This window comes from Phaseolus vulgaris, chromosome 10 (genome assembly GCF_000499845.2).
Source record: "Phaseolus vulgaris cultivar G19833 chromosome 10, P. vulgaris v2.0, whole genome shotgun sequence".
In the NCBI taxonomy this organism is placed as follows: Eukaryota; Viridiplantae; Streptophyta; class Magnoliopsida; order Fabales; family Fabaceae; genus Phaseolus; species Phaseolus vulgaris.
The window spans coordinates 12,829,905-12,901,993 of NC_023750.2; the positions used below are offsets into that span (position 1 = coordinate 12,829,905).

The 72,089-nt window shown below is 43.1% G+C and overlaps 3 protein-coding genes across 3 annotated transcripts; 1 reads left to right on the forward strand and 2 right to left on the reverse strand.

Moving 5' to 3' along the window:
• Positions 1–24,410: 24,410 nt before the first annotated feature.
• Positions 24,411–25,190, reverse strand: LOC137814863 (uncharacterized). The gene has a single exon (XM_068617792.1). It carries the CDS (start codon positions 25,188–25,190, stop codon positions 24,411–24,413), a length of 780 nt encoding a protein of 259 aa, XP_068473893.1.
• Positions 25,191–27,198: 2,008 nt separating this feature from the next.
• On the reverse strand, positions 27,199–32,774 carry LOC137819615 (protein trichome birefringence-like 34). The gene is made up of 5 exons (XM_068623515.1): positions 32,392–32,774; positions 31,531–31,708; positions 30,920–31,116; positions 30,051–30,209; positions 27,199–27,706 (listed from the first exon to the last, which is right to left on the reverse strand). The coding sequence occupies exons 1-5, from the start codon at positions 32,724–32,726 to the stop codon at positions 27,346–27,348; spliced, it is 1,230 nt and encodes a 409-aa protein (XP_068479616.1). The 5' UTR covers positions 32,727–32,774; the 3' UTR covers positions 27,199–27,345.
• A 37,526-nt stretch (positions 32,775–70,300) lies between these two features.
• Positions 70,301–71,020, forward strand: LOC137814873 (uncharacterized). The gene has a single exon (XM_068617802.1). It carries the CDS (start codon positions 70,301–70,303, stop codon positions 71,018–71,020), a length of 720 nt encoding a protein of 239 aa, XP_068473903.1.
• The last annotated feature ends 1,069 nt before the right edge of the window (positions 71,021–72,089 follow it).

Below are 72,089 nucleotides of genomic sequence, written 5' to 3' on the forward strand. Positions count from 1 at the left end.
AACAAAAGGCATTGGGAAAACACGAGGTGGCGTCGACGGCGCCACCTCTTCAGTAGAAGAACGCCCTTGTTGCTCCTGAAGAGCTCGACGCAGCTCCTCAGCCACCTTGCTGAGCTCCTCGTTCCTGGCGCGAGAGGCGACCAGGTCCTCATGTATCCTCGCCTGCTCTACGCGCGAGGCTTCCACAGTTGCCTGTAACGAGCGCATCATCTCTGCCATCTGCGCCATGGTCATGGCGGTGTCGCCTTCAGCAGCGACAGGCGCCACGGGACTGGAACGATTGCTTCTCATTTTTCTCATTAACTTCAGCGAATCACAGGAATGCAGTGAACAACACTTCAGCCACGATCGAATCAGCGATCAATCGGAGAAAATAGCGCGAAACTTGCGCAAGAAAACTCAAGAACACCGTAAGCCTTCAACGAAAACCGCAACTTCACCAGAAACCAACGTTTACCCGCGAACAACCAAACAAACGAAAGAACTCGAACTTCCACCAAACAGATTACGCGTAAGCAGCAGAAAACCTTACTCCACCGATCGAAAAGCCAAACGAACGGTTCAAAACGCAAATTCACCGAACGAAACTCACAGAGACCGCGAACGACACGCAACCGTGCAGAAAACTTCGAAAACCTCCAAACTCACGCTGTGGATGGGAGCAAGTTTTACACGGCCCCACGGTGGGCGCCTGATGATCCTGCCTGTTGACCGGAACGCTGGAAACTGCCTCGTCAAAGGATCGACGTGCGCACCGCTTCTCACCTCCGTTCCTCGTCGGGATCTACCTCAAGAACCTGCAAAGAAACAGTACGGCGCCGCTGCGGCCGATCGCACTCCAACGCTCAAGTCAGTGACGGTATCACCAAAAACTAAGAGAACTAGAACCGTGCAAATCCTCTCTCACAGTCAGCTCTAACTCGCAAGCGTAAAGTGTATGAACTGAACGTGCGTACCTCAGAAAGTTTGTTAAGAACTCTTATATACCTGGTAGCTTTCTCTCTCCTGGCAGTTACAGACTTGGACACGTGGCCCGCATCCAACTGTACACGTGCCATCATCTGGAGGCTCCCTGACTTGGCGCTGCTTCTACTCTCATTTTGGCTAAGTTACTTATGCATGGTACTGCCCAGTGCATAGCTAACTTAGGAGTGCGATCTCTACTGGAACTGGCGAGTTAGGGGCCTTCATACACCTTCCCTGTGGTCTCGCTGGCCGCCTTCATAATCTGCTTCTTCTTCATCTTCGGCGATGTGCTCGCTCTGGCGATCTCCAATTCTGGTAAGCTGGAAATCGGAACACGCCAATATAACAACTGGCGACTACACGAACCCCCCGACTTCCTTCCCTTCTGCCAACCTGGCGCCTTGTCAACACGCCTACACTGTAGCAGGATGCCACGTCATCACACCCGACCACCAGGGCGGTACACAAATACACCTAAATTTTTTTGAAATTCATTAGCCAAGATGGCCAAAAATAATTCATGGTACACATAATCAATTGTTACAAGAGATTTGATGAACTCAAAAACAACACTGAATAAGCAACTGACACAATTAACAATCTAAAACAGTTACCACATCAAACACTTGTTATGCAGTTGCTATTATATCATCTTCTTCCACTTCAAGAACATTAGATGCAACCTTAGAAGAACTTTCATCTTCCACTTTTTGATAATTATAATCTTTTCCGCATACATTTGAACAATGATAATGAAAAAATGAATTTACCCTTAGAAAATCCATGCTTCCAAAAGTAATACAATAACAATAGGATTGGTTAAAATAATGAAATTACCCTCAGAAAATTCATGCTTCCAACTAGAAGTACAAATAATTGCTTCCACATTTTCAGGAAAAAGAGAATTCCTATACTTGTTAAGAATTCGAGAACCAATGCTAAATACAAATTCTAATGCAACTGTGGCCATTAAAGCAAGATCCAAAAAAACGTTGAATATTATTTTTCCACCACTCTAACACATCCATATGATCCAAAAAATCAAAATCCAAAGTTAGCTCATTCAAATAAGTGTAAAGGTGTGCTCTTCCACTTTGATTGGCTACTTGAAGCTTGTGCATTCAAGTTAGTAACATGGGGCAAGTACAACAAAAACTGATAAATTAACTGAAGTACATTCAAGTAAACAAATCACATAAAAAAGACTTGGTTTAGAAGTAGATGAGGATGAAGATTGTCCTTGCTTAAGCTTTAGAGTATTTAATGATGTTGTCAAACATTTGCTAGAATATTCGGCAAAAAGTTTGAATAATTTTTGCTTGATATTTTCCAATTTCAACTCCCAAGTTAGTGAATCAATTTTTTCAAAGCAAAAAATCAATGTTTCCAACTTCATCCTTGGGTCTAAAATTGCACCAAATGCAAGTACAACACTATATTCATCCCATTATTTTTCAAATTTGACTATCATCAATTCAACCATATTCTTAATTAGTCCATCTTCATCTTTCACATTTTCCATCAACAAGCATTGAATTTTCCAAACTTGTAAAAAATACAAGTTGGAAGTTGGATAACTTGTAGTAGAAATCAAGGTAATGATATCATAAAAGGGTAACAAGAACTTACAAATTTTTTCTGCTTTCTCCCAATCTTCCTCTAAAGGTCAATATTTATAAGATTCATCAACCAAGTGCAAGCTTCCAAAAACACGTTGATGTTTAAGAGCACTTTTAAGCATCAAGTAAGTTGAGTTCCACCTTATAGGGACATCAAGACACAACCCATATGATGCATCAATATCACTAAACTTTTCAAGGCATTGTTTGAATTTCACCATTCTACTCTCTGAACTCCTTACATATTTGATGTTATTTATAATTTGGTTCAAAGCCTCACCAAGCACCTTTAATCCTTCTTGAACAATTAAATTTAATATATGTGCACAACAACGAACATGAAAGAATTTACCACCACATATCAAACAATTTTGTAAAAGAATTTGGCTTCTTAAAGTATTTTGGAGAACATCATTAGTGAAAGCATTATCCAAAGTGATAGAAAATATTTTTTTCTCTAATCCCCAATCTTGTAAAAATTCATAAATTTTCTTAAACAACTCAAAACCTGTATGAAGGGGAGGCATATGACAAAAGTTGAGTACCTTGCTATTTAACTTCCAATTTAGGTCAACAAAATTGGCAGTTAATGATATGAAACCCTTAGTATTAATAGATGTTCATAAATTAGAAGTTAAACATATCCTACTACAAATAGAACAAGCAATTCCTTAAGCATTCTCTTTTCTTTGATATACATTCTCCCGATATAAGTCTTAACAGTGTTTCTAGAAATCATAATTGCATCAGAACACAAGTAGTTTATCCAAGTCGATATATATAAATTTTCTTCTTTATCTTAGTTAGACATTTTTATAATATAGTTAATATAATTTCTTATATGAAATTGAATTTTAATGGATTAAATTAATTTCAACTAATTAATATGATAATTTTAGAATACTTCTAATTTAATTCAAATATATATATATATATATATATATAGTTTATAAATATGATTAAAGATAATTTCAATTTTATTTTAAAAATTTAAATAAACTTAAATATCGTTAATAAAATGTAAAATTATATATTTTACTTATATTTTGAAGTTGGAAGAACCAAAAGCAAAAAGAAAAATATTATGCTACGTCTTTGGAGTTGCTTTTGTGCAATTCTGACAATGATTTTTTCTACAAGTTTTTTTCACTGTTCCTGCCAGTTGACTCGCTTAGCCGGTTGACTCTAAGACAGTCTTTGGCCCTTCTATCTCCGCCTGAGAATTGTACTTCGAAATCTCTCACATACAAAGACAAGGGGTGCCTTGACAGGCGTTTGCACTCTGACACTCAAGTCGGTATAAGGGCAAAGAAACACGAAGTGTATCAAGTAGTTTCAGTCTTAGAAACTGGGTACCTTGCTAGGGTTCTTGGCATCCTTTATATAGGTTGAAACTAGGGTTTACCTTTGTGTTGTTACCCTTGTCTATGGTTCCTTGGGGAACGTCCTTGCGCCGCTATTTACATAATCTTAGCGTATCTGACACATAGGACTTCCCTTAACTGGAGTGCAACAAATAACAAGGTGGCCGCCTGAGTACCAACTTGTGCACCTAATCTCTGGCGCCATTTGTTTCTACGGGTGCCCTCAGTATCCACGTGTCATGCATGCAGCTTCCCTTGGAAACCCTAACCCTAATGGTTCTTACCGCCTCCAAGGATTATTCTCACGTGCCGCGCTTATATGCGATATACACACCACATGCATGGATCCCTCGTGACTTAGGCTTCCCTCATATCTGATATTTTAACTGATGATTTAGGATAATTCAGGGACCCACCTCTCAGGGCCCATCGTAACATTTAGACCGTCGATGTCCAATCTCTCCTCCTGTCGGCGAGGGCCGATGTCGATCTCCAACATCGGGGTCTATGGTACCGATGTCCGAAGACTGACCAATCCTCTGATAGGTGCGTCTGGGGCCCACCTTACGAGGCCCCCTTCCACTATCAGGCACCAGTGTGCGATGTCTGAGGTCAGTCACTGGGATCGATGACCTAGGACTGGTCGGGACACAAACGCCCCAGTCTCGAGCTGTAACTTGTTTCAGTGAAGAGACTAAGTGGTCGTGTTGGGCGACCTACATGGCACTGGGTAACGGTCGTGAACAGTACACCGAAGTGACGTCTCACCATACTTTTTATATCAGCGTACACGTGGCAAGATCAACAGCTGGGACTTGTTAGCGCTCAAACTTCTTCGTGCACTGTTCAAACCCTTAAACTCTTACGCTCTCTTCACTGTTTCATCACATTTACTTAAGCAAATATTTCTCTCGAGCATTTCTGTGAAAACGCTATCTTTTATCTCTTCTGAAACCTCAAACCTTCGAACCTCAACATTCAAAGGTATGATTTTTCTTCGACGAATGTTCTTGCTTTATGATTTCGCTTTCCATAACATGCTATAACTGCTTGGGACTGTTTATGTTTTCTGCATTTTAGGTTTTTTGCACATTCATTTCCCTGTTGTACACTTCGATTCTCTATTTTTCCGGCTTTTTCTGGTTTTGTCGAGTCACACCATCTTCTTCCTCTAAAGTTTCATTTTTTCTTCTCTTTTTTAGCTCCCTTATTTAAGATGACCCAACAAGAACCTCCTCCAGCTCTTCCTTCAGATTCTAGCTCAGTTTCATCTTCATCCCCTGTTCCATCTACAACACCAAACCCTCTTCCTTCCGCCTCCGTCTATAAGTCCTTATACCACTGGGCACCCACTGCTCTTCTAAAAGAGACCTCCAGCTTTACCTCTCTTGAGAGTATAGCTTCTTATAGGAAGAAGCAAACTTGCCATAAATCACGTGTCTTTGGTAAAGACCACGACAAGTTCGTGAGGATGGTGGCTTGCCGGGAAGGAGAGCCGGTGTGTGTTGACAAGTCTTTAGACCCCGAAGGTCCCTTTTGTTTTATCTAGTCCACTGTTTTTCAAAAACTTGGACTTCGATTACCCCTTACCACCTTCGAGCGAGCACTCCTAACTGAGGTGAACGTTGCTCCCGCCCAACTGCACCCCAACAGCTGGGCGTTCGTGAGGGCCTTTGCGATCCTCTACCACTGTTTTGGCCATACGCCATCGGTGGACGTGTTTCTCTTCTTCTTCGAAGCAAAAAGTCCAGTTAAGAAGTTGTGGGTCAGCTTTAACGACGTTGCTAGGAGGGTGCTTCTGACGCTCTTCCAGCAATCGTACAAGGGGTTCAAGAAGCACTTCTTCAAGGTGCGAATCAATCAGAGGGACCCCACCCTTTTAGATGGGTTTCCTCTCTACTGGGCGGAGAAACCAAACCTCCAGAAGCCCAGGTGTCTCGAGGACCTTCTTCCTCAGAAGCGAGAAGTATGTAAGCTCCTCTCTGGACTCCATACCCCATTTAGCACATTGGAGTTGCTCAAACTTGAGTTTAGCCCCAATGCCCTTAAGAAATAAATCGGTACCTTTCTCATTCCTGTCTTAGCTTTGCCAGCATTTTACTTGCTTTATTGTCGACGTGTCCAAACTTGTTGTCTTCATGCAGACATGGGCTTTAACAAAGACAAGAAGAAGAAGTTGATCGAACTGCTTGCCAAGCGCAGAGCAGCCGCTGCTGGCGTGGGTACTTCAACGCCCAGATCTCCTCCAAACTCTGCCACTTCTGCCCCTAACACCACTAAGCCAGCCCCCGTTGATGGGCAGAAAGGGGTGGTGGCGGTGGTTGTTAATTCCGAGGATGAGGCTACCTGTACCGGCCTTGTCTTCAAGAGGCCAAGGGTGGGCGAAGCCGCGACACCCTCCCATTCTGCATCTGGCGGACTCATCCCTGCCTTCAGGGATAATCCACCGAGTGTTTCCTCCCCACACGATCTCGTGGTACACGAAGGTGGGGAGGAGACCGCCCCTGAAGACTACCCAATGCCCCCTACTCCCGAGCTCTCTGTGCTCCTTCAACAAGCCCTCAAGCGCTTCCAAGACAAGGAGATATAGGAGAGCTTGAGCGGCAACCTCCTCCAAGACCGCGTGGCCTACAGCCTTGGAGACTTTCTCGTCGCATCCAGCATCGCGCTAAGTAAAGCTCAAGAGACACAAGAACTCCAGGCTAGGATGGTGAAAATGGAGGAGGAACTGGCCCTCAAGACCAAGGTCTTTTCCAACCGCGAAACTGCCATGTACCAGGAGTTGGCAAGTCTTCGCCAATCCAAGAAGGACGCCAAGAATCTTCTTTTTGACAAGACCCAAGAGGTCGTCAATCTGGAGGGGAAGATCTTGCCCATTTGCAACAAGGTGATTAACCTGGAGGAGAAGGTCGAGGGGATGCAGGCCCAAATGGCCAAGTTGGAGGAGAGTGCTACCCAGCGCGAGGTCCAACTGGGGCAGGTAGAAGTGGAGCTGGCCGAGAAAGTTGAATTCTTCAAGAAGACAAAAGAGGAGCTCAACAATGATGTTACTGATGCTTACGGCGAGGGGTTCTAAGATGCCATGGCTCAGTTTGCCTGTGTGCATCCTGAGGTGGATCTTCCCCCCTTTAGTAAGTCCAAATGCGTTGTTGATGGGCAACTCGTGCTCAGAGAGTAACCGCCCTGTAATTCTGTCTTCTTTGATGAACAATTTGCTCCTTGTATATATATATATATATATATATATCTTTATAATCATTTGTCTTTCCTTTAACTGTTTGTCTTAGCTGCTTTAACTTGCATTTTCCTGCCTTTACTTGCATCGACTTCAACTAACAGCGCCTTCAACATAGGTTCGCCCTTTAGGTAGCGCGCTTTCACTTCGTACGTTTTACCTCGCGTGTGCAGATCCCTTATCTGGCTCAACCTTTGTTCGAGGATAAACTCCTCTTGTTGTTTTTACTCTTCTTCTTACAAAGTAAGGCTTCCTACAGCTCTTGTCCCTACCCCTCTAAGATCGAAGGGAGTATTTGGCGAATCACACCGTTCTCAACCTTGGCTTACTAACAAAGGGAGAGGTGAGTCCTACCGATCTCGACCCTGCATTACAAAGGTAAGGGTGAACTTAACCAATGAGCCATGTTGTTCGACCCTAGAGTTTATACACAAGAGGGGGGGCTCCCTAAGGAACTATACTGCCCTCATCTTGGTGTTTCTAACTCGGGTGAACGGCTCTTACCGACCTCATCCTTGTTGTACAAAGTCAAGGGACAGGTCTGACTGCGACCTTGCTATAAGAAGTCAAGGGGCAGGCCTTTAACATTCGAACCATACTGTTCTCAGCCTTGGTAAACTTGCGTAAGAGGGAGGTTCATTATGGAACCATATTATTCCCGATCTTGGCGCATTACTTCAAGGGAGAGGTTCATTGTTCATTAGCTGGCGAACCATACTATTCTTCGCCTTGGGGAACTTACACAAGAGGGGCTCATTGGGGAACCAAACTACCTCCGCTCTTGGTATATCACTTCAAGGGAGAGGTTCATTAACTGCACTGCACACACATTTCTTAACTGAATAATTTTATTTGGGTGACCTCGTTAAAAAACCCTTATGAGGGAAAAAGAGCGTCCCCTTAAAACGTGAACAATGCCAAACATCTTTAACTAGAATAAAACTTAAGATTGGTCGGGTTCCAAGTCCGAGGGATCGTGCCACCTTCTAATGTTTCGAGCCTGTATGCTCCATTCCCAAGGGCCTTCATTACTCTAAAGGGACCGATCCACTTAGGAGATAGTTGATTTTCTAACTGGTACGGGTGGGCCTTCGCATCACCAGGTCGGTGACCTGGAACTGCCGAGGTCTCAGCTTGGAGCTGTATTTGTACTTCACCCTCCTCTTCAAGGCTTCAGCCTTGATTCTTGCTTCCTCCCTTACTTCATCTAGTAGGTCCAGGTTCACCTTTCTCTCTTCGTTGGACTCCTCGACCACGAAGTTCTGGAAACACGGTGAGTTCACCTAGATTTCTACTGGAATCATTGCGTCTGAACCGTACACCAAGCTAAAGGGGGTTTTCCTGGTTGTGGACTAGGGAGTAGTGTGGTAAGCCCACACAATTCTAGGAACTTCTTCGGCCTAAGTCCCCTTGGCTTTGTCTAGCCTTCTCTTCAGACCTCTGAGCAGAACTCGATTGGAAGACTCGACCTGCCCGTTTGTCTGGGGTGTTCATCTGACACAAACACCTATTTTACTCCCAGCTTTGTACATAACTTGCCCAATTGTTGGCTTGCAAACTGGGTACCATTGTCAGACACCAATCTCTTTGGAATTCCAAAGCGACATACTATATTTTTTCACACAAAGTGTTGGACCTTATGGGCTATGATTTGCGCCACTGGCTCAGCCTTGATCCACTTTGTGAAATACTCTATGGCAACCACGAGGTACTTCATCTACCGTATTGCTAAAGGGAAAGGCCCCAAAATGTCAATCCCCCAAGTATGAAATGGCCATGGGCTGTAGATTGACCTCAGCTCCTCTGGAGGCGCCTTGTGCCAGTCAGCATGTTGTTGGCACTGTTTGCATCGCTGGGCATACCTCGTGCAATCTTCCCTCATGGTTGGCCAGTAATATTCTTCGCGAATGGCCTTTAACGAGAGGGATCAGCCATCGATGTGGCTACCGCATATTCCCTCGTGCAGTTCTGTCATAATGTGCATGCACTGCTCACTACTTACACATACTAGGACAAGGTGGGTGAATCCGTTCCTGAACAACTTTTCGTCGATCAAGGTGTACTTGCTCGAAATTTTCTTGATTTCCTGGCTTCTGTGGGTTCTAACGGGAGTACTTCATCAGCCAAATAGCGTTGGTAGGGCGTCATCCAAGTTTCTCCTGCTTCAACTTGGTAAACCTGCGACGACATCTCCCCAGCAACCGGGTACACTCTTACTCTGGTGTTTTTATCATTTCTTGTGTTAATGACCGATGACTCCTCCTCACCCCTGCCGATGTGCTGATCCGTTGGACTTCTACCATATTCTCTGTGGTAGTTCGAGGTATCTTTAGGGTCTCCTGAATCACTGTCCTCTACCTGCCCCCCTTGCCCGAAATGACGAGCTTTGCAAGCAAGTCTGCTCAGGCATTCTGTTCTCTAGGCACATGAACTAATTCGAAGACCTCGAACGTCCCCTTTAAAACTTGGACATGCTCCAGGTATGCGGCCATCTGAGGATCTTTTGCTTGGTATTCCCCCGTGACCTGACCTGTGACTAACAAAGAGTCACTCTTTGCGACCAAACCTTTCGCCCCCATCTCCTTGGCCAGCAGCATTCCAGCAATCAGGGCCTCATACTCTGTACCGCCCTGGTGGTCGGGTATGATGACGTGGCACCCTGCTACAGTGTAGGCGTGTTGACAAGGCGCCAGGTTGGCAGTTAGGAAGGAAGTCGGGAGGCACGTGTAGTCGCCGATTGTTAAGTTGGCGTGTTCCGATCTCCAGCTTACCAGAATAGGCGATCGCCAGGTTGAAGATGAAGTCGCCAGATGCAGACCCAGGCGACCAAGCAGTCGGAGATCGCCAGAACAAGCACATCGCCGAAGATGAAGGAGAAGCAGATTATGAAGGCGGCCGGCGAGACCACAGGGAAGGTGTATGAAGGCCCTAACTCGCCAGTTTCAGTAGAGATCGCACTCCTAAGTTAGCTATGCACTGGGCAGTACCATGCATAAGTAACTTAGCCAAAATGAGAGCAGAAGCGGCGCCAAGTCAGGGAGCCTCCAGATGATGGCACGTGTACAGTTGGATGCGAGCCACGTGTCCAAGTCTGTAACTGCCAGGAGAGAGAAAACCACCAGGTATATAAGAGCTCTTAACAGACTTTCTGAGGTACGCACGTTCAGTTCATACACTTTACGCTTGCGAATGACAGAGCTGTTTGTGAGAGAGAATTTGCACGGTTCTAGTTCTTAGTATTTGGTGATACCGTCACTGACTTGAGCGTCGGAGTGCGATCGGCCGCAGCGGCGCCGTGTCGTTTCTTTGCAGGTTCTTGAAGTAGATCCAGGGAGGAACGAAGGTGATAAGCGGTGCGCACGTCGATCCTTTGACGAGGCATTCTCCAGCGCTCCGGTCAACAGGTAGGATCATCAGGCGCCCACCGTGGGGCCGTGTAAAACTTGCTCCCATCCACAGCGTGAGTTCGTGGAAGTTTTCGAGGTTTTCGGCGTGGTTGTGTGCTGGTGCAACCGTCGTTCGCAGTTTCTTTGAGTTTCGTTCGGTAAGTTTGCATTTTGCACCGTCCGTTTGATTTTCAATCGGTGGAGTGAGGTCTTTTGTTGCTTGCGCGCAATCTGTTTGGTGGAAGTTCGAGTTCTTTTGTGGTTTTCTGCGAAGGTTTGCGGTGTTCTTGAGTTCTTGCGCAGTTTCATGAGTTTTCTCCGATTGATCGCTGATTCGATCGTGGTTGAAGTGTTGTTTGCTGTATTCCTGTGGTTCGCTGAAGTTAATGAGAAAGATGAGAAGCAATCGCTCCAGTCCCGTGGCTCCTGTCGCTGCTGAAGGCGACGCCGCCATGACCATGGCGCAGATGGTAGAGATGATGCGCTCGTTGCAGGCAACTGTGGAAGCCTCGCGCGTAGAGCAGGCAAGGATACATGAGGACCTGGTCGCCTCTCGCGCCAGGAACGAGGAGCTCAGCAAGGTAACTGAGGAGCTGCGTCGAGCTCTTCAGGAGCAGCAGGGACGTCCTTCCGCTGAAGAGGTGGCACCGTCGACGCCACCTCGTGTGTTCCCAATGCCTTTTGTTCAGGCGATTACCGACACGCCAATTCCCACGAGCGTGGTTCCGGTTAAAGCTGTTTTTATCGGCGTGGAGGATCCAGAGGCTCATCTGACCACGTTCCACACGCAGATGATGCTGTCGGGAGGGTCAGACGCCGTCTACTGCAAGATGTTCGTGAGCACGCTCCAGGGAACGGCGATGGAGTGGTTTGTGAGCCTGCCTAATGGCCACATAACCAATTTTCAACAATTCTCGAAAATCTTTGTCGAGCAGTACATTGTGAATAAGGCACCGCCCAGGGTGTCCTATGATCTGTTTGATATAAGGCAGTACCATGGGGAGTCCCTCAGAGACTACCTCAATCGCTTCGGAGCGCAGATGGTCAGATCGCCAGCTAAGGATGAAGAAATGCTGGTTTATGCCTTCAAGAAGGGCGTGCAGCCAGGGCCATTCTGCGAGGCCTTGATCAGGGCTCATCCAGCGACGTTTGCTGAAGTCAGGCGACTTGCGGTGGCCCACATCGCCGACGAGAGTGAAGTCGCCGAGAAGAGAGGCAGCGTGGCTCCCGCCAGGCCACGCGCCCAGACCAGGATCCAACCGCAGAGGGTGCTGGAAACGGCGGCGGCGGCCAGAAAAGACCAAAGGACTCGCTATCCTTACGATAGGAAAAATAAGGGAAGAAGCCAAGCGCGCCAACAACCAGCACGCCAACCACCAGCACGCCGGGAATACAATCGCCCGCCTAAGCACAAATTTGTCATGGGACTAGCGGACCTGATCGCTATCCCTAACATATCTGCTAGGTTGAAGGCGCCCGAGAAGGTGGGCGACAAGGTGCTGGGGTCAAAACCGGACGCCTGGTGCGAGTTCCACCAGTGTTTTGGCCACAACCTGGACTCGTGTTTGTCTTTAGGATACCAGCTCGACGATCTGGTTAAGAGCGGGTTCCTAAATGACTATCTGCTGGATAGAAGGACGGGGGGAGCGTCGAGTTCCCAGCCAGCAGGTGGAGAAGCCCAGCAACACGAGATGCCTATCCATGGGGAGATCCACACCATTGCAGGGGGTTTCTCAGGTGGTGGATGCACCGCATCGCAGAGGAAAAAGTACGCGCGATCGGTGATGGCAGTGGACATGTTTGAAGATCACTCGCCGGAAGTGGACATCACGTTCACAAAGCAGGATCTTCGGGACGTTGTGCCTCATGACAACGATCCCATTGTTATTTCGTTGATCACGGCGGGAAGGAAGGTCCACAGAGTTCTGGTGGACCAAGGAAGCTCGGCAGACGTGATGTTCTGGCCGACTTTCACGCAGCTGGAATTGCCCCTTGACCAGCTAAGGCCCTATGGAGGATGCTTGTATGGGTTCGCTGGCGACCAGGTGGAGGTCAGGGGGTACATTGAGCTGAGAACCACGTTTACAGATGAGGCTGGGTCGAGGACGGAGAAAATCAAGTACCTCATCGTAAACGCCCCCTCAGCGTATAACATCCTGTTGGCAAGGCCCACTCTTAACAGGATAGGTGCCATTCCGTCGACTCGGCACATGAAGGTGAAGTTGCCGTCAATGGAAGGGGTGGTGATCACGATAAAGTCTGATCAGAAAGAAGCGAAAAGGTGCTATGAGAATAGCCTGAAAAATAAAAGATCAGTGAGCTATGTAACAACCACCCCGCCTCCTGGTGTGAAGCCCAAACCGCCGGTAACAGAGGAGGCCGCCGGAAGGGATGTAGAGATGGTGGATGCTGAGCTGGGGGAGAGGAATGCTGGCCTGGAGGAAGAAGAGGCACGGAATCGCCCTGAGGAAGCAAGGGAACAGGGAATCGCCAGGGCGGTGATCGCCAGAGAATCCAAGCCCAAACCTGTCGAGCAGTGGCTCGAAAAAGAGATCGGAGGGAAAATCTTCAAGCTGGGAAGATCTCTGGAAGTCGATCTCCAGGACCAGATCGCCAAGGTGATTGAGCGGCATCTGGACGCGTTTGCATGGTCCGCCTCGGACATGCCCGGGATTGATCCCGACTTTCTGTGCCATCATCTGGCGATGGACAACATGGTGAGACCAGTGCGACAAAGGAGAAGGAAATTCAATGAGGAGAGGAGGCAGGCGATCAGGGACGAAACACAGAAACTCCTCGCTGCAGGCCACATCAGGGAAGTCCAGTACCCTGAATGGTTGGCAAATGTCGTACTGGTGAAGAAGAGTAACGGGAAATGGCGCATGTGCGTCGATTTCACCGATCTGAATAAAGCTTGCCCAAAGGATTCGTATCCTTTACCAAGCATTGATGCCCTGGTTGATAGTGCTGCAGGGTGCAAGCTGCTGAGTTTCCTGGATGCCTTCTCGGGTTATAATCAGATCAAGATGCATCCCATGGATGAAGAGAAAACAGCCTTCATGACGGAAAGGTCGTGCTACTGCTATAAGGTGATGCCGTTTGGGCTGAAGAACGCGGGGGCCACGTACCAGAGGTTGATGGATCGAGTACTTGCACCAATGCTGGGAAGGAACGTGCAAGCCTACGTCGATGACATGGTCGTGACCTCGCAGGAGAAGAGCAAGCACGTTGCAGACTTGGAAGAATTGTTCACGACGATCGCCAAGTTCAAGTTAAAGCTCAACCCGGAGAAATGCATTTTCGGCGTGGAGGCTGGAAAATTTCTGGGTTTTCTCTTGACTGAAAGAGGAATAGAAGCTAACCCGGACAAGTGTGCCGCCATCTTGGCGATGAGAAGCCCGGCTACAGTAAAAGAAGTCCAGCAGCTGACAGGTCGGATGGCAGCCCTATCTCGCTTCGTGTCAGCTAGCGGAGAAAAGGGGCATCCCTATTTTCAGTGTCTGCGGCGCAATAACAAGTTCGCTTGGACGAAAGAGTGCGAGGAAGCTTTCGTCAAGCTGAAGGAGTATTTGGCGAGCCCGCCGGTTCTGTGCAAACCGCTGGCGGGAATCCCTCTCAGGTTGTACTTCGCTGTGACTGAGAGGGCGGTGAGTGCGGTGCTCGCCCAGGATCAAGATCAGGCTCAGAAGCCTATTTATTTTGTGAGTAAGGTGTTGCAGGGCCCAGAAACGAGATATCAGGCCCTGGAGAAGGCTGCGCTGGCTGTGGTGTTTTCGGCGAGGAGGTTGCGCCACTACTTCCACAGCTTCACAATACTGGTGATGACTGACCTGCCCATCCAGAAGGTCTTGAAGAAACCTGACGTTGCGGGAAGAATGGTGAAGTGGGCAGTGGAGTTGTCAGAGTTTGATATTAAATATGAGCCCCGAGGCCCGATCAAGGGGCAAATCTTTGCCGATTTTGTGGTCGAGCTCTCATCAGAGGCGACGCGGGTTGAAGGAGACGATTTCCGTTGGGTACTCTCGGTGGATGGATCGTCGAACCAGCAGGGTAGCGGTGCTGGAGTCATATTGGAAGGACCCAACGGCGTGCTGATCGAGCAATCTTTGAGGTTTGCCTTTAAAGCCAGCAACAATCAAGCAGAGTATGAGGCGTTGATCGCCGGGATTTTACTGGCCAAGGAGATGGGAGCTAGGGTGCTGATGGCTAAGAGTGACTCGCTGCTAGTCACAGGGCAAGTAACAGGCGAGTTTCAGGCTAAAGATCCACAAATGGCGGCTTACTTGGCGTATGTGCAGGAATTGAAGAGTTCCTTTGCCTCTTTTGAAGTAGTACATGTGCCCCGAGAACAGAATGCCCGAGCTGACTTGCTTGCTAAGCTCGCCAGTTCAGGCAAGGGGGTAGGCAGAGGACGGTGATTCAAGAAACTCTGAAGACGCCGAGGGCATTTGTAGCAGATCACCTGGTCCTTCAGATAAGCAAGACGACGGAGAAAGCAGCGAGAAGCCATAAGTCTTTGACGCAAGAAACTCTGAGATCGCCGAGAGTTAGAGCATGTCGAGGAGAGAAGGTGGACGTGATGCAGGTCTGCGCCACCCATGAGCCAGACACTTGGATAACGCAATACAAGCGGTGTTTGGCAAATGGCCTCCTCCCGCTGGATCCAACAGAAGCTAGGAAGGTAAAGAAAAATTCTAGCAAATACACGTTGATTGATGGCGATCTGTACAGGTTTGGGTTCACTCACCCGCTCCTGGAATGCATACACGGCGAGAAGTGCACGAGAGTTATGGCAGAGCTCCACGAAGGTATATGTGGAAGCCACGTCGGGGGTCGAGCTCTGGCCGCGAGGACTCTCCGTGCAGGCTACTACTGGCCATCTATGAGAGAAGATTGCAAGAAGTATGCCCAGTGCTGCAAACAATGCCAGCAGCACGCCGATTGGCACAAGGCACCTCCCGAGGAGTTGAAGTCGATCTATAGCCCTTGGCCGTTTCATACTTGGGGAATCGACATCCTGGGACCTTTGCCACTGGCGATCAGGCAGATGAAGTACTTGGTGGTGGCGATTGAGTATTTCACCAAGTGGATCGAAGCAGAACCAGTGGCCCAGATCACCGCACACAAGATCGAAGGTTTTGTATGGAAGAACATCGTGTGCCTGTTTGGAGTGCCTAAGCGCCTGGTGTCAGATAATGGGACGCAGTTTGCAAGCCACCTGTTGAAGAAGCTTTGTGAAGGGGTTGGAATTCAACAAGTGTTTGCATCCGTCGAGCACCCTCAGACGAATGGCCAGGTGGAATCAGCTAATCGGGTGTTGTTAAGAGGTTTGAAGAGAAGGCTTGAGAAAGCCAAGGGAAGTTGGGCTGAGGAGGTGCCCCGCATAGTCTGGGCGTACCACACCACCGAGCAGTCAGGAACCCATGAGACCCCGTTTAGCTTGGTCTATGGGTGCGACGCCATGATTCCAGTGGAGATCCAGGAGAGCTCGCCGAGATTCCAGAACTTTGTAGAGGAAGACTCGAATGAAGAGAGAAGGCTGAACCTGGATCTGCTGGATGAAGTCAGGGAAGAGGCGAGGCTCAAGGCTGAGGCGGTGAAGAGGAGGATCGAGCGAAGGTACAACTCTAAGGTGATGCCAAGGCAGTTTAGAGAAGGCGATCTGGTGATGAGGAAGGCCCACCAGTACGAGATGGAGAATAAACTATCACCCAAGTGGACTGGACCGTTCAGAATAACCGAGGCGCTCGGGAACGGGGCCTACCGCTTAGAGACGCTGGAAGGAGGAGCGATCCCTCGTACCTGGAACGCCACACACCTGAAGTTGTACTATAGTTAAGAGCTTTGTAAGTAAAGACAAACACAAATGTTATATTATGATGTCTCTGTTAAAACAGTTTCAAGGGGGCACTCTTTTTTCCCTAAGGAGGGTTTTTAATGAGGCCACCCAATAAAAGAAGAGTTTTCGAAGTATAAGGTGTTTTCAGATTGCATGTGTGCTATTTTCGAAAGTTTTGAAGAAAGACCTTGTCATTTGTACATGATTTAAGGCAAGAAAAGATATATCGCGTGCTTTCTAAAAAGTTTTAAGTCCTCATCGTTTTCCGGCGATTGGAGGCACCAGTTAAGTTTTAAGTCCTCATCGTTTTTCGGCGATTGGAGGCACCAGTTAAGTTTTAAAGTCCTCATCGTCTTTCGGCGATCGGAGGCACCAGATGAAAGACCTCAACGCCCTCGCGCGTTCTGAGGCAAGTAAAGACCTCCTCGCCGTCGAGCGAGTGCAGGCGAGAAAGAGAAAAAGCCCTCCGTGTTTCTGGGAGCGAGAAGATGTAACTCCTGGGGCAATGTAGAGGCAAGTAAAGACCTCCTCGCCGTCGAGCGAGTGCAGGCGAGAAAGAGAAAAAGCCCTCCGTGTTTCTGGGAGCGAGAAGATGTAACTCCTGGGGCAATGTAGAGGCAAGTAAAGACCTCCTCGCCGTCGAGCGAGTGCAGGCGAGAAAGAGAAAAAGCCCTCCGTGTTTCTGGGAGCGAGAAGATGTAACTCCTGGGGCAATGTAGAGGCAAGTAAAGACCTCCTCGCCGTCGAGCGAGTGCAGGCGCGAAAGAGAAAAAGTCCTCCGTGTTTCTGGGAGCGAGAAGATGTAACTCCTGGGGCAATGTAGAGGCAAGTTAAAGACCTCCTCGCCGTCGAGCGAGTGCAGGCGAGAAAAAAGGAAAGGTCCTCAGTGCATCCAGGGGGGAGGAGATGTACACCCTGGGCAAGTTGAGGCACCAGATAAAGTCCTTATCGCCGTTGAGCGAGCTAAGGCCAGTTAAAGACCTCCTCGCCGTCGAGCGAGTGCAGGCGAGAGAAAGAAAAGGTCCTCAGTGCATCCAGGGGGGAGGAGATGTGCACCCTGGGCAAGTTGAGGCACCAAACAAAGTCCTTCTCGCCGATGAGCGAGTTCAGGCGAGTTAAAAGACCTTCTCGCTTACGTGCGAGCATAGGCAAGATAAAATCCTTCTCGTCTCGAACGAGTTCAGGTATGGCGAAGAGGGTGGAAGAAGCTTGAAAGGTGGCTAAGGTAGGTTCGAAGAGAACGCCTAGCCAGCCGGTCTTTTGCTCTGAAGTTCAGGAGGGAAAAGGAAGATTCCAAAGGGCGCTTCTACCCCAGATAAAGGAACGATTGCCAAAGCATGAGGCTAGAAAAAGCTGATGTTACCAAGGGGTCTTGGCGATCGGGAAAAGTTCAAACGACGGCGAGAAGGTTGAAAGACTTGTTTGATAAAGCAGGTCGAGTGGGACGTTGTTTGAGCCAATCATTGAGTTACAGTTCGTTGTTCGAAGGGTATTCTTGCGAGAGGTTAGTTGCCTTAAGAATACAAGTTGTTTAAAGTGATTTTTGCTTAAGTTTGAATTGGCTCGAGGCGGTTACGTCAAAAGTCGCGTTTGCAAAATCACTAAGTTAAATCCGACAAAGTTAAACATGCAAAGAAGGCTAAAGCGCTTAAAAGGAGTCAGGGGAGAAAATATCCAAGTTTTGTGATTAAAATAAGTATTTGTTCAAAACACATATGCAAGAGTTTTTATAGAGTAATACGAGGGAAATTATGAAGTAGCAGATGAGGTGGAGTGGATTAGTCTTCAGCAGGAACGACCTTTCCATCTACTACTTCGTTGTTCAACGACACCATGCTGAGGTCGAGATCGGGGAATAGGCATGCGAATTGCTCCCGAGCGGCTTCGAATCCAGCAGTCAGAATCTGAGCAGAGTTTAGCTTAAGTTCTTCAAATTGCCCTTGAAGTTCTTCAACCTGTTTCTTGAGCTCTTTGTTCTGCTGCTCCTGCTCTTCAACCTGTTTTCGGAGTTGTTTGTTGGTCTCTTGAGCATGGAGAAGGTCGTCAGTAACCTTCTTGGATTCTGTTTGAGCTTGGGCCAACTCAGCAGCCATCTTCCCTTTCTCCTTGTTTGCCTCGGCGAGATCAGCCATGGCGTCGTCCCTCGCTTTTTCTACTTGTCCAAGTAGCTTCTCGCGGTCAATCGACCTCTGCTCCAGTTTTTGCACCCTGGCGGCGTCAGCTTGAATGTGAGCCTCCAGGTCGCTCGCCTTGGTGCGCAGAGGCACGATTTTGCTTTCTAGCTCAACTTTCTCTTGGGCAAGTTCATGGACTTTGCGGCGAAGGTCAGCAGCTTCCTTGCGCGCCAGCCTGAGCTCGGTATTGAGGGCATCCTCCACTCGGGTGTGATCAAGCTCTGCGAGCGTCAGGCTGAATGACATCTTCTCCACCTCGATCTTCATAGTGCTATTTTCAGTCTTGAGGTGGTAGAGATCGTCTTGAAGCCTCCTGGTGGAGCTCTCCACAGCCCTCGTTATGATCGATGGGATATCCTCTGCTATGTTTTTAAGTTTGGCAGTCAGAGGTTCCCACATCCTTGTGACTTCGAGGGAAAGGTTTGCTGCTTGGAGAGGCGCCAGGGGGGCTTGTTGAGGGTTCTCGCCGCCACCTTCCTTAGCAGGATTTTCAGTGTTTGCTTCTTGGCGTGGCGACGCAATCGGGGATTCGGTAATTAGAATTGGAGAGGTGTGAGCAACCTCATCCCCGATTGGAACGTTCTCTGCAGCTGAAGTGTTTGAAGGGGGGCCCCCTCCAGCTGAGATGTGTGGCGTAGAGGCACTTGGGGGGTCCTCCAGAAAATTTGGCTCTTGAGCCTCAGCTGCTGGTGGCGCAGTGGCCAGTGGAGTTGCTTGGACTGGTGATGAAGGGGCTTGTGGTGTTGGCGATGAGGGAGGAGGAGCGGGCGTTGATGGTGGTGATGAGGTTGGAAGAGGGGGTGGAGCAGGTGGAGAAGATGGTGCCACCCTTTTCCTCTTTGTAACGAGGCCATCCTCAGTGACCTCGTCGTCCTCTTCCTCCTCCTCTTGGACGACTTGGGGGGCTTTTCGCTTAGGCCTCTTAAGGACCAGTTTCTTGCGCTGGGTGGGTTCCTTGGGCGGTGATCGCCCATGAACGATGGCCTTCTCGACCGCCGAGTTGGGCACCGTCTGGGAACCAGTCGCCAACCCGTGGTTTCGGGCGAGCGCCTTTAAGTCGGCGAGCATGTTTTTACCCAACATATTGTCTGCACGAAACGAAAATGCATGAGTTAGCTCAGAGAAGAAAACAACAAGTGTATGAGGTAATAAAACAGCAAAACAGGTAGTACATGCAGAAAAGGTAAAACCAAAGTCTTGTGCGTATCGCACAAGACGCCCAGAAGCAATATCAGAAGCAGTATCAAAGCAACAGTTTGGATGTCCTAACCTATTTGGAATTCTAGCTGGTCCTCAAAGAATTCGAAGGAGATCAAGGTGGGGGTCAGGAATGTTATGTTGGCATCCGACACCCTCTTCCAGAATAGACAGAGGTCTCTGTCCAAAGCTCCCATGCTATCAGGACTTCTGGGCCTCCTGAAGCAGCTCTTGGACTCCTTTTTCCCCTTGTCCACCCAGTACAAGGGGAAGCCATCAAGAAGGGAGGTGTCTTTATCGTTTGCGCGTACTTGGATGAACTTCCCCTTCCAGTCCTTGTACGATTGCTGGAAGATGGTAAAAATGGATCTCCCAGCAATGGCATTCAGGCTGACCCATAGGCGGTCTCCTGGGTGCTTGGCCTCAAAAAGAAACAAAAACACGTCCACCGACGCGGGCAACCCCAGGTGGTAGCATGTTATTTGAAAGGCTCGAACAAACGCCCAGCTGTTGGGGTGAAGCTGGGCGGCAGCAATATTGAGCTCGGTTAAAAGTTCCCTCTCGAATCGGGTGAGGGGAAACCTGAGCTTGACCTTTTTGAAGAAAGTTGTGTAGACAAAGCAAAAGGGGCCGTCGGCGCTTACTTTGTCATCAGCGCACACTGGCAGAGCGGCGGGGCAAGGCAGCACCATCATCCTCTCGTCGTGCTCCTTGTGAAACGATTGATAGGCCTCGTCCCCCTTTGTCAACCGCAAAACTGCTCCCGCAGTGTTCACCGACGAGGTCTCCTTCAGAAGGGTTGGGGTGGCCCAAGGATATAATGTTTTGAAGTCTGGCAGAGGGACGGGGGCTCCTCCAGCGTTAGGTGGAGTCGCCTGGGCCAGAGCAGTTTGGGAAGATGCAGGCCTCTCAGCCTGCGAAGAGGAAGCGCCACGAACTTGCGTTGAGTCGTGTGCTTGTGAAGGAGGGTTTCGTGCTGATGGAGGGGGTTCGGGGTAATCTTGGTGCGAGTCATGATGGCAGCTGCAAAGGAAGAAGAAAGGAAAAATGATCAGGAGGGTTACGAAGGCTGACTCGGTCATGGAAGAGAGGTGAAACGACGAACGAATGTGAGTTCGTTGCGACGATCGACAAAGCCCTAAGTTACGCAGAAGAGAAATGGAAAAACGACCCACAGCGTATGCACCAGGCAGTTACAGGATGATGCAAATCGGTGAAAATGCAAGGAAACCCAGCAGATAAAGGAAAGTAATTACCTTTCAATGATCAGGAAGACGAGGGAGGAAGATGGTGATCTGGAACGTTGAAGAGCGTTGAGAGTTTTCGCAGAGGGAAGTTAGAGCGTTTTGCAAGCACGAAGAAAGTGATGGAACAGTGGAACGTAATGGGTTTAAGGGTTTTCGAAATGGTTTTGGGAAGCGCTAACGGCAGATGAAGATAGCCGTTGATGAAAGCCACGTGTCGAACGATGCGCGAAGGGTTTGGTGGAGCGTCAGAGCAGCAGAAAGTACTATCGCTTGGAATTCTGCGTCAGTGCCACGTAGACCGGTGTTAACGAAGGCTCTTTCAGTCTTTTCGCTAGACAAGTCTTCGCTTAAGACTGGGGGGCTTGTGTACCGCCCTGGTGGTCGGGTATGATGACGTGGCACCCTGCTACAGTGTAGGCGTGTTGACAAGGTGCCAGGTTGGCAGTTAGGAAGGAAGTCGGGAGGCACGTGTAGTCGCCGATTGTTAAGTTGGCGTGTTCCGATCTCCAGCTTACCAGAATAGGCGATCGCCAGGTTGAAGATGAAGTCGCCAGATGCAGACCCAAGCGACCAAGCAGTCGGAGATCGCCAGAACAAGCACATCGCCGAAGATGAAGGAGAAGCAGATTATGAAGGCGGCCGGCGAGACCACAGGGAAGGTGTATGAAGGCCCTAACTCGCCAGTTTCAGTAGAGATCGCACTCCTAAGTTAGCTATGCACTGGACAGTACCATGCATAAGTAACTTAGCCAAAATGAGAGCAGAAGCGGCGCCAAGTCAGGGAGCCTCCAGATGATGGCACGTGTACAGTTGGATGCGAGCCACGTGTCCAAGTCTGTAACTGCCAGGAGAGAGAAAACCACCAGGTATATAAGAGCTCTTAACAGACTTTCTGAGGTACGCACGTTCAGTTCATACACTTTACGCTTGCGAGTGACAGAGCTGTTTGTGAGAGAGAATTTGCACGATTCTAGTTCTTAGTATTTGGTGATACCGTCACTGACTTGAGCGTCGGAGTGCGATCGGCCGCAGCGGCGCCGTGTCGTTTCTTTGCAGGTTCTTGAAGTAGATCCAGGGAGGAACGAAGGTGATAAGCGGTGCGCACGTCGATCCTTTGACGAGGCATTCTCCAGCGCTCCGGTCAACAGGCAGGATCATACTCTGCTTGGTTGTTACTGGCATTGAAAGCGAACCGTAGGGCCTGCTCAATCAGCAACCCATCTGGTCCTTCCAAGATGACATCAACCCCACTACTTTGTTGGTTTGAGGAACCGTCTACAAAGAGCACCCATTTGAAACCTGCTCCCTCTTGGTGTGTGGCTGCTGAGGAGAGCTCTACTACAAAGTCAGCGTAAACTTGGCTTTTGATGGGGCCTCTAGGCTCATACTGTACATCAAACTCAGAAAGCTCTACTACCCATCGCACCATTCTACGTACCACATCTGGCTTTTGCAAGACCTTGCGAATTGGAAGGTTTGTCATTACTATTACGGTGAAGCTTTGAAAGTAATGGCGAAGTCTTCGCGCTGAGTACACTACTGCCAGAGCCGCTTTCTCTGGGGCCTGTCACCTCACCTCTGGCCCTTGCAACACCTTGCTGACGAAGTAGATCGGTTTCTGCACCTGGTCTTATTCTTGCAGCAGAATCGAACTAATCGTCTTCTCTGTAACTGCGAAGTATAGGCGAAAGGGAGTACCTAGCTTTGGTTTGCACAATACTAGTGGACTAGCCAGGTACTCCTTCAGCTTCACAAATGCCTTTTTGCACTCCCGGGTCCATTCGAACCTGTTGTTTCTCTTCAGGCACTGGAAGTAAGGATGCCCCTTGTCTCCTGCTGCCGATACGAATTTGGACAGAGCAGCCATGCGCCCTGTTAACTGCTGCACCTCTTTGACTGAGATTGGGTTCCTCATTGCTATTATCGCAGCGCACTTCTCGGGATTCGCCTCTATCCCACGTTCAGTGAGTAGAAACCCCAAGAACTTGCCTGCCTCGACCCCGAACACACACTTCTCTAGGTTCAGTTTCAGCCTGTACTTCGCTATTGTAGTGAATAGCTCTTCCAGGTCTGCCACGTGTTGTTCCTTTTGCTAGGAGGTGACCACCATGTCATCTACATATGCTTGGACATTTCGCCCTAACGTGGGCGCTAGTACTTTGTCCATCAACCTCTGGTAGGTGACACTTGCGTTCTTCAGTCCAAAGGGCATCATCACCTTGTAGCAATAACAAGACAACTCTGTCATAAACGTTGTCTTGCACTCGTCCCTGGGGTGTATCATGATCTGGTTGTAACCAGAGAAGGCATCCATGAAGCTGAGTAATCTACATTCAGACGCACTGTCTACCAAGGCGTCGATACTAGGCAGCGGGTAGGAGTCCTTCGGACAGGCCTTGTTGAGGTCTTTGAATTCAACACACATCCTCCACTTCTTGTTGGCCTTTTTCGCCAATACCACATTGGCCAGCAACTCGGGGTACTGAATCTCCCTAACGTGACCAGCTTTCAACAGCTTCTCGGTCTCCTCATTGAACTTTCGTCTTCTCTGGCGAATAGGTCGAACCTGGGGATCCATGGTGAGACAGTGACACAAGAAGTCGGGGTCTATGCCAGGCATGTCTGAGGTAGATCACGCGAAAGCATCGAGGTGCCTTGCTATGACCTCGACAATTTGATCCTGCGACTCTTGGCTTAAAGTCCTCCCAAGCTTGAACATCTTCCCACCGATCTCTCTATCCAACACGTCTCTGGCGGGTTCAGGTCGCCTCGCCCAGGCGATCTCTGCAAGGGTGACCCCTTCTTGCCTTGGAGGCTGGGTAGTAACAGCGAACACCCCTCTCTTCGTCTTGAGGCTATTTTCGTAACACTTCTTAGCCTCTTTCTGGTCATATTTGATGGTGATCACCATACAGTATACGAAGTTGTGCCATCCGTGAAGGTCGTCCTTAGCTCTATATGCCCACGCACCTCCACTTGGTCTCCAGTGAAACCCTACAAGCACCCAGTATAGGGCCTCAACTGGTCTGGAGACAACTGCAACTTCTTGAAGGTTTACCAGAACATCACGTCGGCCTAGCTTCCTTGGTCTATAAGGACGCAGTACACCCTTCTTCCTGCTGTGACTAACGAAATTACCACCGGGTCATTGTCGTGGGGTACGACATCTTGGCGGTCGGCCTTGGTGAAGATAAGGTCGACGTCGGGGTCTGATCTACCTCCTGTACTTCTACTGCCATCACTTCGCGCGTACTTCTTTCGCTGGGAGGCGGTGCATCCTCCTCCTGAAAACCCTATAGAGATCATGTTGATCTCCTCATGAATGGGCACCTCGTGCCCCTGATCTGCCCCTACAGTCACTGATCGTTTTACTGCTCTTGAAGTTAATCCTTCAAGAAGTCGCTTTTCACTAGCTCATCTAGTTGGTGTGTCGGGGCCAAGAAATTAAGTATGTAGTGGCCATGTGCTTGGTGGAACTCACACAAAGCGTTCTTGTTGGGGCCCATCTTCCTGTCGGTCTTTGCGGGTACCTTCAGCCTTGCCGCTATGTTCGGGATAGCGATTAGCTCCTTGAGCTCCACTCGAAAATTATGTTTCGGGGGCGGGTCCCTTCGTGTGTGTGTCCATGCTTGGGATTGCTCGTAGGGTTTTCCAGCTCCCTTTTTCTCTGTGGTCACCTCGTGCACCCTCATGGGTTGAGTTCGTCCTGTTGCTCGAGGTCGAATAGGACCGACAAGACCGTGTTTCTCCGTGACTCGATCATCTGCGGCGATGTGTGCCAACGCCCGACGTCTGATCTCGGTGAATGTCTTCGGGTAGAACCTTAACAGCGATTCGCTGAAAGGTCCTGGCAGCATTCCCTTGACAAAGGCATGCACTATCATGGCCTCATCCGTGGGTTTCAACCTTACCACCTGGACCCCAAACCTGTTCAAGTAGTCCTTCATGGACTCCCCCTGGTACTGTTTAATGTTAAAGACATCATAAGAAAGTCGGATGGGGGACTTGTTAACAAGGTATTGTTCCCTGAACAGCGTCGCAAACTGGTCGAAGGTGGTGATGTGTCCATCGGAGAGACTGACAAACCACTCTAACGTCGCGCCTGCCAACGTGCTCATGAGCAGCTTGCAGTACACAACGTCAGATCCTCCTGTGAGCATCATCTAAGTGTGGAACATTGTGAGATGGGCCTCTAGGTCGTGCACACCTGTGAGATGGGCCTCCAGGGGGGCACTACACCTGTGGCTACAACAGATCTTTGCCTCGTACTCCTCATATTGCTGGTAGAAACTCTCAACACGATTGTGAGTGGGACCTTGCTTTAACGGGCCCCACGGTGGGCGCCAAATGTTCCTGTCGTTTGACTCGCTTAGCTGGTTGACTCTACGACAGTCTTTGGCCCTTCTATCTCCGCTTGAGAATCGTACTTCGAAATCTCTCACCTGCAAAGACAAAGGGGCGCCTTGATGACCGTTTGCACTTCGACTCTCAAGTCAGTATAAGGGCAAAGAAACACCAAGTGTATAAAGTAGTTTCAGTGTTAGAAACTATGTGTCTTGCTAGGGTTTTTGGCATCCTTTATATAGGTTGAAACTAGGGTTTAGTTGTTACCCTTGTCTAAGGTTCCTTGGGGAACGTCCTTGCGCCGCTATTTACATAATCTTAGTGTATCTGGCACATAGGACTTCCCTTAACTGGAGTGCAACGAATAACAGAGTGGTCGCCTGGGTACCAACTTGTGCACTTAATATCTGGCGCCATCTATTTCTACGAGTGCCCTAAGTATCCACGTGGCATGCATGCAACTTCCCTTGGAAACCCTAACCCTAATGGTTCTTAGCGCCTCTAAGGATTATTCTCACGTGTCACGCATGTATGCACTATACACATCACATGCATGGATCCCTCGTGACTTAGGCTTCCCTCATATCTGATATTCTAACTGATGATTTAGGATAATTCTAGGACCCACCTCTAAGGGCCCATCATAACGTTTAGACGCCGATGTCCGATCTCTCTTTCTGTCAGCTAGGGCCGATGTCGATCTCCAACATCAGGGTCTATGGTACCGATGTCCGAAGACTGACCAATCCTCTGATAGGTGCGTCTGGGCCCACCTTATGTGGCCCCCTTCCACTATTAGGCACCGATGTGCGATGTCTGATGTCAGTCACTGGGATCGATGATCGAGGACTGGTCGGGACATGCATTTTCCCAATATAAGTCTTTAACAGTGTTTTTAGAAATCATAATTGCATCAGGACACAAGTTGTTTATCCAATTCCTAAGTTCGGGATATATATAAATTTTCTTCTTTATCTTAGTTAGACATTTTTATAATATAGTTAATATAATTTCTTATAAGAAATTGAATTTTAATGGATTAAATTAATTTCAACTAATTAATATGATAATTTTAGAATACTTCTAATTTAATTCAAATATAAATATAATTTATAAATATGATTAAAGATAATTTCAATTTTATTTTAAAAATTTAGAAAAGTTAAATGAACTTAAATATCGTTAATAAAATGTAAAATTATATATTTTACTCATATTTTGAAGTTGGAAGAACCAAAAGCAAAAAGAAAAATATTATGCTACGTCTTTGGAGTTGCTTTTGTGCAATTCTTACAATGATTTTTTCTACAAGTTTTTTTCACAGTTGTGAGAGCTATTCTTGTTTTACTATTTTTTTAACCAAATTTTCTACTTTAAAAATGTTCCATAACAACAAACTACAAAGTTTATTAATGAAGATTAAACATGAAAATCTCATAAAGTATGTGGCAACAAGAATAATTCATCAGACTAATTAAAAGACTACGCATTATCTTACCAAAGAAACTACTACATCAAAACAACGTTATTAGAACAAAAAGGTTAAATCATAATTTTAATCCTTTCTAACTTTTAATTTGTGGTTTTGATTTTTAATTTTTTTAAGATTGTAATCCTATTTTAAAAAAAAAAAATATGTAAGTTTTAATGAACTGTTTTTGTATTTTCACAGATTAAATGATTTCTTTTGAGTAAAAAAAACAAATTATTTATTGATGATATTTTAAATGATATATATATATATAAGGTAAAATTAAACCTAAATAAAACATATAGAATTAAAGTATATTAAAATTACATATCAAGAAAATGGAGACTAAATTATGATGACATGAAAAGTTAAACTGTATTTTAGCTTAAACAAAATTAACATGAGATTTAGAATGATTAGGAGAGGCAACATTCTTTACACTTGAATTCTCCTCACCAGATTCATGAATATGAGAAAGCCAAAAGGAAACTTAGTTTTTTTTGTCAAAAAGTTAGTGATGGATGTAGAATATAGGCATATAGAAGCTCATTCCATACATCAGGCACACCAGGGAGGCACCAATGTATGCAATCAGCATAAGTTTTTGGATTTGATAATTGTTGTTGAGTTAGAGGGTCCCATTGCTTTCTATATATTGATGGGTGCCCTTCTTTCCTATACTCTGAGAGCTGTGTGATGTTAAGCAACTCAACTTTCAACCCTCTTCCATTCAAATCTTCAATCACATTTTCCACCACTCTCATCATACTTGGATTTGAACCATTCCCCCAATACCCTTCTTCTCTAATTTTATCACTTTCTTTGTAACAATTATCACCCCTTGCTCCTCCCCATTCATGTGCCCTGCAAGTTTTTTATAACAGAATGTTACTTTTGATCATTTCATATTAAAAAACATCAATTTACATAAATAATTTTGTTAATGTAATTTTTAAATTACTCTATTTTAATAAAAAATAATTACTTTTTTGAGTTGTAATCTAATTACAAACATATCAACACTCTGTTTTATACGTTGTAAATCCACTTAGATAATTTATTGGACCATAGTGTAATTATAGAACAATTGATATGTGATTGTGTATTTCTATGTATGATTTTGTTGGTATTATTAATATAGGTAAGGGATCTATAATGCAAAATGACTTGAATCATCTTTCAATGAAAATAATTTTTATTTGGAAACTATTGCCAAAATATTTTTGAAGTTAAAGTAATTATAACATTCTAATGACTCTTGGCTCTGTTTGAAACAATTGAAAATGGAAGAAAGGAACAAGAGAGGAAAAAACACCTAAATTTTGTTACTTCTATAATTTTTTTATCTAAAAATATAAGAAATGGTGCAAAAGTACGTGGGATTCATAGATTTTTCAACCCATAAAAAAATTAGCAAATACCACAGACAAAAAGAGAATAATTAAAATATTTTTTTCAACCCTATATGTATGTCATTTTGCATATATATTTTTCTTTTCTTTTCACATCTTGTGCAATTAAAAGAGAAATAAAATTTTACTTTCCTTTCATTTTATATTCTATCATACAACTTATACATGTTATTACTTTTCTATTTTCTTTTCTTTTAATATGTTTAAAACAAACGACGCCACGTGAAAATAAGTTATTATTATTTATATAAATAAGGACAATAGAATTGGTTAGTAATAAGAATTTTAAGTATTTAGGGTAAGTAAACTAATCTTTAGTTATTTAATTTTTAATCTTTACTTATCTAGGTTATTATTACTGTAAATTTTTAAAAGTAGATAATTAGTTGATTTAAAAGGTTAAAATAAATTATGTATATGTTCATGTAGCCTCCATAGTTTAATGAAGAAAATTATATGAACAAACTTTGATTCTATGTTTTTCTAATGTGTAAAGTTTTTAATTAAACATTTATAGTCAAGTTATTCTAACATTTCCTTTTCAATATACAATTTAAGTAAATTAAATGTTATATCTCTATAAAACATTTATTATAAATATAAACTATAATTTTTATATTCAAATATTTATTTATTTTAAATTTTAATTATAATATAATATGTATATTTAAAATATTAATTTACAATTAATTTTAGTTGTATATTATAAAAATTATTTTATGCAATAGAAAAACTAAAATACTACTGACCTACCTTAATTATACTTTTTTATTTATAATCATGAAAGAGAAAGATATAATTAGGCCTATTAACACGAGTTAAGTGATGCATTAGTTGAATTGTCATCAAACAATCTCATTGACAAAATCAAAGAAGATGGATAAAGGAATAAAAGTGTACAATTGGTGATATTTAGATATTCAATTTGAACAATTGAAACTTATTGACTAAAACCTAGTATTATAATATTTTAAAAGGAAAAAATACAATTAAAGGAAAATTACAACTATTAATCTGTTAGCTTTGTAAGAATAGTTGTGGTTTTAATTTTTTTTTTTGTTTCCTTCACACTTTTGAAAATTTTTTACAAGAAATTTTTTAAAAATATTCTATATTCACTACAAAGAAAATCACTAAATAAAGACTAATTATAAATAAATAATAATAATTAATTATTATATTAATTACATTAAATATTAATTTAGAGACTAAAAATATATAGAATATTTTTATTATTAATAAATAGTTTTTAAATTGATATTTAATTAGTTATTAATTTTAGCTATCAACTTTAGAATCTAATTAGTTGGTAAAGAAAATTTTGATGGCTAATTAGATAACAATTTAAAAAATATTTATTAATAATAAAAATTATTTTAGATATCAATTATTTTTTTATAAAATTAATCATGAAAAATGTCAAGTTTAAGATTCAATTCAAGTAAATAAAAAAGAAATAAAACATATACAAAATTAAAAAATAATCAAATATTCCAATTTTTACTTATGTTTGGACTTTTTAATGACGATAATATGTAAATTTGTTTTATGTATCAAATATTTGTGTAGAGAGAAATTAAAAAAATGTTGTTTGAGTGTTTCTTATACAAATATGTAAACATAGAACATAAATTAAAAAAAAAAAATCTTTAACTAAAAAGACTAAAAGACTTGCAAGTAATTGCTCTAAAATAATATAATGTAAATAACAAACATTTATCACAAAGTATAATGTTAAGGTAGGTCATAAGCTTATCCACAATGATGGTAGATTTATGAGAGTTTGTGGCACTTACTTTTGGTGAGTTGGTGAGATAGAAACAAAGAACAAGTTGGTCTTGTTGCGATTAATATGAACTTCCAACCAATCTGACCATGTCCTCAAGGCCATTTCATATACTCTCACCATTTCTACCCTTTTCATTACCCCATTTGGGTCTTCAAATGAACCCCACCTGTTCATACGTTACACTGTCATTATTCATATCAAGACACTTACCCTCTTAAATAAGGTATTATTTTAATAAAAACTTGATGTTAAACGTCACAATATAACCTATTACCATGTAATTGTTAACTTCTTTTCTCTTTTAATTTAGAAAACATACACACAAATGTTTCCACTCACACCGATGCGACTTCAAATGACTCAAAAGAAGAAAACCAAAAAGATATTTCTCAACTATTTTTATTTATTTATTTATTTATTTATTTTAAAACAATGGCTTCAGAGAAAAAAAAACACACAGTTTTAAATATTTTGAATGATAAATTAATTGTTTGGTATTGTGGATAATGTATACCTGTTCTAAAAAGTTGTTTTTCCAAACAACGGTAATAGAATTTTAATTCCTCGTTTTAATCTTTGTTTTCATTTTGTTTTTTGATTTGGTCTAGAAAGTTTCCCAAGTGATTTTTTTAATACAATTGAATCAAACTAAAAAAAAACACAATGAGGAAAAGAAATTATTTTAGCCTTAAAAATAATTCAAACTCTTGTGGTTAAGACATGTTGTAGATGGAACCAAATTGGTGGTAGCAGAGTACATAGGACGCATTTATGGTGAAAACATTGGAACACACACCCACATGGAGAGTACATAAATGGTGGTTGGAAATTGGAGATGATCAAAAGACAGTGATGGGTTGGTGAGTTTTCACTTACAAAACATTCATTGCTCGCCTTCTCCACCATAAGAAAGTGTTGAACACCAAAATGTCTGCATCAGTCCAGTACTTAGCATGTTTTTCTATGGCATGCACTCTTACAGTTCTTTCAGCTACCCTGTGGTTCACAGGGTCATCAGAGTTTGATTCTACCAATAATGGAGCCCAATAGAACTCGATCGTTGCATTGTACTCCTTCACAAATCATAACAACCTCAAATAGTTAATCTCATCTCATATATATATATATATATATATATATATATATATATATGTACTTGAAATTTTTAAGATTATTAATGTCTTTGATTTTCTACATGGATAGTACTTTAGAGACAATCTAATTTTAGTGATAAACACATATTAGAATATGAAAAACTCCCAAATTTGTTGAATAAGGAAGAAGAAACTTTACTAAAAATGATTAGTCAAAATTGATGAATATTCTCTACCAATAATATGATTGAGAAAAACATATTTTACAAAAAAAAAAATGGTGGACATGTTACTCAAATTTGAAGCAAGAACAAAAGTGAGTAATTATAGTTTTGAAATGGAGGAACATTTTTCTTAGGAATAAGGTTGTTCTTTGATGTTCTAAAGACTTACTTCTGCCTTGAAGATGTTGAGGGACCCATTTGCAATGGTTCGCATGGATTTGAGAGTTGGGGGCACAGAAGATTCCACAAGGCAAACCATTGAAACCCATTGGCCTCTGTTCAGTGAATCCCCCACAAACACCATCCTCTTGTTCCTTAGCCTTTCAAGCAATGCTGTGGCATTGAACCTTTATTAACAAAGAAGGAGCCACATTCACAAAGCTCAAAACACATACTCAAACTTCACATTCAAGCACACATGTAGCCATAAATGAATTAATATGTATTTGAAAGAGAAAACTGTCAACAATTATCCTCATTAGAACATTAAGTATATAAATATAAAAAATTAAAAATGTTACCCATAAATTATCACCATGATTTCTAATACATGTTTTTTGCATTGATCCTTTATCCTTGCATTATGGCACTGGTTAACAAGACTGTTAGGGTATATTTCAAAGTTATTAGGTTCTGAAAAGGAAAAAAAAAGTAAAATGTATATGTTTTCCTCTAAAATATGAAAATTTCAATTTTAACCATTCTATTTATTTTGTCTCTCTGATTTTAGTATATACCATTTTTAATCTTTCAAACTTATTTATATATACCATTTTTTTTCTTTTATGACGTAGTTTTTAAATTACTCAGAGAAGCAGTCAGACTAAAAATGGAATTTTTTTAAAACCTACTGATAATAAGCTTTAAAAAGTTTAGGGGAAGTAAAAGCATACTTTATCAAAAAGAAATGACAAACTTTAAAATAAATGAAAAAAAATAGTAGGATATATAATCTCTTAAAATTTTCTTTATTTTTATAAATATTATGTAGCTATCTTAATTTAAAAATTAAAAAATGTGATGGAGAGACCTGGGTAAGTCACATTGGTGAGGTTTCCATCTCCAATTCTGGTAGCTAAGGTCCTTCCTTCCAAACTTCTGACAAGCCAATTGATCAGACATGAACGTGCAGTGTTGCTCCTTGTAGAGTGGATATGATTCATTATCAAAAACCCAGTTGCCAGAAAACAAGTTACATTTTGATAATGAATGTAACTTGTTTGTTTCATGAGACCATTGATCTCCTTCTTGTGTTAGATAAATGGTAGTGACAACTAGAGCAGTGGCTAAGATGACTAAAAGGGATTGAAAAATGTTTCTGATTCCCCAACTGCTTCCTACCACTATCTGATGTGCCTTTGCCATTTACATTCACTTAGATCTTTGTTCTCATCACATCTCTTCCTCCCTTTTGAAGCTTCTTGAAACCGGTTGGTGAGCTAGAATATAGTTTTATCATCTCTAGCTATGCTGTGAGTAGTAGGTGGAGCATGATTCATTTAGAAGCTTTTGCATGTTGCTGAAATTCATGTTTTCAAAGGAAAAAGATTCAAATTTTTACCCACTTTTGACTAAGTGTTTGAGTAATAAAGATTTTTTAAATAAAAAGATACTATTGAAAATTACACTTTATATTTATATAAAGATCAAATTCTGGGATTCTATATAGGAATGTAAAATTTTTGTTTATCAGCAAAGAATAAATAAAATAAAATGAGACACTTTAGGAGTGTCACAACCTTTATACAAAAAATTCAAAACAAGTTTCCTAGCACCCTACCAACTAATGATCTAACAAACACTACACTACAAACCAAAATAATAAACCAGATCAAGATATAGAAACCCAATAAATACAATTACATCAACCCACCAAAGAGATCACACCCTCAATATATAACATACATCCAACAACTAAACAAGATCTTTGTCAGCAGGATGAAGTGTTATAACCAAAATAACTCACCAAAAAGATCACACCCTTAAAACTATGTAATAACTATGTAATGTACCTATCGTTAATAAGATTATACCTCATAATTAAATATACATGTTTACCATTCATTTCATTAATTTTATTATCAATAGTTGAGAACTTTTATTTTTCTTAAATAGAATAAAATAAAAGAAAACACTTTTTAAACTTACCTTTGTAAACAAAAGATTTTTTTTTCTAATATGGGAAACACATGTTAAGAAACATATATTAAATATTCATGAAATGTTTCTAATTACTTTTGAAGAGTAGAAGGATTGTGACTAATCAAAATTTGAATCGTTAGTTAGAGAATGTTTTTCGCTGCATTTGCACTTTACCAACACTACTTGATATGGATATTGATTGTTTCAATGTTTAGTTAATATAATATGGAGACCAATTATTAAACGATAAACCATTAGGTTGAGTTGTTGACATTTTCACAACTAAGAACATTGCTTGAAGAAATATCGAGCCCTATTGTCCTTTTCATTAATTTCCTTTTTCTAAAAAAACAAAAAGGGCCGGGGATTAAAATATCCAAAAAATATTATGTTGCAATGTGCAACAATTTTTTTTTTTCAATTGTATTTTCCCACTCAATAGTAGTGCTGATGTACATCAACACTTTACTTTGCTTTGGAAAATTAAGTCATTACAATTAGTCCTACATTTCAGATGACAATGGCTGCAAAATAGAATTTCATCAAAGGAAAACCTTGTCAAAAGAGGGATCCAAATGGGTGTTACGTGAGAGAGCTAGTAGAAAAAAAAACAAATATTTAATTTTTAGCCGTGAGGTAGTTTGTAAGATGTGGAGTGTTGGTGGTTAGTCATAATGAGTTTACATCATCCGGGTGCATTCCACTATTTATTATTTTATAAAACAAGGAAAAAGTGCTGTCAAAAGTGTGCTTTTAGACAACAGTTTGGTTACACTTTTCTAATCGTGGGATATGAAACCATGGACGTTCTTCAAATATAATATTTTTTTTATGATCACGTATTTTTTTCAAAATCATTGGTTTAGATTGTTATAATAGGTCATATTTTTTTGGTAAGATGGTAATACGATTACCTCGTCCGGTATTGGTATGTCCTGCATGATCCCAAAATACTGGTTGGTTGGTTCACCCCACTTAAGTAATGTGGATTTAGTCTATTGGTCCGCCCGCATAAGAATGATCCGTATAAGAAAATTATTTTTTATTAAAAATAAAAAAATATTAATGTACTTGTAATATATATAGAAAACAAAAGTTGGAAAAGACAATTTTGTATTTTTTATTAGGGTGTTTCATCCTGTATTCCATCAAATTTCTTTTTACATCTCATGAATTTTGGAATTAATTTCAATAACATAAAAATCAATTCAGGAAATGTAAATTTAGAAGAGAAAAAAAATATTTTTAAATAACCTTTCCATAACAACTATTTTACATTACTGAATCTAGAACAACTATTTTAGCTTTCAAAATTCAATTTCTGGAATTAATGGGGTGTATGATAAAACACCCTTTTTATTATTATGTGGGCTAGCGGCTGGCTCGCCTGGTCTCGCACTTGACCTTCATGGGTAGCGGGTTATGCGGGACAGGCCTAAGCGAGTCGCATGTCAAAATAGTGAGCTCACCTCGTATTTTTCATAATAGGTTATGGACTAGCCCGCATGACCCACCTTGCATTGACACCCCTATTTTCCTGCTAATGTTTAAACAACACTTTTTTTCATAATTTTAGGCAACATATTTTAGTAATCACTATATTAAACAATAATTACTTGAGATATTACTTAAGTGATTTTTATTATATGTCCACCCACCATATTTTAGGTTTGTAGCCTCAAACCAAACCAAAACCTAAAGAAATATGCAATAATGTTCTATATTCAAGTGTCATCCAACTATTGACGTTACCAAGAAATGAAACCATTTCACCTTTTAATTACCCAATTTCAATGAAAAACTCACAAAAGCAACACTCCAGCATGATCACCAACCCTTTGATCTCCAAACAACAACACAACACTCCCATCACCTAAACTTAAAACAAATACAACAAAAACACCATCATCACCATCATCACCACCACCATGGTGGTGGACTAATTTAAATCAAGTTCAACTTAGTTAAATCCTACTTTTTTTACTCGACAACTGAATCGAATCAACTGTAGTACAATTAATGATTGTCGTATGCACAGGGAATTAATGATAACAAAGTATAATTATCTTTTAAGATGAAGTGATACATAAACTAGAGATGATTTACAAGTAATATTTATAAATAACACTATAAATTATAATACTACTACTAGATAATTAGACCGAGAGTTGAACTTTAGACAAATGATTGAAGAAAGGAGGTAACAATATAACACAATTGTTGCAATTGAAATAAATTTGTGAATTTCTTTTTTACTGTTATTTATAAATGCAATGTTTATTCAAAATCATTGTTCCTATTTTGGATATTTTGGACAAACCAAAATGATTCCTCGTGCAAGGTTATCTTGAGCAATAAGTCATTATTATGACTTACCTCTGCATTAAGATGGAACAGTTGACCATAGTCTTAGCTTCGGGCTTTGTGACTATTGAATCCTTTGGCTGGTTGAATATGGTTCAAAAACATGAAATCGCCTTCTGGCCTCATTCATGTCCTATGGACAATGAATGAGCGTTCCTCACCATTGAGCATAAAACACACTACTATGTTGAACCAAGTGGTGTTCAAGCTTTGAAGAATCCAAATCCTTTGAAGGATGTTGAAGCCTCTATTGTGCTTGATGTTGCTGTGCTGGTTTAAGCTTTGTTTTGGGGTAGTTTATATGTTGTAATCCACCCTGTGATTAAATCTAAAGCATTAGCATTCTCAATCTTTGTGAAAACAAAATGATTTCAAACTAAGTAAAAACAACCGATTGTTTTGTCGAAACAATCGATTGTTTATACTTAGGTGTTTTGAGAAAAATATTGAAAACTGTTTTGAATGGTTGAACTGTTAAGTACCAAAACAACCGATTGATTCGAGGAAACAACCGATTGTTTGTTTTGGGACCATAACAGAAAAACTATTTTCTTTGACTGAGCTTTAAATGATTTAATTGCTTACGCTCCAGTCATTAAATGCTTTGACCAATCTTTTAATGCAATTTAAGAGTTTGTTAAGATTTGATAACAAACTACATCTTTGAATATATTTAGAAAAATAGATTTAAGAATTAATAATCTTTGACAAAGTTTTTCTAAGAGAGTTTTTCAAAGTGCTGAGATTGCTAAGTGTTTGTGATTGATCAAAGTGTTGGAATAGGATTTTGCTTGTATTGATTTCAGATTATCTTCTGTAACAAGTGTAATCCTTGTACTCTGTTGAACAATTTCGTTTCTGTGTTTGCTGAGATTGGTTGTGTGTTCTTGAGGTGTTCAAGATCAGCAATCTTAGTGTTGGCTAAGGAGTGTGTGTTTCTTGAGGTGTTCAAGGTCATTCTCTTGGTTATTGTGTAAGTGATCAAGTGGTGATTGCTTAGTGGATATCCTCAGGGTTTCTAAGAAGACTGGATGTAGCTCTGGTTTGGAGTGAACTAGTATAAACAACTGTGTACAATCTCTCTATCTCTAACTCTTTAAATTCAGTTTATTTGTTGTTTGCTGGTATAAAAAACCGATTGTTTCTACGAAACAACCGATTGTTTTTCTGGTACTATAGCTTTTGCTTGCTGTTTTGGCTAACTGAATTACTGAATCAATTGGTTCCTGAGATAAATTCATTCTAGTTTTGAAAAGTTTGCGAAAACCCTCTTTAAACAATTCACCCCCCTCTAGTTTAAAACCATCTTTTCTAACATACTAGACCCAAGGAATTTGAATATAAAAGAAAAAACATGCATATATAAATAACAATAACTCCAAAAATATCACATTGTCTTTCAATCCCAACAAGATAGATTTAGGAACACATGATAAGATCTTACAATTAAAGTTCAGGATGAGAATATAAAACACAATAAACATGGATGCCTAAGTGTTGTTACTAGCTTGGCTTCAAGATTTCCTTCTTCAGATATTAGCCTTCACTTCTTTTGAGGTTTTGGCTTTGTAGCTTTATTGATTCTGAAGTTCAGATTCTTTGAGCCTCAATCAAGAAAAGCTTTATTTCTAAACCTCTTTATGGATCTCACTTGATCCTTTTCTACTTGATTTCTCAAGTATTCTCACTGTCTCTCAGTGGTTATTGCTGCCTCTTGATGCTTAGAATGTTGTCCCAATATCCCTTTCTTTTAATAGATTTTGTGAATGAGATTTAAAGGGATTCATCATCCTCTTAGCGTAGGTCAATCTGCTCAACGGATTGACATTCTTCATCCTTAAGCAATTTTTTGGTCTTCAATCCTCAATTATTGGCTACTTGAGATTCCAGAGTTAGAGATTGTGTTAGAATGGATGGTTTTAAACTAAAGGGGGGGTGAATTGTTTAAAGAGGGTTTTCGCAAACTTTTAAAACAAGAATGAAATTATCTCAAGAAACAATTGATAAGAAATTCAGTTTGCCAAAACAGCAATAGAAAACAGCAGTACCAGAAAAACAATCGGTTGTTTATACCAGCAAACAACAAACAAAACTGAATTTAAAGAGTTAGGGATAGAGAGATTGCACACAGATGTTTATACTGGTTCACTCCAAATCCAGAGCTACATCCAGTCTTCTCAGAAAACCTCTGAGGAAATCCACTAAGCAATCACACCTTGATCACTTACACCACAACCAAGAAAGTGACCTTGAACACCTCAAGACACACACTCTTCTTGGCCAACACACCAACACTAAGATTGTTGATCTTGATCCCCTCAAGAACACACAGCCAATCTCAGTAAACACAGAAACGAAACTTGTTCAGCAGATAACAAGGATTACACTTGTTACAGAAGATAATCTGAAATCAATACAAGCAGAATCTTATTCCACACACTTTGATCAATCACAAACTCTCAGCAATCTCAGCTCTTTGAAAAACTCAAAAAATCTATTTAAAATCTTGTTACTCAAATATGTTTTTCTGAATTTATTCAAAGATGTTGTTTGTTATCAAATCTTAACAAACTCTTTTATTGCATTTAATGATTGGTCAAAGCATTTAATGACTGGAGCGTAAGCAGTTAAATCATTTAAAGCTCAGTCAAAGATAAAACAGTTTTTCTGTTATGGTCCCAAAACAAACAATCGGTTATTTCCTCGAATCAATCGATTGTTTTGGTTCTAACAGTTCAACCATTTGAAAAACAGTTTTCAATATTTTCTCAAAACATCTAAGTATAAACAATCGGTTGTTTCGACAAAACAATCGGTTGTTTTAACTTAGTTTGAAAAACATTTTACTTTCACAAAGATTGAGAATGCCTATGCTTTAGATTTAATCAAGGGGTGGATTACAACACTCAAACTACCCCAAAACTAAACTAAAATAGCACAACAACAGCAAGCACAACCAAGGCTTCAACATCCTTCAAAGGGTTTGGATTCTTCAAAGCTTGAACACCACTTGGTTCAACAGATTTGTCAAAGATTCACTTCAAATCCTTTTCATTAGGGACACTATAGCTAACAAATGTGACAATGTTAAGTAAACAATTAATATTATATAATAAAATTATTTTAAAACTTTTTGTTACTGTATTTGGTGCTAACTTTAATTAGGTTCTTTAGATGGATTGCGATAAAAGTGTTGTTCCATATTCATCCATTGCTTTTAGAGAGTTTAGGGAGTGAACGACAAATATGAATTTAATTCTTCTAAGTGTCATGGTGGATGAGGCACTACGAGGTTCAAGAGTTAATGGTGGCTAGACCACTCTAGACTATAACAACATAGTTAGGACATTACATAATCTAAAAAATCGTAAAAAAAAGTTTTAAAGATAGGTGAAAGGAGGTGCACAATTTATTTAATGGTTTTAGTTGTTTGGTATGGAACTAAGTCAGTAAACATTTTGAGACAAAGGATAAAGTATGGGATAGCTTGATCCACGTGTCAACACTGGGTTTCGTCCGGGTAAATAAATTTGCACTAAACAAAATTTGAGAAAAATATGAAAAAAAGAAGAAAACCCTTTTAAATAAAAATAAATAAAAATAATAAAAATCTTAAAATAATATTTTTTTTATTCCTAATAATAAAACATGGTACAAAAAGAAATTAAAAAAAAAGCACAAAAGCCAAAATAATAAAACCGTACCTCTTTTTCTTTCCACACCCATTCGTTCTCTCCACGCACCACCTCATGACCCAGCAGCATTTTACTGGCTACGGCCCCTACACTTCTCTCCACGCACTCTCCAACCCATCTCATTCTCTACTTTTCACACCCAACTATTACTAATTTTGCATCCCTCACTTTACCTTTTTATCATTTTCACTTTTGTGTTACCTTCCGCCAATCACCGCTCTCTCCTACACAAAACTCAGCACCATATCTCTCTTCACTTTAAATATTAAAGTGTCCTGATATTTTGACTAATCCTGCGATATCATACCACTATCCAAAAATATTAATATTTTAATACGGAATTTAGATATGTTGAAATTTTTTTCTATTTTTTTTGTGTAGTTTTTATTTTTCTTTTTTTAGCTTTTTTTTTATTTGTAATTTTTTCTTTATGCAGTGTTAGGTTTATTTTTTCTCTATTGTTTTGTATTTGATTCCATTTTAGTTTTTATTATTAAAATTAATAATAATAAAAAATATTAATAATAATTTAAATAATAATATCAATATCAATAATAATACTTATAATAATAATAATAATATTAATATTAGTAGTAATTAAAATAATAATAATAATAATAATAATAATAATAATAATAATAATAATAATAATGTTAATAATATTACTAGTAATTATAATAATATCTTTTCAACTTAGTTAGTGTTATCTATTTATCTTCGTATTATTACAATTTCAATTTAATCTAGTTAAGTATGTTCTTGAATAAAATAAATATTTATTGTAAGTGTACTTTTGAACTGAAAATTTTCTTCACATAATTGTTATAATTTTATTCAAAATAATTTTTTGTATGCTTAAATACATATTGTAACTAAATTTAGTGTAAAGGATTTTATTTATTAAAGTACTAACCAATTGGACTCGAGTATGGTTGAGGTTAATGTGTTGGTCATTCAAAAAAATGGTTTAGAAAGTGGTGACCTGGTCTAAGTTTTTGCACAGTGGTCAGATGAATAAGGTGAACCGAGTTTGTTTATCTCACGTGAAATTTATTTATCAAATGAAAAATAAAATCTATTACTTTAAACATTTTGAACAGTGTAACATTGGTAACACAAATCCACTAACTAATAAAATTGTCCAACCTAAATCATAAATTATAAATATTGTACATAACTATAAGTTCGATTGGTCCACTACGATAACTGTACACTAATAACAGTTACATTAGATAAATTCACCTTGACAGCCTCCATTGGGGTCACTTCACACATACCTCATGCACGACACCTACCGAACAACAACAGGAAGCTCAAAATGTCAAAAATTTGTTCAGTGTGCAAAAAGTTGATAGCAAGTCACCACTTATTCCTACACAAATCACCACTTACTATGAGTGACTACATTGATACTGATATTAGAGAACTTTTCCTATGTGTCTTCAACTTATTTCACTTTACAAACACCTCATGCACCACCCCACCCAAGAACAACACAAAGCTTAAATTTTTTTAAAATTACTTCATTATGCATAAACTTGGCAGTAGGTCACCATTTATTCCTACTTAGGTCACCACATAGCATGTCTATCACTAAGTACATTGACATTGAGATTACATAACTTGGCCTTGGTGTACTCTATTGAGGTCACTTTACACACACTTCGTGCACCACCCACCCAAGAACAACAGTAAGCTCAGATTTTCAAAAATTTGATTAGTGTGCAAAAACTTGGTAGCAAGTCACCACTTACTGTGACTAACTACATTCACATCGAGATTAGAGAACTTGACCTTGGTGTTCTCCATTAAGGTCACTTTACACACATCTCATGCACTACCCCACTCAAGAACAAATCAAAGCTCAAAATTGTACATTGACGCTGAGATTAATGAAGTTGACCTTGGTGTCCTCCACTAAGGTCACTTTACACACATGTCATGCACTACCCAAGAACAAAACAAAGTTTAAAATTTCTAAAATTATTTTACTGTACAAAAACTTGGTAATAGGTCTGATAGCTGTCGTTTTGCTGTCAAATTAATATGATTCTAGCGTAGACTTGTCTAACACTAGAGAGATGATAGTATAATTGTGGATAAATGTCCCCAAGTCGTCTCCCAACGAATCCAATAGTAAAATCAATTGACCAGGGTTTAAAATCTATCTGCAAGCAATAAAAGTTAGCAATAACAAAAAAGATAAAAAGGGGGTTTGAGATAGTTGTGCAAAAAAAAATATAAAAGAGATTAAAATAGCAAATAAAAAGCGGTTGATCCCAAGTTCTTCCACCATTGAATTCTTCACAGGTTCTCTAAAGATTAATCTTTTCTCAATCCTCCAACAGAGCTAAACCAGATTGAACATGCGCCGATCTGATTCAAATGAAACTCACCAGTAAAGCATGCGTCTACTAGTTTAATCAATACCCACTTTGTTCCATGCGTATACTCCATGGGAATGCTTACCTCCTCTCCCTTGAATCATGCGCCCAAGAAATTAATTAGAACAATGCGAACTAACTAAGAAACCAAAGTTTAAGATAAGGAAGACTCTCAATCATGCGTTCAAGTACAACCTCTCACAAAAACCAGTTTTCCAGGAGATTAGACAATAAAAACAACTGCTATAGAGAATTAAAAATCAAAACTTTTATTGAACAAAACCTCAGAACTCAATGGGGAATTACAAAAGAATCAACCAAAAAGGTTTAGCCTTCCATGCGGAGGCAAAACAAAAGAATTACTAAGAAGAAAATAAACTAAGAAAACCCTATGAAGCTCTCCCTTTTTCTCCTTGATGCTTGTGTCCTTTTATAGGCTTTTCTGCTCCAAGGATCTTGAGAGAATATTGTAGTTTATATTTTGTTAACCGTTTCCAAGTTTCTATCTTTCCATAATTCTTTTTATTTTGCAAAAGATTTGCTTCCAATTCTGTTTCTAGAATCTTGTAGCTTTTATTTTCTCTTTCTTCTCCTCATAATATTTTTTCTGTTTTGGTTCAAGAAGCAACTTGGACTTTTGCATATTTGACCCATTCACAAAGGTAGATGCTTCCTCCGGATAATTTACTCTAAAAACACAAAATTAACAATAATAATAGTTAAGGCCCAAATAAACCCAATTATAAGAATATTAATTAAAACAATGGATTTATTTATTATTATAGTCCAATAATCTATGATTAAGGCTATTGTGTGTGAATAAATATATGCTCATCAAATACCCGCACACTTATCCTTTTGCACTCCCGGGCAAAACATTCTAAGGTTTAAAAAGAATAGAAAAACAATGCAAAATAACAAAGAGAAAATTCTAAGAATTCATAATGAAAGACATGATATAATTTCAAGAAATTAAGGAATCAAGAAAAATGTGAATGGAAATTCCTATATTTTAATATACAAGTAGGTAATTGAAATCAAAGGTTGAATCAAAATTGACAAAACCTCACTGGACACTCTCCTATTCTCAAGTGTTTAGGGTTTGTATTTACACTCACCACCCATGCAGACAAACACTACCATATGCTTAGCAAAACTCTAATATTCACAACAATCGAAAAAAAATATGCAATCAAAGATCAAGAGGACTTCATAAGGGATGTAATGAGGCTAAGGTAAAGGTAGGTAAAAGGGGAAAAAAGGCTTAAAACCATAGAAAAACAAAGGAGCAATGGTGGGTAGGTCTAAAAACAAGTGTAAGTATTTATGACAATTCAACTCCTCTTTTTATTTCAAGATATAATTTTTTTTTCATATAGTAGACAGTCAATCCAATGTATTAGAGGATTCACTCTTATTTTATTTATTTTGCTTTGCTTTTCTTTCTCTTGTTGTATTCCTTTTTTTTCTATCCATTTTTTTTCTTTTTTTTTCTTTAAAACTGAAGAGGTAAACTATGAAAATGAGATACCCCACACTTATTCAAAAACCTATTCCCAAATAATTTCAAAGCTCCTTTATCTTCTAAGGTAGGGACAAACATGGTTTTTCTGTTTTGAGGCTTGTAATGAGGGTTAAAAATAAGAAAAAGGCTATAGGCTCAAAGGGCTAACAAATGGATTATCATAAAGGTAGGCTAATATGGCTAGAGGATTAATTTAAACAAAGAATGCCTCTATCATATCAATTCATGCACGTAAATCACAATTGTAAAACAAAGAATCAAGCTAAGTTCTAGAGTATAAGCAAACATGAGTGAAAACACACTAAAAAGAGTATTAAATGATATATCAATTAAGGCTCAAAACTCACTAGGGACATTCTATCAAAAGATTCAACCCAAAATTTCTCATAACCAACTCATTTATCAATTTTTAAGAAAATCCAAACAAAAAAAATTTATCAAGAAACCAAGATTTTCAAGAATTATAAAACATGTCAGCCATTAAACAATCCTAAAAAGCTTATTTATTAACAAAAGCAAAAAGAAATTCAAACAATTTAAAGAAAAAACAAAAAACACAAAAATAAATCAACAAAAGATAAATCCTAAACTATGATTCTCCTCCCCCACACTTAAATCATACATTGTCCTCAATGTAAAATCAATAAATAAATGTGTATAATAAAAGTGAGAGAAGAAGTACTCCCTCATTCAGCTCGAGGGAAGTGGCAGTCGTAACTGTTTCAACCATCCCCTCTACAGTATAAGCCAAGACTCTTCATGCACAGTGGTGTAGAAACACTATTAGCTGGAGCATCTAACCAAAGCATGAAGTACCTTGGTAAACTATGTAACAAAAATATTATGATGAAGAAGCCTTGAAATAGTGGATGGAACTGGGGTAGGTCTGGAGGGCGTGTGAAATGGTACAGTTTCTTCCATGAATGGATGATGGTACTTTCTAGAGTATAGATGGAAGACAAAAATTTATTCATCATAGACGATCTGATATAGTTAGCTGTTTGGGGATCGTCTAAGGGTGGTGGTCTAAGGCTAGACAGTCTAGCTAGGGTAGACAGTCTAGTTGGGGTGGGAGATGGAATGAAATGTAAGTTAGGAGGTGGTGGTGGCTGGTAAAGGCTGCTTTCAAACGTTCCAATTATGGTAGAAGGTGTAGCAAGTGGAGATGATGGAATGAGTGATATGGGCTTCACCTTAAATAGTGGAGGTTGTATTCTTTGAAGCTTTAAGGATGGAAGAATAATATCATCTTCTTCTCCACTAGCAGTGTCTACTTGAAGGATGGGTAACATTTGCTCTTCCTCTTCTTGTATTACCTCCAAAACTATGTCAGAGCCATCTGCTAGTGCACAATCTTTTTTAGTAGATTCGGCAAGTATAACAGCATCAACAACTTCTCTATCAAGACTTGCATCACAAGAGTTAGTGCATTTTATCTCAACATTTGTACATTTAATTGGATTGGAGAAGTTAAAATCTCCTAGAAACTCAAGCACATTTTCATCCTCAGTGTTTATGTGATGCACTAAATGATCTTCACATGTCACAACTTTTAATCCCTCATGATTTAGCAATGATTTCTCCTCCATCAGTAGAGGTTGGACAATAACATTCAATGGTGTAGCAATCTTAGGTTCAACCAACTCAGCTTCATGCAAATCATTCGGATTAGCTTTAAAAACAGTTGATATGCCCCACTTCTTTTCGAGAGTGTCTATGGCAGAGGTAGGTGCTTCAGTGCCTGGATCAAGAGTTATATCTGGATCACGAGGTGATTTCATCTCTTGAACATAATCTGCAATCTCTCCAATCATTTGATCAGTTTTCTCTCTTCTTGCTACAACATCAGTCTCTTGAATTTTTTCATCTGCCCATTTTTGAAATTTTATGTTAATCTCCGCCATTTGCCTCATCAACTCTTCTAAAGTTGGTTCTTCCTTTGGAATTGCAATTTTGTTAGCCGCCCATTCTTGATCATATTTCATGTTGACCTCCTTTATTTGCCTTGGTTCTTCGTTTTGAATTGCAAATTTTTCAGCCGTCCATTCTTGAAATTTTGTGTTACTCTCCGTCATTTTCCTCATCAACTCCTCTAAAGTTGGTTCTTCAAGATTACGAGGAGTATTATCAGTTTGCACAAATGGTTGAAAAGATGTTTGACTTTCATCAAAATAGTATTGTTGATAATATGGTTGCTGTTGAGGTAGTTCATATGACGGCTGACAATATGGATTAAAATGTTGAGGTTGTTGAAAATATAGTTCACATTGTTGTTGAGGCTGCTCATAAAACTGTGAACGTTGCTGCAAATATGGCTCATAATAAATATCATAATTGTAAATTTCTTCAGCTAATTTCCGTTCCATTTTAGAATTGAAAACAGGGGATGTATATTATGGACACCAACACCTATTAGACGCCTTATAGCAAACTCTTTTTTTTAAATTGAAAAGCAAACCAAGTAAAGGAAAGAGAGGTGAGTCACAAGTGGACAAACTTAGAAACCAAGTCTTTCCTAGCCAGAGTCTTCCCTAAATTGCTTTCAATATTAAAAAATCAAAGAGTAGCAACTGAAGTGTCTATCCTAAATGCAAGATCCTACAAAAAAAACTAATGCAAATGCTACACTTAATGCTTAAAAAAATAGTTAAAGAAAAAAAAATTATGTAAAAATAAATAAAGAAATAAATAAAATATAGAAAATAAAAACAGTAAACAAAAACAAAAATAGAAATAAATAAAGATGACAAAACAAAACAAAAGAAATAACTAAAAACAGAAAATATATAAAATAAAGGCAAAATAAGATAAAGATAAAAGATATAAAGGAATAAAATAAAAACAAAAAAAATAAAGATAAAAGATATATGAGATAAAATAAAATCAAAACAAAATAAAGATAAAAGATATAAAGATAGAAAATAAAACAAATCAAAACAAAATAAAGATAAAAATATAAGGAAAGAAAATAAAAACAAATCAAAATAAAATAAAATAACAGATATCCTAAATATTAAATTTTTTTATTTTTTATTTTCGTTTTTTTTATTGCTATATTAAATAAATAAAAACTAATAGAAAGAAAACACACGTTAAATATGCAGAAAAAAAAATTATGCATATAAGAAAGAAAAACCTGATAACCAAAATCAAATTGGATTCCCCGGCAACGGCGCCAAATTTGATAGCTGTCGTTTTGCTGTCAAATTAATATGATTCTAGCGTAGACTTGTCTAACACTAGAGAGATGATAGTATAATTGTGGATAAATGTTCCCAAGTCGTCTCCCAACGAATCCAATAGTAAAATCAATTGACCAGGGTTTAAAATCTATCTGCAAGCAATAAAAGTTAGCAATAACAAAAAAGATAAAAAGGGGGTTTGAGATAGTTGTGCAAAAAAAAATATAAAAGAGATTAAAATAGCAAATAAAAAGCGGTTGATCCCAAGTTCTTCCACCATTGAATTCTTCACAGGTTCTCTAAAGATTAATCTTTTCTCAATCCTCCAACAGAGCTAAACCAGATTGAACATGCGCCGATCTGATTCAAATGAAACTCACCAGTAAAGCATGCGTCTACTAGTTTAATCAATACCCACTTTGTTCCATGCGTATACTCCATGGGAATGCTTACCTCCTCTCCCTTGAATCATGCGCCCAAGAAATTAATTAGAACAATGCGAACTAACTAAGAAACCAAAGTTTAAGATAAGGAAGACTCTCAATCATGCGTTCAAGTACAACCTCTCACAAAAACCAGTTTTCCAGGAGATTAGACAATAAAAACAACTGCTATAGAGAATTAAAAATCAAAACTTTTATTGAACAAAACCTCAGAACTCAATGGGGAATTACAAAAGAATCAACCAAAAAGGTTTAGCCTTCCATGCGGAGGCAAAACAAAAGAATTACTAAGAAGAAAATAAACTAAGAAAACCCTATGAAGCTCTCCCTTTTTCTCCTTGATGCTTGTGTCCTTTTATAGGCTTTTCTGCTCCAAGGATCTTGAGAGAATATTGTAGTTTATATTTTGTTAACCGTTTCCAAGTTTCTATCTTTCCATAATTCTTTTTATTTTGCAAAAGATTTGCTTCCAATTCTGTTTCTAGAATCTTGTAGCTTTTATTTTCTCTTTCTTCTCCTCATAATATTTTTTCTGTTTTGGTTCAAGAAGCAACTTGGACTTTTGCATATTTGGCCCATTCACAAAGGTAGATGCTTCCTCCGGATAATTTACTCTAAAAACACAAAATTAACAATAATAATAGTTAAGGCCCAAATAAACCCAATTATAAGAATATTAATTAAAACAATGGATTTATTTATTATTATAGTCCAATAATCTATGATTAAGGCTATTGTGTGTGAATAAATATATGCTCATCAAGGTCACCACTTATTCCTACACAAGTCACCATTTAATGTGGCTGTGACTAATTACATTAATAGTGACATTAGAGAACTTGACCATCATGTTCTCCATTGTGGTGACTTTACACACGTTTCATGCATTGTACCGCCCTACCCAAGAACAATAAAAAGCTTAAAATTTCTAAAATTACTTTGTTGTGCAGAAAGTTTGTAGTCAATCACCATTTATTTGTACATAGGTCACTATTTACTCTATCCTGGGATGGACTTCTCCCAACTCGGCTTAGGCAAGACGATGATGAACGGGCAGCTTGTAGATGAGTAGTATCTCCTTGTAACCAGCCGTCGTTTGTGGCCTTCTGAACAATTTAAATTTTATAATATCTCACATGTATTAGCACATTAATTTACTTATTTAACTCCTTTAGTTTCGGCACACCTCGACCAATATATTAATAATGCATGCCTTGGTGAAAAATGACTAGCATAGACTTAGCATCTAGCAGTAATATAAATAGCTATCTTAACAACATAATGCACCAACTAAGTATGGGAAATCACAATGCTCGGTAGAGCTAACCTACGGATGACTCATGCCCCCTGGCCACGAAGAACGTCTTACTCGCTCGAGCATTAATTTATCACATGAGCAAGGATCAGGTCTCTCACTCTTGTTGAACAAGACATGTATGCCTAGAAGGACCACCTCTGAGCGCGCTCTTCCCCAACATTGAGGCTGATTTGAGTATCTGACTTGGGTGCTAATCTCTACCTCATGTCTACTCTTCACACCTTCGTGGTGCATTGCTACTCCCACAGGGTCAATCTTAACTCTTTCCTGCAGAGCCAAGTTCATCCTACCTCATAGTACGTGTTCAGGACACCTGAACTTAGAGTCTTTACCGAGGCAGGTCAACTTCCTGACTTAAGACAAACAATCTTAGTTATGTCTAGACGTGATTTAGGGCACCTGAACTCAGAATCTTACTAAGAGAGAGTCACCCCTTCTGATTCACAATGAACTTCAGACCACCCGAACTTGGAATCTTACCAAGAAAAAGCCGTCCTTCCTGGCCTTAGACAATCACAACTTCGTAGTGCTTGAACTTGAAATCTTACCAAGCTAACTTTTTACTAAGAGTATTTGTTTCGTCCGGTTGACCTGGGACGTCTTCGTGCGCGACCTCAACCGTCAGCTAGGGACTCCTTCCCACTGGTTACCTGCAGATTCCTGCAAAGAAGGACAAAGGGCGCCCTAGCGGCCGTTTGCACTCCGACGCTCAAGTCTGCCAGCAAGAAACACCAAAAAACTAAGCACCTCCGTATCGGAGCGCCGCGTATGGCACTTAGAAGGTGGTGAAAAGGAAACTGTGTCTAGTGTCTATTTCTCCTTCTAGCAAAGATCTTTCCCTAGTCCCTTGTGCGTAACCTCAAGGCTCGAGCAAGCAACTAGAGAGTTTATGGGAAATTTGCCAAAAGTTCGAACCCCGTTCCCAACATCCTCGGTGCTAACTACCCTAGCATTTAAAGCGTCTTAAAGCGCTTTTAATTGTAAAACGTAACGCACTTAATTAACGCGTCTAATTAGAAAACGTAGCGCATTTAAGACGTTGAAACGCTTGGGAGCCTTTATAGTACCTTAAACGCTCGAAACAGAAACTGTATTAAATGACTTTAATTACCTGGTACCTGACTAAATGGTGTTTCTATTCTGACCTGGCTGTCGTACACGTGGAGGGCCTCACAACGCCATGACCCCATCTGGGGACGCTTCTTCGTGTGAGTCCTCCTGCTTGGGAGTGCTACTGCATAAGGGGTGACCTTTTGGTAGGGAGACTCTCCCCTTACCATCTTTTGTTATCTGTAACTTACTACCCAATGTTTGTTCCTCTGGCCTCTTCCACCTGTTTTCCATTGTGCCATGTGACTTACGCCTCATGCATCTACGCGTTTTGTGGGTTTGTATAATTGCTTTGGCTTTGAATTCTGTTGCTTGGTTTATCTGAATGTAGGATCGGTGATGGATGCCTCCAAAAGGATGATGCTGGCGAAAGCGATGAAGGCCGCTCGTGCTGCCAAAGCGGGCGCCTCCTCCGCCCCTGCTGCTGACCCGAACCCCCCATCAACCCTGCCTCCGCCACCACCGACCACTATCGAAGCCCCACTAGGCTCATCTTCACCGTCCCCACATAGCCCCGAGGCGCTTCAGACTCCCGGCTCTCCTCCGCCCATCGCCGCCGTCCCCCTGGTCGTGGCTTCATCACCGGCTCCAACCCCCCTTGACAAAGGAAAACGGGTCTTGGAGATTATATCCGACGATGAGGACTCGGATGGCGTGGCACCCTTCAAGAGGAGGAAATCTGCGAGGGTTCCCCTCCTACCAGAGGCGTCGCCCCAGGGAGGGGATTCCTTCAGGGATAACTCTCCAAGTGCTACTTCCCTTCCCCCCACAACGGTCCAAGAGGAAACATGCGAAGGTGCCGAATTTGCTCCACCCTCGCCACCGGCAGAGGTCTCTGCTTCTCCCACCTTCGTCGCTGCCGCCCCCGATCTTATCGCCATCCCTCCTCCAATTATGCATCTGATGAGGGGCTTCAGCGGTGGATCAATGCCAGAAGGTTCCGACAGGAAGGAGGGCATGCCCTTCTACTTGGGGGCCTTCTTGGCGGTGGCCCTTGAATGGCGCACCCAAGCCAGAAATGCTGTTCTGCAAACTCAAACCCTCCAGGCCTTGAAAACAAGGGTAGCTGCCCTGGAGGAGGAAAAGAAGATTCTGGGATGCCAAAACGAAGCTTACCAAACCACCCTGGAGCAGGCGCAAGAGGCCAAAGAAGAGGCTGAAAAACAACTGGCAGAGGCGGTGGAGCTGCAGGTTGACTCCTTCACTCGGGAAGTCACTCTTCAAGTCCAAGTAACAGGCCTCCGGGGCATGGTCGAAACTTACGACGAAGTCCAAAAGGTCTTGAAGAGCCGGTGTAGCGAGCAGGCTGACAGACTGGAGCGGGTGGAGGGGGAGATGGCTACCCAGGCCAAAGCTATGGGCCTTCTCCAAGTTGACTACGACAAACTGCAGGTCGAAGTCAGCCGACTCCGTGTGGAGAAGGAGGCTTTGGAGAAGCAGGTAGCTTCTGGGGACGCCACCATTGAGGAGTTAGAGAAGGACAAAAAGACCCTCATCCATGACATGGCGGGCACCTTCGAGGAGGGATTCCAGGAGGCTCAGGCCCAGGTCGTCTGCATAAACCCGGGGATCGACATTTCCAACTGCGATTCCACTCACCACATCGTTGATGGAAAAGTCGTGCCCTTGGAGCTGGATGATTGAACCGCCGCCCTCGACCATCACTTTATTCCTTTACACTTTACACTTGTTTTTGACCCTCTTTGATAAACTTGTAATTCTTTGAACTGTTTGCACTTTCGTTACAACTTTGGGTTTTTGCATGACTACTTTCGTGCCATTGAGATATAGAATTCCGCCTGTGTGATTTTACTCTCGTTTTTTGCCTTCGCGTGCTTCGGTTGTTTTGCCTGTACTCTACCCGTTTCTTTCACTGCGTTGGGCGGCCCTGTATGCCCGGGAAAGGTCACGCGTCGATGCCCACGCCCATGGAGATGCTTTCCTAATGGAGCCGTATTGTCCACGGGGTGTCTCTAACACCAAAGCGATTCGTCCCTTGATTCTTAGTGCCCGGCGCCCACGCCTAAGGAGAGGCTTGCTACAGCAGCGCCGTATCGTCCCAGGGTGTCTAAAAACACCGAGTGCTCTGGGGGGGGTCGTTCCCTCCATGGTCTTTCCTTCCCATGGGTATCGGGGAATAACCCTGCCAGCGATCCGCTGGCGTTTGGCGATCTTGTCTCCCTCCACAGTCTTTCCTACCTGTGGGTATCGGGGAGGCGACGCCGCTAGTAACTAGTTTCGACTTCTTCGATTTTGTCTCCCTCCACAGTCTTTCCTACCTGTGGGTATCGGGGAGGCGGCACTGCTGATACTTGGGTTGGCGACGCCCGCAACGTCTCATGCTGGCGTCGCCTTTTGCGCCTTTCCTGGCGACGCCTCGGGCGTCTCATGCTGGCGTCGCCTTGGATGTTATCTTTACCTTGGCATTGACTTTGACCTTGGCCCTGGTCGACGCCTGAGGATAGCGAAGAGCTCAAGGTTTCGCCTGTGCCATCCACGTGGCGCTTCTTGCATGGCTGATGGGACGTTCAGTCACTTGACTTGGTCCTGACACCTTCTGTGCCCCTGACCCACTCTCGACGGCGCGTCGTACCCTTGGGCATTCTGTCGATACGACATTTTCTGAGTTTAACCAGTGGTGCCAGGGCCATCCTTCCATCGTCTGCCACGTGGCTCGATCGTGCGGTGCATCCATTCGCGTCGTTTAGCGCTATAACTGCAATACTTCCACTTGCGTCGTTTGGCGCTCTAACCGCAATATTTAATTCTTCAAAACTTTGAAACTGTCCTCATCATTTCTGCGCTTTTCGTAACCTACTTGCACCCTTTCTCTTCTCGCGAAGAGTTCTTCCAGCGTTCGTTCCCACCAGCGTTTTACCCTTGCGTTACCAGTGGGCCACACGCCTTCAAACCTCCCTGATTCTGTTCAAGCATGTCTTCTCGTGCTACTCCCCCCAGGGTCAACCCCAAGGACCTGTATACTTGGGCTTCGAGCGAGCTTCTTGACGAATGCTCATGCTTACTCTTCACCAGGGCCATAAGGGAACACAAAGGGGATTCATGCTCCTATAATCACCGTGCCTTCGCGAGGAGGCACGACGACGACATTGCTGTGCTCCCTTGCACTCTATGGGAGCCAGTATGTGGAGACGAACGGGCCAACGACGGGGTCCCCTTCTTTTACTTCTATCAGGTGGTTTTCAAGACCATCGGCGTGCGCCTGCCCTTCTCCAGGTTTGAGAAGGAACTGCTGACGGAGATCAATGCCGCTCCGGCCCAGTTATATCCCAACAACTGGGCTTTTGTCAAGGCCTTTGACATCCTTTTCGGGTTTCTGGGTTGTGCACCCTCGGTTGACATCTTTCTTCACTTCTTTGAGGTGAAGAGGCAAAGGAACAACCTCTGGGTAACCCTTAGTAACATTCCTGGCAGAGTTCTCCTGACCCCCTTCCAAAACTCATTCACTGGGTGGAAAGGCCGGTTCTTCAAGATTTGCTGCTCTGATCTCGTTCCCTCCGCCCTGGATGGTTTTCCGCTATACTGGGTGAGGGAGACGAGGGCCCTCAAATCCAAACCCTTCAAGAAGCTAGCCCCGAATGACCAGGTGGTTTGCCAGATTCTCGCTGAGGCGGGAGGGTTTGACTCCGCCACCTTGATCAGTTTGGAGTTCAACGCTGGAACTCTCGAGAAGTATATATGTATGAGTCACTGCCCTAGAAACTTCCTCCTTTATTGCTTTCTATCTGTGTGTGTTTTGCTTCATGGTGTCTCTGACACATTCATCTCCCTTGGTGCAGGTTCGAAAATAAACCAAGAGCGGAGGTCACGACTTACCCGAGCTCTGCGGACTGAGAGCGGGGCTTCGTCTTCTTCCCGTGTTGACTCCGATGGCCACTGAAGAGTGGTTCGTTTGTGTTTTTGTATGAGTTGTAATGTTTGCCCTGTTTGCGTTACTCCCCTTTGTATCGAACACTGCTTGTAAAATCAACTTTACTATACCACACTTGGTTTCTGTAACGCCGTTTTACTTTTGCATACCTCTCATTTATTGTGCGTTTTTCCTCCCTCATGTTCCTTAGCGGCGCCTGCACTTGGGCGACGCCTTTCTCCTTGGCGACGCCTTTCTTCTTGGCGACGCCTTCTTTCTTGGCGACGCCTTTCTTCTTGGCGATGCCTTCTTTACTAGCGACGCCTCTCGCTACTTCAAACGGGGAAAAGATAAAGACTGAAAAACCAAGGCAAGGTTTTTTCTCAAACTTGTTTTTCTTTTATTTGGGTGACCTCATTAAAAACCCTCGGAAAGGGAAAAAGAGCGTCCCCTTTAACAAGACTATTACATAGCTGCTTTACATAAGTCAACTAAAATAAAACTTCTGGTTGGCTGCATTCCAACTGTGCGGGATGGGACCCCCTTCCAAGGTCTCTAGGTTGTACGAGCCGTTGCCCTTAGCCTCAGTAACTCTGAAGGGTCCGGTCCACTTGGGAGACAGCTTATTCTCCAGCTCGTATGGGTGGGCTTTCCTCATAACTAGGTCGCCAATATGGAACTGTCGTGGCTTTACCTTAGAGCTATATTGCCGCTCTACTCTCCTCTTTACCGCTTGGGCTTTTATTCTGGCTTCCTCCCTGGCTTCGTCTAGTAGATCCAGGTTTACTCGCCTTTCTTCGTTGGATTCCTCCACCACAAAGTTTTGAAAGCGTGGCGAGCTTTCGTGTATTTCTACTGGGATCATCGCATCCGACCCGTACACCAAACTGAAAGGCGTCTCCATGGTAGAAGATTGGGGCGTGGTGTGGTATGCCCATACGATCCTTGGTACTTCCTCCGCCCACGCCCCTTTGGCCTTCTCTAACCTTCTCTTTAACCCCCTCAGCAGAACTCTGTTTGCTGACTCTACTTGCCCGTTGGTTTGGGGGTGCTCGACTGATGCGAACACTTGCTTGATACCTACCTCAGCGCACAGATTTCTCAACTGCTGACTGGCAAATTGGGTCCCATTATCGGATATCAAGCACCTAGGCACGCCAAAGCGGCGCACAATGTTCTTCCACACGAAGTGCTGTACCTTGTGCGCAGTGATCTGTGCCACGGGTTCTGCCTCTATCCACTTGGTGAAGTACTCGATGGCAACGATCAAATACTTCATCTGCCTTATCGCCAGTGGGAACGGACCCAGGATGTCAATTCCCCATGTATGAAAAGGCCACGGGCTATATATGGATCGCAGTTCTTCTGGCGGCACCTTGTGCCAGTCAGCGTGCTTTTGACATTGCTTGCAGCGTTGGGCGTGTCGCGCGCAATCCTCTTTTACCGTTGGCCAGAAAAAACCTGCGCGTATCACTTTGGAGGCTAATGCCCTTCCCCCTACATGGCTCCCGCAAATTCCTTCGTGGAGCTCCGTCATTATTCTGGTACACTCGACGCCACTCACACACGTTAAGATAGGGTGAGTGAAACCGTGCCTGAACAACACTCCGTCCACCAGAGTGTATCTTGCGGCATTTCTCTTGACCTTCTTACCCTCTTCAGGCTCCACTGGGAGAGCCCCATCCACTAGGTACCGTCTATATGGCGTTATCCAGGTGTCTCCCTCGGCTAGGGCACATATATGCATCTGCCTTCCTTCTTCGGGCGTATCCGCGTACGTGCTGATGCGGGGCATCTTCAGCGTATCTTGGGTCAAAGAGCGATGACTCCTTGGCCTTCCTCTTGTTGTACAAATCTGGAGGACATCCACCCTGTTATCTTCCACGAATTTACGCGGAGCTTTGAGCGTCTCTTGGATCACTGTCCTCTGCCTACCCCCCTTGCCTGAGCTGGCCAGCTTGGCAAGCAGGTCGGCTCTGGCATTCTGCTCCCTTGGGACATGTATCAGCTCAAGAGCGTTGAATGCTCCCTTCAATAACTGGACGTACTTCAGATACGTCGCCATCTGCGGGTCCTTCGCTTGGAACTCACCCGACACCTGCCCCGTAATCAGCTGGAAATCGCTTTTCAGCAGGAGGTTCTGTGCGCCCATCTCCTTGGCCAGGAGCATTCCTGCGATCAGAGCTTCGTATTCCGCCTGATTATTACTTGCCTTAAAGGCGAAGTGCAGAGCTTGCTCAATCAGCACGCCATTGGGTCCCTCCAAGACTATTCCCGCACCACTCCCTTGTTGGTTGGAAGAGCCATCAACCGAGAGCAACCACTGTGAGCCCACCTCCACCTCTTCTTCACCTCCGGGCGAGAGTTATACTACAAAATCTGCATACACTTGCCCTTTGATGGATCCTCTAGGCTCATACTGGATGTCGAATTCTGACAGCTCCACCGCCCAGCGCACCATTCTTCCAGCCACGTCAGGCTTCTGCAGCACCTTCTGTATAGGGAGGTTTGTCATCACTACCACCGTAAAGCTGTGGAAGTAATGACGGAGCCTCCTGGCTGAAAACACCACTGCTAACGCTGCCTTTTCCAGCGCCTGGTATCTCGTCTCAGCGCCTTGTAATGCCTTGCTTACGAAATAGATGGGCTTTTGACTCTGGTCCTGCTCCTGGACCAGCACAGAGCTGATAGCCCGCTCCGTTACCGTGAAGTATAGCCGGAGGGGCACGCCTGTTACCGGTTTGCAGAGGACCGGTGGCGTCGCCAGGTATTCTTTCAACTTAATGAAAGCCGCTTCGCATTCGCCAGTCCATGCAAAGCGACTATTTCTCTTGAGGCACTGAAAGTATGGGTGCCCCTTTTCTCCCCCGGCGGAAACAAACCTTGAGAGCTCTACCATCCGCCCCGTCAACTGCTGCACTCCCTTGACCGACGTCGGGCTTCGCATGGCGATGATCGCTGTGCATTTATCGGGGTTCGCCTCTATCCCCCTCTCTGTGAGCATAAAACCCAAGAACTTACCGGCCTCTACCCCGAAGACGCACTTCTCAGGGTTTAGTTTGAGGCGATACTTGGATATAGTGACGAACAACTCCTCCAGGTCCGCCATGTGCTGTGCCCTATCCTGCGACGCCACTACCATGTCATCTACGTAGGTGTATACATTCCTCCCTAGCATGGGCGCGAGGACCTTGTCCATTAGCCTTTGGTAGGTGGCGCCCGCGTTTTTCAGCCCAAAAGGCATCACTTTATAACAGTAACTGCAAGTCTCTGTCATGAATGCAATTTTGCTCTCATCTCTCGGGTGCATCTTGATCTGGTTGTACCCCGAGAATGCATCCAAGAAACTCAGTACCTTGCTGTCGGATGCACTATCCACCAATGCGTCGATGCTGGGTAGTGGGTACGAGTCCTTCGGGCACGCCTTATTCAAGTCCGTGAAGTCCACGCACATCCTCCACTTCCCATTCGCCTTCTTTACCAAGACGACGTTGGCTAGCCACTCAGGGTATTGAATCTCCCTGATGTGGCCAGCACTCAACAGCTTCTGCATTTCTTCCTTTACCACCAGCTGCCTCTCATCGTTAAACTTCCTCCTCCTTTGGCGCACGGGACGGACCGTGGCGTCTATGCTGAGGTGATGACACAGGAAATCAGGGTCGATGCCGGGCATATCCGAGGCGGACCATGCGAAGGCATCCAAGTGGCGTGAAATCACCTCTGCCACCCCCTCCTGTTCTTCTTGGCTCAGCAAACTTCCTAACTTAAACGTTTTGCCGCCAATCTCCCTCTCCACGGCGTTAGCCGCCTGTTGATCCCTGTTATTAGCCTCGACGAGCACCGCCTCTTCAACGGGCGCCACGTCGTCAGGGCCTTCTTCCATTGGTGTACCTGCTTCGGGCATCGCTCCCACGGGTGTGGCCTCATCGAGCGTTGTCCCGGCGGGCGCCGCCTCAATCATCGTCGTGTCTGCACTCGGCGGACGCTCATACACCATGAACACGCCTCTCTTCGTTTTCAGGCTGTTCTCATAACATTTCCTTGCCTCCTCCTGGTCTGACTTGATGACTATCACCTTGCCACTGAGGTCCGGCAGCTTCATCTTCATATGGCGCGTGGAGGCTACTGCGTTCAGCCGGTCCAACGCCGGTCTGCCCAACAAAATGTTGTAGGCGGAGTTGGCGTTCACGACCAAGTACCGGATGCTTTCAGTATGCGAGGCTTTTCCATCCGTGAAGGTAGTCCTCAACTCCAGGTAGCCTCGAACTTCCACCTGGTTATCCGCAAACCCATACAGGCACCCTGTGTAGGGCCTCAAAAGGTCGGGGGACAACCGTAACTTATTGAAGGTCGACCAGAACATGACGTCTGCTGAACTTCCCTGGTCGACAAGAACTTTGTGCACCTTTCTTCCAGCTGTGACAACCGAAATGACCACAGGGTCATTGTCATGCGGCACCACGTCTCGGAGGTCCCCTCTCGTGAATACGAGGTCCGACTCCCACGGCTCACCCGAGATCCTTTCTTCGATCGAGTTGACCCCCCTCGCGTATTTCTTTCGCTGGGAGGCAGTGGGTCCTCAGCCGGAAAAACCTCCAGCTATGGTATGGACCTCGCCGAGAACCGGCGTCTCGTGTGCTTGTTCTTCCGTTGGCGGCGGCAGGGTGGCGGTCGTGGCGGGTTCCGCGACATAATCCTTCAAAAACCCGGTTCTCACCAGCTCATCTAGTTGGTAGCCCAGCGACAGGCAATTATCAATGTGGTGACCGAAAGCCTCGTGGAACTCACACCAAGAGTCTTTCCGAGGCCCCAACACCTTATCAGACTTCGCCGGTCGCCTCAATCTCTCAGCTATATTAGGCACGGCAATCAGGTCCTTCAGTTCCACCACAAAATTGTATCTCGCCGGCCTCGCCCTCTCCCTGGCCGGGCGATCACCTCCCGCTGGACCCCGGGGCTGGGGCTTTCTGGCCTCGTAGGGGCGTCTCCCCTCTGGTTTCTTCCTTCCCATCGTGGTCTCATTGACCCTGGCGGGTTGAGTTCGCGTCGGTCCTCTCGGGCGCGAGGGCACGACGCTGGTGCGCTTCACACACACCTCTCCCTCAGAAGCGATATGTTCCACCGCCCGACGCCGTAGTTCAGCGAAAGTCCTAGGGCGGTTGCGAATGATGGATTCACCAAAAGGGTCGGGGCATACGCCTTTCACGAACGCGTACACAATCATGGGTTCCTCTGTTGTACCAACCTTTACTACCTGAGCCCCGAAGCGATTGATGTATTCCTTCAGGGTCTCCCCTTGATATTGTTTCACATCAAACAGATCGTAGGAAACCGGCAGTGGGGCCTTGTTTGCTAGGTATTGTTCCCTGAACAATCGTAACAGTTGTCGGAAAGAGGTGATATGGCCGTCCGGGAGGCTGATAAACCAATCCATAGCCATCCCAGTCAAGGTGCTCATAAAGAGCTTGCACTTGGCAGCGTCGGAGCCGCCTACCGGGACCATCTGTGTGTGAAACGCAGAGAGGTGCGTCTCGGGGTCCTCCATCCCGGTGAAGATCACCTTGGGCCCCGCAAACGTGTTTGGCATCACTGCATCCAGAATCTCCTGCGAGAAGGGAGTGGAAAACTCCCTTGGCGGGAAGAGGTTCTCCATCTCGTCATGTTCACGTTGCCCCCGATTATTTCGCAAACCCTGGCGCAACTCCTCATTTATACGATGGAGCTCTTCATTCCTCACATGCGAGGCTTCGAGATCTGCCTGCATGCGTTCCTGTTCCAGCTTCGACTCCGCCATATCATCTTGCAGCCCCCGCATTATCTCCAGGACCTATTGCATGGACAGTGCTGCTGGGACCGCGCGTGCAGTACCTCGTCTTGTGGTGGCCATTTTCACGGTCTCTTCAAACCTCCTCCAACGTTACTATAACTTGATAGATCTTCTCAAACTTGTGATGGGACTGATGTTTTATATCGGGCCCCACGGTGGGCGCCAAATGTTCCGTCCGGTTGACCTGGGACGTCTTCGTGCGCGACCTCAACCGTCAGCTAGGGACTCCTTCCCACTGGTTACCTGCAGATTCCTGCAAAGAAGGACAAAGGGCGCCCTAGCGGCCGTTTGCACTCCGACGCTCAAGTCAGCCAGCAAGAAACACCAAAAAACTAAGCACCTCCGTATCAGAGCACCGCGTATGGCACTCAGAAGGTGGTGAAAAGGAAAATGTGTCTAGTGTCTATTTCTCCTTCTAGCAAAGATCTTTCCCTAGTCCCTTGTGCGTAACCTCAAGGCTCGAGCAAGCAACTAGAGAGTTTCTGGGAAATTTGCCAAAAGTTCGAACCCCGTGCCCAACATCCTCGGCGCTATTTAAACTACCCCTAGCATTTAAAGCGTCTTAAAGCGCTTTTAATTGTAAAACGTAACGCACTTAATTAACGCGTCTAATTAGAAAACGTAGCGCATTTAAGACGTTGAAACGCTTGGGAGCCTTTATAGTACCTTAAACGCTCGAAACAGAAACTGTATTAAATGACTTTAATTACCTGGTACCTGACTAAATGGTGTTTCTATTCTGACCTGGCTGTCGTACACGTGGAGGGCCTCACAACTCCATGACCCCATCTAGGGACGCTTCTTCGTGTGAGTCCTCCTGCTTGGGAGTGCTACTGCGCAAGGGGTGACCTTTTGGGTGCCAACTCATGCCCCCAATCCTCTAGTCACTCACTCTGAGAGCGTATTTGCCTTCCTTTCGTACCCTGCACCCGGCTACCCTGGGCGTGACCCTCCTTTTGAGTCGTATCTGTCCCAAAGGCGTCTCTGGGGAGGCAGGGGTACTTCACGAGTCAGGCTGCCCTATACTGGTGCTATCACTATGGCCTTGAAGCCACCTTTCTCTTCTCTTTATCACTACCCCGGATTATCGGGACCTGAGGCCTTCCCACGGCGTTGCTCCCTCCATGGTCTTTCCTACCCATGGGTATCGGGGAACCACACTGTGATTGCCTTGCCTTAGTGATATTTGATCTTGGCGACACCCTGGTTGGGCGACGCCTTCACCTAGGCGACGCCTTGCCTTGGCGACGCTTCCTCTTGGCGACGCTGGCACTTGGCGTCTCTTCACCTAGGCGACGCCTTATGTTGGTTTTGAGTCCAGACGTTGACTTTGACCTTGACTTTGTCAACGCTCGGATACGGGACGGTACAGTATTTGACTCATGTGTTGGCTTGCTCACCAGGTCAACTCTTCAATGCAGAGGAAGGTCAACTTACCCGCCCTCAGTTGTCAAGCAGTCTTGAGCCAATTCTGGGTGCCTGAACTCAGAGTCTTACTAAGAAGAGGTTATCCCATCTGAATTATGTAGGCTTCGAGACACCTAACCTTGGAATCTTTCTAAAGGCACAATTTCTTTTGCTTTTAGAGTTTCTTAGTTGGGTGTTGGCTTACACCGAGTCAACTCTTTGATGCTGAGGTAGGTTGGCTTACCTACCCTCAGTATAACAGCCGTAAGCCAATTCTCGGTGCCTGGGCTCAGAATCTTCCTGAGCTCAGGCTTCCCCATCTGAATTGTGCGAACCTCAAGACACCTAAGCTAGGAATCTTACCAAGGAAATAGGTTGCCTCATTTAATATTCTCGTGACTAGGTGATGAAGAACAAATAAGAGAGGCTTTTACCAATGGAGGAAGAGGTCATTCACCCACACATTTGAAGTTCTTCCTTCTAGTCTTCTCAAATATTAAAGAAGAATTAAAATAAAGAGAGGACCAAGCCTAAAGCCAAAAGAAGACTCAAGAATAGGCTTCAATTAATATCTCTCTTTATAGTTTCTTTTGTATAAATTTGTAAATAAATATAGAATAGTTTTTAGGAAGGTGCTTAGAGGGAAACATTAGATACCTCTTTTGTAAAGCATCCTTAGGCAATAGTTTAGAATTTTCTAGAAGATGACTCTTCATGCCTCACTATAGGCGTTAGAAGTGAGTAGCTTGAAAGAGACTTTTGGTTAGCTTGTGGTGCATGCTTTGTAAGCTTCATGACCGGTCCTCTCCCTATAAAAGGAGAGCTTGGGTCCTTCTAAATTCAGAATTGATATTTGAAGTAATAAAACTCTCCCAAATTGGTGATTGAGTGAGTGAGACTTGACTTCTCCTCTTCCTAGTCTCATCTTGAGAGCCTTGGTTCCCTCAAGTGGCGGCAATTCACACTTATCTTGGAGCATTCACACTTCAAGTGGCGTGTTCATCAACCAAGAACTACAACCACATAAGACATGTTTAAGGAGTTCATAAACATGTCTTAGGACTTTTCTTGCATTTCTATTCGGTGTTTTAGCTTCTTTTGCTATTTTGTTCGGTTCATCTTCTTCTTTGCTGAATATAATCGGTTCATCTTCCTTTTCTATGGCTTTGTTCGGTTCATTTCACTTTTAAGGCAATTTAATCAGTTCATTTGAATTCTTGCATCTTTTAATCGGTTCAATTGACAAGAAATGGAGCTTCCATATGAGTTTTGGTGTTTGGTGCAAGTTTTGGTGAGTTCTTGAAACATAGAATATTGATCCATTTCTATAAAAGTGCCTATTCAATCTCCAACTCAAGTTGATTCCATAAAATGTCAAAGAATCATCTATATCTTGCTATTGGAATCATATCACTAGGTATACACACATGGTGCTTACTCAGATAACTCGCCGACCAAGTTGCCTTAACGTGTGCCAACAAATAATTCTGGTAACTCATTTTTCAAGAACAGTTCTTCACTGGGCGACCTCGGTAAAAATCCTCGCAAGGAAAAAAGAGTGTCCCCTTAATTATTCGAATTGTTCATAAAATATTGACAAAAATATATCAACTAAAACAAAACTTGAGGTTAGCCCCAATCCACGTCTAAGGTATAGCTCCACCCTTCAGAGTCTCAAGCCTGTAGGCTCCATTTTCAAGCACCTCCACCACGAGAAATGGATTAGTCCATTTGGGAGACAACTTATTCTCCAGCTGATAAGGATGAGCCTTTCGCATTACTAGGTTGACAACCTGAAACTATTGAGATCTCAGCTTGGACTTTTACTTCAGCTCCACCCTTCTCTTTATAGCTTCAACTTTGACGTGTGCTTTCTTTCGCACCTCGTCGAGTAGGTCTAGGTTTACCTTCCTCCCTTATCCATCAATCTTTGGTACGTGGCCCCCGCATTCTTCAGCCCAAAGGGCATCACCTTGTAACAGTAGCACGACCTCTCAGTCATGAAGGCAGTTTTCTCTTCATCCATAGGATGCATCTTTATCTGATTATACCCCGAGAAGGCGTCAAGAAAACTCAGCAACTTGCACCTTACTGCACTGTCGACTAGGGCATCTATGCTTGGCAAAGGATACGAATCCTTTGGGCAAACCTTGTTCAGGTCAGCGAAGTCGACGCACATGCGCCACTTCCCATTGCTCTTCTTCACCAGTACGACATTAGCCAACCACTCAGGGTACTGGACCTCCCTGATATGGCCTGCGGCGAGGAGCTTCTGTGTTTCATCCCTGATCGCGTGCCTCCTCTCCTCGTTAAACTTCCTTCTTCTCTGCCGCACTGGTCTAACTTGTGTGTCCATTGCCAAATGGTGTCACAAGAAATCGGGGTCAATTCCCGGCATGTCTGAAGTAGACCATGCAAAAGCATCCAGATGTCGTTCTATCACCTTGGCGATCTGGTCTTGGAGCTCAGGCTCCAAAGATCTTCCCAGCTTGAAGACCTTTCCCCCGATCTCCCTTTCGAGCCACTCCTCGACGGGTTTGGGTCTGGCTTCCCTGGCGATCACCGCCCTGGCGATTCCCAATTCCCTCGCTTCCTCTGGGCGGTTCCTCGCTTCTTCCTCCCGTCCGGCGCTCTCTCCCTTAGCCTCAGCTTCCGTCATGGTGACATCGCCTCTGGCGGCCACTTCCATTGCCGCATCAACAACTCGCAATTCTGTTGGCCTGGGCTTCACACCGGGAGGCGGCGTCGTGGTGATGTAACTCACTGACCTCTTATTCTTGAGGCTATTCTCATAGCACTTCTTTGCCTCCTTTTGGTCAGATCTGATGGTGATCACCACCCCCTCCATTGATGGTAACTTAACCTTCATGTGCCTAGTTGAGGGCACAACTCATATTCTGTTGAGGTTTGGTCTCCCTAACAAAATGTTATATGCTGAGGGGGCATTCACAACGAGGTACTTGATTTTCTCCGTCCTCGAGGCCACCTCATTCGTGAACGTTGTTCTTAGCTCGATGTACCCCCTGACCTCCACCTGATCGCCAGCGAACCCATACAAGTACCCTCCATAGGGTCTTAGCTGGTCAAGGCGTAGTTGCAACTGTGTGAATGTCGGCCAGAACATTACATCTCTCGAGCTTCCTTGGTCCACCAGTACCTGGTGGACCTTCCTTCCCGCCGTGACAAGCGAGATGACTATGGGATCGTTGTCGTGAGGCACAACGTCCCTAAGATCCTCCTTTGTGAACTTGATGTCCACATCTGGCGAGTGATCCTCGAACATATCCACCGTCATCACAGACCTTGCGTATTTCTTCCTCTGTGACGCAGTGCATCCACCACCCGAGAATCCTCCAGCGATTGTGTGGAGCTCGCCATGAGTGGGCATCTCATGCTGCTGAGCCTCACCACCCGCCGGCTGGGAGCTCGACGCACCTCCCGTCCTCTTGTCCAGCAGGTAATCGTTCAAAAACCCGCTCTTGACCAGATCGTCGAGCTGGTATCCCAGGGCCAAACACGAATCCACTGTGTGACCAAAACTCTGGTGGAACTCACACCAGGCGTTTGGTTTTGGTCCTAACACCTTGTCGCCCACTTTCTCAGGCGCCTTAAGCCTGGCTGCTATGTTGGGAATGGCGATCAGATCCGCCAACCCCATGACAAACTTGTACTTTGGTGGGCGATTATACTCCCTGGGGCGTCCTGGGCCCCTTCCCTTGTTCTTCCTCGGATCATAAGGATGGCGAGTCCTCTGATCCTTCTTGGCCGCCATCGTCTCCAGCACCCTCTGCGGCTGGATTCTAGTCTGGGCGCGTGGCCTAGCAGGGGCCACGCTCCCTTTCTTCTCGGCGACGTCACTCTCGTCGGCGATGTGGGCCACCGCAAGTCGCCTAACTTCAGCAAACGTGGCGGGGTGAACCCTAATCAGTGCCTCACAGAAAGGTCCTGGCAGCACGCCCTTTTTGAAGGCGTATACCAATATCTCCTCGTCTTTAGCAGGCGAGCGGACCATCTGTGCTCCAAAACGATTCAAATAGTCCCTGAGGGACTCTCCCTGGTATTGCCTGATGTCGAACAGGTCATAAGACACCCTAGGTGGCGCCTTGTTCACAATGTACTGCTCGATGAAAAGCTTCGAAAATTGCTGGAAATCGGTTATGTGACCTGTAGGCAAGCTCACAAACCATTCCAGCGCTGTTCCCTGGAGCGTGCTCATAAACATCTTGCAATATACAACATCCGAGCCTCCTGACAGCATCATCTGCGTGTGGAACGTGGTGAGATGTGCATCAGGGTCCTCCACGCTGGTGAAAGAAGCTTTCACAGGTACTACGCTTGCAGGGATAGGCGTGTCTGTGATCGCCTGAGCAAACGGCATAGGGAAAACACGCGGTGGCGGCGACGGCGCGACCTCTTCAACAACTGGGCGTCCTCTTTGCTCCTGAAGAGCTTGACGCAACTCCTCAGTCACCTTGCTGAGCTCTTCATTCCTGGTATGAGAGGCGACCAGGTCTTCATGCATCTTCGCTTGCTCTATGCGCGATGCCTCCACATTCGCCTGCAGCGCACGCATGATCTCCATCATCTGCGCCATGGTCATGGCGACTTCTGTAGCAGCTGGCACAACGGGACTTGAACGGTTGCTTCTCATCTTTCTCATGAAAACTTAGCAAACCAAACTTCAACGAACAAAACCTTCTCCAGCAAACGATCGATCCAGCAATCAATCGATCAGAAACTCTCAAACTCCAAAGAACTTCCAAAAACGCAACCACAACAGCACGCCGATAGATTCGAACGTCGAAACCTTCATAGAAACTTGCAATCTCACCACGAACCTACCGCTCCTCCAGGAAAACTCCCGATTCACCAACCAGAAACGCAAACGAACGAAAAAAAAACTTTGAATCAACCGATTGAAAACCGCGCAAACAGCAAGAAACTTCAAGAATCCGATCGGAAGCTCAAACGAACGGTGGAAAACTCGAAATCATCGAACAAAAGCTCGAACAAACGGTGGAAAATGGTTGCACCAGCACACAACCACACAGAAACTACAGAAACTTCAAGAACTCACGCTGTGGATGGGGACAGGTTTTACACGGCCCCACGGTGGGCGCCTGATGATCCTGCCGGTTGACCAGAACGCAAGAGTCTTGCCACGCCAAAGGTATCTTCCTCTGGATCGGCTTTGCACCACGCTAGCTTCTGTCCTTCACACCTCGATTCTCCTCAAGAACCTGAAAAAGACAGAGTGGCGCCGCTGTGGCCGATCGCGCTCCGACGCTCAAGTCAGTGACGGAATCACCAAAACTCTAAGAGAGAAAGCTAAAACCTCAAGGAACCGTGCAAATTCTCTCTCCGCGTACTCAAGTATTCTCAAAGCGTAAAGAAGTGTTCTAAACGCGCGTACCTCAGAATATGTTAAGAGTTCCTTATATACCTATGTGTTTTCTCTCTCCTGACGGTTACACCTCTGGACATGTGGCTCGCATCCAGTTGTACACACGTCACCATCTGGAACGTCTTCTGCTTGAGCGCCATTTCTACTCTTCAGGCTGTTCGACTAAGTTACTCAGGTGAGGAGCAACTGGGTGCATAGCTGCCTTGGAGCGCGATCTCTTCTAATGGCGAGCACGGGGTGTCACCATGCACACCTTCTCTATGGTCTCGCCTGCCGCTATCACGATCTGCATTACTTGCTCATCGTGCATGTTCTGGTAAACTGTTCCCTGGCCTCAACCTCTGGCTAGGGAATGATCATCTGATAACTTCATCCTTCGTACTCGTGCCCTTTGAAGGCCTTGAACAAGCTTTCCTGATCTTTCGGCGATGTCCCCCTCTCGGCGATCTCTGACCACTTGGTCGCCTAAGCTCACATACGGCGACTACGACACAAGCCTGGTGACTGCCGGTTTAGATACGCTAGAGATCGGAGCACGCCAACTTAACGATTGGCGACTACACAGACTTCCCGATGTCCTTCCCTTCTGTCAGCCAGGTGTTACGTTCAACACACCTATATTATCGCTCGCTGCCACGTCATCACTCTCGACTACTTGGTCGGTACAAGTATACAAAAAAACATATACAAAGGTATTCATGAATCCTAATATTTATACTCAAAACCCTCCCCGGTACAAAGATCATTCAAAAAAATGTTGTGAACTTACCTGTGTATCAACACAAAACGCAACACAAGGGTATTGAAAATGTAAAGAGTAGGTTAGATAACCTCAACCTTCCTACCGTCACCAAAAAGAAAAGTATATATGTAATAGCGATTATTGTTTATAAAGTGACGTTTATAAATGTCAGAACATACGTGTGTGGTGATTTCCTATACTGTCGTAGATCTGATTGTCACAAAGTTTAATATGATGGTCGCACTACCCGTTATTTAACGCTTTGTATAAAGTAGCATATTTTTATATAATTAATGTCAGTCAAATTTGTCATAATTTATTTCACTGAAAACGATATTAGTGCAAAATATGGCACATGTAAACACCATTATATACGGTACAATGTGACGTTTTTAACTAGTAGTATTATAATAAAATTGTAAAAAATAATATGTTAGTTTCAACTGACGTAATTTGAATACTAAATAAATGGGATTCAACCACTAGTTTTTATAATCTCGTTATTTAATAAATCTCTTTGCATAATTAAACAACTAAACACATTTAATTATAATACCATTTTGTACTGGAACCTCGGTCCAAGAACTATGGTATGGTCAACTCGATTTTTGGGTCAACATGGGCCCAAAGGATGGGTCAGGAGCTCGACCCAAGCGCTGGTAAGACAAATTGAAAAAGATAGTTAAGATAGAAAAAATATTTTGTTTGTTTAGAACACATATGTTAATTAAAATGCAAATAAAATTTGTTGAGAATAATGTTAGCACCCGAGAATAATGGTGCACCTGTAGACAAAATATTTTCCTGCTGTTAGCACCCGAAGATAAGAGGTGCATGTGAACATGTGGTTTTCTGTTATAATTATATGCTTGCTATTGAGATTATGTTCTCATTAGTAGAAGTTGTTCAAGGGAAATCTATAAAAGGGGCTTGAGACCCCTAGTAAACGTATGCTATTTCTGAGTACTTTAGAATGAAACTGTTTACTATTTCGTATGCTCTCACTGAATTGATCGTTGTAAGGACCGAGAAAAATAGTTTTATAGTAGAATTGGTATAATTAAAATGGCACCTAAATATTTTATTATTAAAGTTAAAAGAACATATAAATAAAAATTCAGTTATTCAGGTTTCATTTTAAAAAGAACCACCATCTCTCTAAAAACTCCTTTTTCGTTTCCTCTACCTTCTCTCTAAGATTCTGACCTCCTCTTCAGTTTGACGATCGAAGTCCGCCATTAGACTCCTGGCAATGAACTCTACAAGATTGCTTGATCAAAATCTTAGCTAGAATAAGTTCATTTTTTTACTCCTTTTCCTTTGAGTTAGTTTTGATTTGGTTAGGTTTTTCTTTAGTTAATCTTGCATGTGATGTTTGTATCTTCAAAAGTAGTCTCTGTTAGCTCAGGATTCAAGTGGTATAATTAGATTTGTGATAAGGACTCTTTGGTGCAAGTTAAGTGGCTTTTAAACTTTTGGGTAGATTTGAAGCTCTTAGTGAGTATCTGCTTAAGTTCAGGTAAAGGAAGCTAGTTTTAAATTTTCAATAGAACCCTAGGCTAGAAGATTGGATGTGGGGGTAACGTGGTTACCAGTTCCAAATTTTTATTTGTAGGATTTCTTGTTTTGAGTAGATTGGAAATTGATTGAAATGTGAAATTGTGGATATAATAGATGTTGTAGAATATATATGAATTTGGAATTGAATGAGTTAATGAATGTATTTGAATAGTTTGTTGAATCAAGCTAAATGTAATGTGTAGATTTTATAAATTTATGAATTCAATGAAATGTTGGTTTAGAATTTAATTAGGTTTATGTAGAACTTTTCTGCATATCTTGCTCAAGCGAGAATAAAATGGAAAGATAGGGTGCTCTCGGGTTCGTTCTCACTCAAGTGAGAAGGAATCTCGCTAAAGCGAGACCTAGGATGAAATTCTGGGTGCTCTGGGGCTGAATCTCGCTCAAGCGAGAGAATTTTCGCTTGAGCGAGACCCATTCTCGCATTCTCGCTCAAGCTAGAATGTCTGTAAAAAAAGAAAAAAAAACTATAAAAAATTATTTTTGCTTTTAAAAGGCTGGTTTATTTATTTCTGAATAATTTTACTTATAAATTATGTAAACTTTTATTTCATGTGTATTTAATTGAAAATCTCTTTAATTAGACATTTAGGTGATTAGTAAATGAATTGTTGTGTGTTTTGGAAGTTCTAAATTTTGGTATGATTTGATTGTTGGATGTTGGATATTGTAAGATTCATAATATGAATTTTAATCATGACATAGTATTTTAAGGAAATAAAATACCATTTTAAGATTGTTTAGGGTGTGCATTGACTAGGGATTCGTCTAGAAAGAGATATCTTGACTTTACTGAGATAATGGAATCATATAGATGAAGTTATTCAGGTGGTGAGAGTCAAAGGAGGTTAATATGAATGGGTAAGCTATGTGGATTTCATATGAATGGGTAAAAGCTATATGAGTTAACCCTGTCATACTAGGAGAAAGATGACATTGAGATTATTTATGCGCATAACTTTGTGGATTTCATAGTGATATAGTATGATAGGTGCAGATCTCCGAGTCTAAGTCTACGGACGAGTGTTCCAGAAGTAGAGTCAAATGTCTATGTGTTGTGAGTCAGTGGAAGTCTGACATGTGAAAGATGAATTATGAATTTTAATAGACACTTGATAATTTGAGAAATTGTATGAGACTTGATGATTTATATTTATTAATTTGAAATTTAAATTGATCTGATTTAATTTGTATTATCTGCTTCTGTTTCGATTATTCATCCGTTCTTTACCTCATGCAGATAACATGTTGGGAAAAGGGAAATTAGCATAATTGAGGGCGATCGCCCGATCTCATAAGCTGGCGGCGGGCTCCCAAGCCGTGCCTAACCCAGTGGTGGCGATCGCCGCTACTCAAGACAAAACCCCGCCCCGAGGTGCAACCTCTTCCGGGGTACTACCCGCCCCTCAAAGGAAAAAGCTTATCTTGAGGAAACCAAAGAGGAAAACTCCTCAAGTGGTACAAGAAGAAGAAGATGATGAGGCGACTGAGGATGGCCTCGTCACCAAAAGAACAAGGGTGGCTCCCTCTTCACCACCTGCACTCCCAACACCAACACCGCCCTCACCTCCAGCTCCAACACAACCAGTCCAAGCAACACCCTTGGCTGCTGCACCCCCCTTGGTCGAAAGCAGCGACCCCAACTTCATAGAGAACCCTCCAAGCGCCTCCACGCCGTTCGTATCTGCTGGAGAGGGTCCTCCTTCAACCACCTCTATTGCTGGGGCCGCACCAGGAGGAGATGAGGGTGGTCATAATTCGCCGATTTTGATAACAGAGTCTCCGACTTCACCACCACGCCAAGAAGCCCCCCTTGCCCTTCAAACTCAAGAGGGTGGTGGTGAAAGTCAGCACCAAGCTCCCCCAGCGCCTCCTCCAGCAACAAACTCAAGCCTCCCACCCTCCATCGAAGAGATCTTGGGGCCCTTCGCAGCCAAGCAGAAGATGATGGCGGAGGATCTCCCCTCGATTGTATCGAAGGCTGTGAAGGACTCCAACAAGAAACTCCAAGATGAGAATTCAACGCTTAAGGAGTCAAACCGCCTGATAAGGATGGAGGCAGAAAAGCTCTCTTGCAACCTGATGATGGCGGAGATCGACCATTCAAGGTTGGAGGACGCCATGGACGCTGAGCTAAGGGGCGTGCGTAAGGAGGCCCCCGATCTGCGCCAAAATATGCACCTCCAAGCCCAAGAGAAAATCGAGCTGGAGAGCAAGCTTGTACCTTATAGGCTCAAGGTGGCCAACTTGGAGGCTGCAATGAAAGCAGATGCGACCAAGGTGGAAAACCTTGAAAAAAGGTCGGCAGATCGGGAGGTTCTCCTCGGGAAGGTCGAAAAGGAGAGGGACGACACCATGGCTGAGCTCGCCAAAGCTCGAGAGGAAGCCACGAAGACTGCTACAGAGCTGGCTCAGGCTCGGGATGAAGGCAAAAAGGCTGCTGAAGAACTTGCTCGGGCTCGTGAACAAACCGAAGTGCTGAAGAAACAAAACGACGAGTTGAAGAAACAAGCACAAGAGCTCGAGCAAAGCTCCGCCCAAGTCCTTGCCGCCGGGTTCGACGCCGCTTTAGAGCAAGTCTCATGCCAATACGTTGAGCTCGACCTCTCCATGGTATCAATCTGCAACGAGGTGGTGGATGGGAAGATCGTGCCCTCTGAAGACTAGCTGTCTCCCTCCATCACCTTGTTTTTGAAACTTGGCGCTCATTTTTGCTTGTAAAACTTTATATATAATTCTTCTGCTTATGTACTTGATCACATTTGTGTTCGAACTTGAATAGCCACTTTTGTATAACTTTCAACGCTGAAAAGTTGTTTTCTGATACTTCTCTTTGAATACTTCTTACTCGCTGTGTGGTTAATCAAGATAACCGGTGAAACTTGCTTAAACAAATTAACTCAGCGATTCCTCGGGCTTAATCGTTTACTCACTGCTTTGAACTTGAACAAACTGTTAATCTTATAACAATTTATCAAACTATTAACTCAAAGTAAAACTTGAGCAACTATTAACTCCCAAACGATGACATTTAATACAACTTGCAAACTTAAGGCAATAAACCTCAACACAAGCTACTTACTAGGCAGCAGGTTTTCACTTAAACTGGTATCACAATACAGTTTACCTGATCTGCCTGGCAAGGTTAGCCTTTGCTCCCGTCATCGCCTGGAATTCTTCTGATCGCCGTAGGGTTCTGGCGATGTGAACTTTCTTTGCCTTCATAACTTGACTATTGTTCCCTCATCTAGGGGGTAGAGGCGCCTTTCGGATCCTTCTCTACCTCCCCGAGCTTCAGAACAATGAACTGGATAGCGAGGTGTTCTCTTTGAACCTACCTTAGCTATCTCTTAAACTTCTTTCACCCTTCACACCATACCTGAACTCGTTCAAGACGAGAAGGATTTTATCTGCCTTCACACCGCCTACAAGCGTGGAAGCTTTCTCTGGTCTTACTAAGTCAATATTGATGTTTCACTTAAAGGGGGAAAGGCGTTTTCCTTTCCTTCCCGCCGTTTAAGGTCACGAACACCCCTGACTTTTCAGTTCATCTTGCCTAAACTCGCTCAACGGCGAGAAGGACTTTTTCTGGTGCCTCAACTTGCCCAGGGCGTACATCTCCTCCCCCCTGGATGCACTGAGGACTTTTAACCTTGCCTCTATCTGCTTGTGCAGAGAGGTCTTTCAATCTGTTCTCGCCTGCACTCGCTCAAGGCGAGGAGGTCTTCATCTTGCC

Coding starts and splice junctions, on each gene's coding strand:
- LOC137814863 (XM_068617792.1), bottom strand. CDS start 25,190: ATGATGCTCACAGGAGGATCTGACGTTGTGTACTGCAAGCTGCTCATG.
- LOC137819615 (XM_068623515.1), bottom strand. CDS start 32,726: ATGGCAAAGGCACATCAGATAGTGGTAGGAAGCAGTTGGGGAATCAGA. Junction 31,709..32,391: donor CACCAATGTGACTTACCCAG/GTCTCTCCATCA, acceptor TTGTTAATAAAG/GTTCAATGCCACAGCATTGC. Junction 31,117..31,530: donor TCAACATCTTCAAGGCAGAA/GTAAGTCTTTAG, acceptor TGATTTGTGAAG/GAGTACAATGCAACGATCGA.
- LOC137814873 (XM_068617802.1), top strand. CDS start 70,301: ATGGCGGAGGATCTCCCCTCGATTGTATCGAAGGCTGTGAAGGACTCC.